The 71,751-nt window shown below is 47.1% G+C and overlaps 1 protein-coding gene across 2 annotated transcripts; it reads left to right on the forward strand.

Moving 5' to 3' along the window:
* Window positions 1-26,195: 26,195 nt before the first annotated feature.
* On the forward strand, window positions 26,196-40,458 carry TMEM114 (transmembrane protein 114). Of its 2 annotated transcripts, XM_036280831.1 has the most exons (4): window positions 26,196-26,415; window positions 26,703-26,783; window positions 38,885-39,022; window positions 40,226-40,458. In XM_036280831.1, the coding sequence occupies exons 1-4, from the start codon at window positions 26,196-26,198 to the stop codon at window positions 40,456-40,458; spliced, it is 672 nt and encodes a 223-aa protein (XP_036136724.1). The 2 variants fall into 2 exon arrangements, with proteins under 2 accessions (XP_036136724.1, XP_036136725.1); XM_036280832.1 differs by lacking the exon at window positions 38,885-39,022.
* Window positions 40,459-71,751: the final 31,293 nt, after the last annotated feature.

Raw genomic sequence — 71,751 nt, forward strand, 5'->3', positions numbered from 1 at the left:
ACTTCTTTGGTTAAGTTTATTCCTAGGTATATTAATTTTTTTGCTGCATTGGTAAATGGGACTGTTTTTTCAGTTTCTCTTTCTGTGAGTTCATCATTGGTGTATACAAATGCCGTCGATTTCTTGACATTAATTTTGTATCCTGCTACTTTGCCAAATTCATTTATTAAGTCTAGTAGATATTTGATGGAGTCTTTGGGGTTTTCTATGTATAGTAGCATGTCATCTGCAAATAATGACAGTTTCACTTCCTCCTTTCCAATTTGGATCCCTTTTATTTTTTCCTCATGTCTGATTGCTGTGACTAAGACTTCCAGTACTATGTTAAATAAGAGTGGCAAAAGTGGACATCCCTGTCTTGTTCCTGTTCTTAATGGAAATGTTTTTAGTTTCTGCCCATTGAGTATGATGTTGGCTGTAGGTCTTTCATATATGGCCTTTATTATGTCAAGATATGATCCCTCTATTCCCACATTGCTGAGCGTTCTTATCAGAAATGGATGCTGGATTTTGTCGAATGCTTTTCAGCGTCTATTAATATGATCATGTGGTTTTTATTCTTCATTTTGTTTATGTGGTGTATCACATTTATTGATTTGTGAATATTATACCAGCCTTGCATCTCTGGAATTAATCCCACTTGGTCATGGTGAATAATTTTTTTGATGTATTGCTGGATCTGACTTGCTAGTATTTTGTTCAGGATTTTGGCGACTATGTTCATCAGCGATATTGGCCTATAGTTTTCTTTCTTTGTAGTGTCTTTTTCTGGTTTTGGAATTAGAATTATGCTGGCCTCATAAAACAAGTTAGGAAGTCTTCCTTCTTCTTGAATTTTTTGAAATAGTTTGAGGAGAATGGGTGTTAGTTCTTTTTTGAATGTTTGGTAAAATTCCCCTGTGAAGGTATCTGGGTCTGGGCTTTTGTTTGCTGGGTGAGTCTTGATTACCTCTTCAATTTCCTTAGTTGTTATTGGTCTGTTCATGTTTTTTATTCTTCCTAGTCCAGTTTTGGGTGACTGTGTGTTTCTAGAAATTTGTCCATTTCACTTAGATTGTCGAATTTGTTGCCATATAGTTGTTCATAGTAGCTGTTAACGATCTTTTGTATTTCTGTGGTGTCAGTTGTTACTTCTCCTCTTTCATTTCTGATTTTGTGTATTTGGGTTCTCTTTGTTTCTTGGTGAGTCTAGCTAAGGGTCCATCGATCTTGTTTATCTTTTCGAAAAACCAGCTCTTTGTTTCATTGAATTGTTTTTTTGGTCTCTTTGTCGTTTTTTTGGTCTCTTTGTCGTTTATTTCTGCTCTGATCTTTACTATTTCCTTCCTTCTACTTGCTTTGGGGTTTTCTTTTTGTTTGCTTTTTAGTTCTTTAAGTTGTGAGGTTAGACAGTCAATTAGAAAATGTTTTTGTTTCTTGATGTAGGCCTGTAGTGCTATGAACATCCCTCTCAGAACTGCTTTTGCTGCATTCCATAGATTTTGTGTTGTTGTGTGTTCATTTTCATTGGTTTCCAGGAAGTTTTTAATTTCTTTCTTGATTTCCTCAGTAACCCATTCATTGTTTAATAACATGCTATTTAGCCTCTATGTGTTCAAATGTCTTTGCATGTCCTTGTTGCAATTGATTTCTAGTTTCATGCCATTGTGATCTGAGAAGATGCTTGATATTATTTCAATCTTCTTGAACTTGTAGAGATTTAATTTGTGCCCTAACATGTGGTCTATCTTTGAGAATGTCCCATGTGCACTTGAGAAGAATGTGAATTCTGTAGTTTTGGCGTGTAATTTTCTGTAGATATCTATTAAATCCATTTGGTCTAGTGCTTCATTTAGAGTCTCTGTTTCCTTGCTAATTTTTTGTCTAGGGGATCTATCCAGTGATGTCAACGGGATGTTGAAGTCTCCTGCTATGATTGTATTGCTATCGACTTCTCCTTTAAAGTCCTCCAGAAGATTTTTAATATATTTTGGTGCTCCTATATTGGGTGCATATATGTTTATCAAGGTTATATCTTTCTAATGAATAGATCCTTTGAATATTATGTGGTGGCCTTCTCTGTCTCTAGTTATGGCCTTCATTTTGAAATGTATTTTATCAGATATGGGTATTGCTACCCCAGCTTTTTTTTGCTTGGAAAATTTTTTTCCATCCCTTCACTTTCAACCTATGTGAGTCTTTTGTTGTGAGGTGGGTCTCTTGCAAACAACATATAGATGAGTCATACTTTCTTATCCAATCAGCTCCTCTGTGTCTTTTTTATGGGAGCATTCAGTCCATTTACATTTAAGGTGATTATTGGTATGTACTTGTTTATTGCCATTTTTGTTTAGTGTAGTTATATTTTTTTGTCCGATAGCCTGGGAACTGGTGCCAGGCAGACTGTTCAGCCATTACCTTGCTTACCCAACCTAGACTCCTACCCTGTTTCAGGAACTGTTTGCCCCGAACTCATAGATCAACTCCTGTCCCATTCTCCTGTCCTAGTCCAGGAACTGTTTGCTCCAGGACAATAGACTCACATTCCAGGGACCCCATGCGTAGCCCCTCAGGACCTAACCCTAATAACAAGTTCCCGCTGCCATAGGCGCAGATATAAAAATCACAAACCCCAGCATCGGGCGCGGCTTCTTGGACTCGACCCCCGGAGTCTGTGAACCCGCCCGGAGTGTACCCAATAAAGCCTGATTTCTGCTTATTCGGCTGTTTGGCTTTTCGATTTCTTCCCACCTCCCACCGGCGGCGCCTGGCTACCTTACAGTTTTCTTTGTATTTCTTCTACTAATTACAGCAGTCCTTTTAACATTTCTTGCAGTGCTGGTTTGGTGCTAATGTATTCCCTTAGCCTTTTTTTTTGTCTGGGAAGCTCTTTATTTGACCTTATATTTTGAATGATAACCTTGCTGGGTAGAGTGGTCTTGATTCAGATCCTTGTTTTTCATGACCTTGATTACTTCATGCCATTCCCTTCTGGCCTGTAGTGCTGAAACTTGTTTTTCTTGTCGAGCGAATGTTTGCAGTTTTGGGTGGGTTCGGGTGGTTCTATCATCCCCTTCCTTCTGACTGGAGTGATGGGTTTTGGTTTATTGGAATGAGAGGTTTAGGGCAAGGTTAAATGATAAGCTTGGAATGAGAGATTTAGGGCAGTAATATGGAAGTTAAGAGCTAACAGAAGTAATGCACAAAAATTAAACAGAGTAAATCACAATAATTATAACAGATAGATGTGCCAGGAACCTGCCTGGAGAGCAGAGTCCCTGAGTTAGAGTGGTGGAAATGAAGACAACAACACGGATATGGGATCAGGAGGACTGTCCTCAGCAGGATCAGCTTCAATATGCTTTATTACATACCTTTTATACCTTATAGCAAAAGTTTAGTGATATAAGAAAATAGGATCTTTTTGATAGCATGTCCAGGGCTACAACAATGCTGTAGAGAATTAGTTTGCCTTGGAACACCCAAGCCTACCCAGGAACACTCAGTCTGTTATCTCAGGTATTTCAAGGTACATTGGGTCACGCTTAGCCCAGAGCTGCACAAACACAATGCAAGCTTGATTCCTTGAGATTGTGGGGGAGGTCGAGTCTCTGACTCAAGACCTCCAGGCTCCATGGAGACTGTCAGATACATAGCCACCTCCCAACACAGATGGCTTGGGTACATTCATGGAAATCCCCCAAACCAAAATATTTGATCCAGGTCCAGATAGTTTCCAAAGTGAATTCTACCTCAACATTTAGAATTGTTCTCCATAGCATTTTCTTTAGTAACACATTGCAGTTCAATTCACCAAAGCTTCAGTGGTTGGTAACTCTATATTTAGTACTTTAATCAGTATGAAAGATACTCATTCATATAATACATTTTTATCAGTTGGCTACTACAGTCAAGGTCAGTGCTAAGGGTAGGAATAAGAACAATTTATGAATAAGTTGGACAAGTCTCCTGCCTCTCTGATGCCTATATTCTGTGTATGAAATGCTCCCCCTACAAAGCCCCACAAGTCAATACCAAATGAATATAATAAAGTATGGTTACACTTATGTAAAAATATGTACATTTGTTTATACATACACGATGTATTTGAAATTACAGAAAAAATAAAGAGTGGGACATATTATGTTTTGGCTCTTGGCATTCCATCAGAAGCAATCAACTTTCTTTTTAGGATATTTTTTCCACTGATTCCCAGATAGAGTGGGAGGAAGGGGGAGAGAGAGAGAGAGAGAGAGCGAGAGAGAGAGAGAGAGCGCACAATCAGCTTTCTTAATATTTCTGTTTTGTTTACTATTTTTGAAAAAAAAAAAATTAAAAGCTGTCTTGGCTTTCTTTTTTGGAATGAAAGGGATTGTTGTGGCGCAAGAGAACCGAGAGACCACCAGAGCTAAATTAAAGCCTAATAGAGAGCAAAGCTGGCTGGCGACTGATCCTGAGTTCTCAGAGACCAGCCCTGAGGCATTCAAATGCTGTGGTGTGACATAGTCAAAGGAAGACCATTGGAGAACTAAAGTCCAAATAAGAGCTGTTTATTAGCTGGCCGGCGTCTGATTCCTAACACCCCTGTGACAAAGTCTCGGAATCAGTCCTGGTATGCTTTATTACATGCCTTTTATACCTTACAGAAAAAGTTTAATGATATAAGAAAATAGGATTTTCTTGATATAATGCCCAGGGCTACAACAATGCTGTAGAGAATGAGTTTGCCTTGTGGATAACAGGAACACCCAGGCACACCCAGGAATACCCAGGTATTTCAAGGTACATTGGGTCACACTTAGCGCCGAGCTGCACAAACACAATGCAAGCCTGATTCCTTGACATTGTGGGGGAGGTCAAGTCTCTGACTCAAGACCTCCAGGCTCTGTGGACTCTGTCAGACATGTAGCCAGCTTCCAACAATTTTTTGGTTTAGGGGTCTTTACAAAACAGGTTCAGCTAGAGGGCACATAGTGACTTTCCCAATCATCAGTTATGGAGCTATAAACAAGTCAGCACAGTAAGTTACCAGTCATCAATTATGGGGTTATGAATATGTCAGCACAGGATGAGGTCACTTGCGACAGGCACATGTTTTATGAACACACAGTGTCCTGAATGGTGGGTGCTGATAACTGCTGCCATCAAAGGCAAGGTGTGGGAAAAGGATGGAGAGAAGTGGGGGCTATGTTGGTTTGGGTGGGCAGGAAAAGTCGTTTTAAATGGATGGTCTCTCTCCTTGAGGCCAGACAAAAATTTCTGTACTCAAAGAATAGGCACTGTGAGTGAGGGATGATAAAACTCCATCCAGAGCTGGTTATAGAATGGGAACATTCGGACACCTGGTCCTTGTTTCTCATGGAGTTCACACTCGAGGGGAGAGACAGATAGTAACAATAACGACACAGTAATAGCCAGTCTTTACTTAGCCCTTTCTGTAGGCTGGCATTGTTCTAATTGTTTTATGATGTGAACTTGTCTAATCCAGAGAGTCTAAGTGAGGCAAAGGAGAATTGTATGGTGCCCTGAGAACTCACAATGAACGTGGTCCCATGACTGAAATGTTTTTCATATGTCTTGCTTAGACTTGTCTTGAATATCAGAGGGATCGTAAGGCAGTACTGTCTAATATGGTAGTCACTGGTTCCGTGTGACTACTGAGCACTTAAAATGTGGCCAGTGCCACCAAAGAACTACATTTTCAATTCTTAAAATTTAATTAATTTAAATAAAATGGCCACACGTGACTAGAGGCTATGATTTTGGATGACCTAGCACTGATGCATATAATATATACAGTATGTTCTAAACCTACTATTTTATTCATGTTTCTTTTGCCAAAACCCAGCTATCCAGTTACTTAATTTTTTAAAAATTGACTTGCCTTGTTAAAAATAATCTTTAAAAGAACTCTGCATGCTTCTACTGGAATGGAAAATGTCCATTTCTTGCCATAAAGAGAGGTAGTTGTGAAAGTGAATGTCATGGAAATAAAGCAGGGATATTCAGGTCTGAGCCTGCAGTTAGTGCAGAATTGGGAGATGGCTCAATCAGCATCTTCATTACTTATAATGATGTATTAGGACTTAATATGCAGGGGCAGACAGGGAGATACCACCACACGTCCAACTAGGCAGGAGAGAACATCACTGGCAAAACCTATAAAAATATTCCTGGTCATGAAAGCAAGGCTTTCTGGGGGACATGGCTCTCCTTCTAATGAGCTCAGAGCATCTTGTTACTCCTTGCAGCAGGAATTGGAGAGATTAGGAACTTTGGCTCTGGGTAAGTTACTTCACTTGTCTGTGTGCCTCCGTTTTCCTATCTGTAAAATGGGACAATGCATATTCCTCATAGGATTCTTGTAAGGATTAAGTGAGTCGACGTGGGTAAAGCATTTATAACCGAGTACTCAATAGACATTGGCCATTTTAATCATTATTTTCCTTATTGGGTGGGGCCATGAGAAGCTGCCAGCCCCTCAGCCTTCTGGAGAGCCTCTCCTGGGCTTGTGTCATCAACAATGTTTGCAGCATTACAGCCCTTGTGCGAGGATCAGGGGGCACGTCAGCTCCGCTGGGCTCTGACCTTTGCATCCAGCTGGCTTTTGTTCACTGAGGCACTTTTATGAGTCACTTTTTGCTTTGTACTGTCGGGCAGAGGACCTGTTTTTCAAGCTTACGGACAGTAGCCTTCAGTTCTCATCTCCTGAGCTGCTGTGATGTGCGAAAAGGTTAGCGTGGGGAGGTGAAGGATGAGGCACATGTAACGGGAAAACGTGAGTTCCAGAGCTGAACCATGGTGGTCTAACTATAGTCTTCCCCTCTCAAAATCCATGCTGAAGTAGTAATTGCTACATGGGAGTGACTATGCAGTCCGTCTGCTGCACTCCTTCCTCTAGGAACCACTCTGCCTCACCCATGTGGTTCTGGGAGGGACTGTCAATCATGACACTCATCCCCCTGGAATAGGGTCATGTGACCCAAGATGGCCTATCATAGAGCCCTAACCTTCTGGTTATGTAATTCTAGAAAGGGGGATGTGACCCAAACAGAACCATTCAGATTCTTTTCTGAGATTAGCCTGCAGATCTGGAGAGAGGAATGCGCTTGTTCTCCCAGGCTTGCTTGGCCAGGAGGAAGTAAGCCAGTCATGTGGATAGAGCCTGGAAAACAGAAGCAAGCAAAGCTAATAGATGGGCAAAGACAGAGTCCTGATGATAGATGTACTTTCAGCTCTAGATGCAGCCAAGCCTGAAGCCAGAAACCCCTTTGACCTCTGCAATTCTGGGAGCTCTTTTTAGCTTAGGATATTTTGTGTTAGGTTTCTGTAACTTAAAATGAAATGAGTCCTAATACTGTAAGATTTATTGAGCACTTTCCTTGTGCCAGATACTGAGCTAAGAATTTAATATGCATTGACTGATTCATCTAGAGTGAGATACTTCATCTCTTGGAGACTCCATTTGCTGGTATGTTAAATGGGTATAATGTTATAAGAATAGGATTTTTGTGAGGTATAAGTGAAATAGAGCATGTACAATACTTTCCTTAGACTAGGGAACTCTGATAGACATATTTGTAGGTACTTTTTGGAGCAATTGTTTCACTACTTCCTAAAGGGGAGTTGCAGAATCAAAGGGTATACACCCATAGTAGCTAACTGCTCTCCAGAAACACGCCAGTTGTGTTAGTTATCTGTTGCTCTGTAAGAAGTCACCACAAAATTCGTGTCCTTAAAAGAACACACATCTATTATTTCACCATTTCTGTAGGCCAGGAAAATGGGCGTGGCTTGATGGATCCTCTGCTCACTGTCTTTCACAGGCTGCAATGAGTTGTCAGCTGAGGCTGGGGTCTCATTTGAAAGCTCGACTGGGGAAGGGTCTGATTCCAAGCTCACTCACATTGTTGGCAGAATTCCGTTTTTCCTGGGCTGTTTACTGAGGATCTCACTTCCTCACTGGTGTTGGCCAGAAGGCCACAAACAGTTTCTGACCATGTTGGGCTTTCCAGCATGAAGCATATAAGCCAAGAAGGCAAATAGAGAAAGTCTGCCAGCAAGATGGAAATCACAATCTCATGTAATGTAATTGCAGACATGACATTCCATCACCTTTGCTATGTTCTATTGGTTAGAAGCCAAGTCGTGGGTCCCGCCCATACTCGCAAAGGGGATTACACAAGGGTGTGATTACCAGGAGGTGTGATCATTGGGGACCGTCACTTAAAAAAAAAATTAATTGTGCTCTTGTGTCCTGCCTAAGAAATCCTGCCTAACCCAATGCCACAAGAATTTCCTCTTATATTCACCTCTAGTTTTATAGCTTCAATTTTTACATTAGGTCTGTATCTATTTAGAGGTAATTTTTATATGTGGTGCAAGGAGAACATAGAGGTTTATTTTTATTCTTGCATATGATGTTTAATTTTGTGATATAATTATAGTTGAAACTCTATATGCAATATCATTACAATTCTAATAATAATAACTTACATATTGTGAGTGCTTACTATGTGTAAATCTCTGCCTAAGTATTTTACCTGCATTATTTTATTTGCTTTTCATAAAGACTGGATGAAGGAGGGACTAGTTTAATTCTCTTCAGTGCTATGTATCTGATCAGTTAGAACTCACCCTTGACTGACATGAGATCTTTTGTTGAGTTAGCAAAGGAAGATGGAGAGTAGACTGCCATGTGTGTAAAAAGGAATGCATTTACACACACACACATACAAAGACATATCTTTTTAAACAAAATTTTTTTTTTAAATTTAATTTTTGTTACAGATGTTTCTCCTTTTTTACCCCATCTCCCCCACCCTGTCCCTGGCTATGTTGTCCATGTCCATTGGTTATGTGTAGAAGCATATAAGTTCTGTGGTTTTTCTCTTCCCTCCCCCCACTACCCCTTCTTCTGAGGGTTGTCAGTCTGTACCCTACTTCCATGTCTCTGGATCTACCCTATTCCTCAGACTGTTATGTTCATTATATTCCACAAATAAGTGAGATCATGTGGTATTTGTCTTTTTCTGCTTGACTTGTCTTGCTTAGGAAAATACTTTCCAGGTCCCTTTGTGTCGTATCAAAGGATAAGAGGTCTTTCTTTCTTACAGCTGCATAGTACTCCATTGTGTACATGTACCACTGCTTTTTTATCCATTCGTCTACTGATGGACATTTGGGCTGTTTCCAGATCTTAGCTATTGTAAATAGTGCTGCTATGAATATGGGGGTACATATATTCTTTCTGATTGGTGTTTCAGGTTTCTTAGGGTATATTCCTAGAAGTGGGATCACTGGGTCAAATGGAAATTCAGTTTTTAATTTTTGAGGTAACACCATATTGTTTTCCATAGTGGCTACACCAGTCTGCATTCCCACCAGCAGTGTACTAGAGTCCCCTTTTCTCCACATCCATGCCAACACTTGTTGTTTGATGATTTGTTGATGGCGGCCATTCTGACGAGTGTGAGGTGATACCTCATTGTTGTTTTAATTTGCATCTCTCTGATGATTGGTGATGTTGAGCATTTCTTCATATGTCTTTTGGCCATTTGTATGTCCTGTTTGGAGAGGTGTCTATTTAGTTGCTCTGCCCATTTTTAATTGGGTTCTTTGTTTTTGTTGAGTTGTATGAGCACTCTCTATATATTGAAAATTAACCCCTTATCTGATGTATCATTGGCAATGATGCACTCCCATACAATGGGTTGCCTTTCCATTTTGATGATTATATCTTTTGCTGTGCAGAAGCTTTTTAGTTTGATGTAGTCCCATGTGTTCATATTTTCTTTTGTTTCTGTTGCCTTAGGTGATGTATCAGTGAAAATTCTGATCTGTATGATGTCTGAAATTTTGTTGCCTACAGTTTTTTCTAGGATTTTTATGGATTCATGGGTCACATTTAAGACTTTTATCCATTTTGAGTTTATTTTTGTGTATGGTGTAAGTTGGTGGTCTAGTTTCATTTTTTTCATGTAGCTGTCCAATTTTCCCAACACCATTTATTAAAGAGGCTGTCTTTACTCCACTGTATGTTCTTGCCACCTTTCTCAAATATTATGTGAGCATATTGCCTTGGGTCCATTTATGGGTTCTCTGTTCTGTTCCACTGGTCTATATGCCTGTTTTTGTGCCAGTACCAGGCTGTTTTAATTATACAGTGGCTTTGTAGTATAATCTGAAATCTGGTAATGTGATCCCTCCTACTTTGTTCTTCTTTTTCAAGATTGCTGGGGCTATTTGAGGTCTTTTTCGGTTCCATATGAACTTTTGAAGTATTTGTTCTAGTTCTGTGAAATATGTCATTGGTATTTTGATGGTGATTGCATTGAATCTATAGATTGCTTTGGGTAGTATGGAAATTTTAATGATGTTAATTCTTCCAATCCATGAACAGGGTATGTCCTTCCACTTTTAATATCTCCCTCCATTTTTTTTTAATGTTCTGTAGTTTTCTGCAAATAGGTCCTTTACTTCTTTGGTTAAATATACTCCTAGATATCTTAATTTTTTTGCCGCGATGGTAAATGGGATTGTTTTTTCAGTTTCTCTTTCTGTGAGTTCATCATTGGTGTATATAAACACCTTCGATTTCTTGACATTAATTTTGTATCCTGCTCCTTTGCCAAATTCATTTATTATGTCTAGTAGATTTTTGATGGAGTCTTTAGGGTTTCCTATGTATAGTAGCATGTCATCTGCAAATAATGACAGTTTCACTGCCTCCTTTCCAATTTGGATCCCTTTTATTTTTTCTTCAGTCTGATTGCTGTGGCTAAGACTTCCAATACTATGTTAAATAAGAGTGGCAAAAGTGAGCATCCTTGTTTTGTTTCTGTTCTTAAGGGAAATGCTTTTAGTTTCTGCCCATTGAGTATAATGTTAGTTGTATGTCTTTCATATGTGGCCTTTATTATGTCAAGATATGATCCCTCTATTCCCACATTGCTGAGCGTTTTTATCAGAAATGGATGCTGGATTTTGTCAAAGGCTTTTTCAGCATCTATTGATATAATCATGTGGTTTGTATTCTTCATTTTGTTTATGTGGTGTATCACATTTATTGATTTGAGAATATTGTACCAGCCTTGCATCCCTGGGATGAATCCCACTTGGTCATGGTGAATAATTTTTTTGATGTATTGCTGGATTCGATTTGCTAGTATTTTGTTCAGGATTTTGGCATCTATTTTCATCAGGGATATTGGCCTGTAGTTTTTTTGGTATTGTCTTTTTCTGATTTTGGAATTAGAGTTATGCTGGCTTCATAAAACAAGTTTGGAAGTCTTCCTTCTTCTTGAATTTTTTGAAATAGTTTGAGGAGAATGGGTGTTAGTTCTTGTTTGAGTGTTCAGTAAAACTCCCCCGTGAAGCCATCTGGGCCTGGGCTTCTGTTTGCTGGGAGAGTCTTGATTACCTCTTCAATTTCCTTAGTTGTTATTGGTCTGTTCAAGTTTTCTATCTCTTCCCGGTCCAGTTTTGGGAGATGATATGTTTCTAGAAATTTGTCCATTTCGCTTAGATTGTCGAATTTGTTGCCATATGATTGTTCATAGTAGCTGTTAATGATCCTTTGTATTTCTGTGGTGTCAGTTGTTACTTCTCTTTCATTTCTGATTTTGTGTATTTGGGTTCTCTCTCCTTGTTTCTTGGTGAGTCTAGCTAAGGGTCCATCGATCTTGTTTATCTTTTCGAAAAACCAGCTCTTTGTTTCATTGATCCTTTGAATTGTTTTTTTTTTTTTTTGGTGTCTTTGTCATTTATTTCTGCTCTGATCTTTACTATTTCCTTCCTTCTACTTGCTCTGGGGTTTTCTTTTTGTTTGCATTCTAGTTCTTTAAGTTGTTAGGTTAAATAGTCTATTAGAAGTTTTTCTTGTTTCTTGAGGTAGGCCTGTAGTGCTATGAACTTCCCTCTCAGAACTGCTTTTGCTGCATTCCATGGATTTGTGCTGTTGTGTGTTCATTGTCATTGGTTTCCAGGAAGTTTTTAATTTCTTCCTTGATCTCCTCGGTAACCCATTCTTTGTTTAATACATGCTATTTAGCCTCCATGTGTTCAAATGTCTTTGCATGTGTTTGTTGTAATTGATTTTTAGTGTCATGCCATTGTGATCTGAGGAGATGCTTGATATGATTTCAATCTTCTTGAACTTGTAGAGACTTAGTTTGTGTCCTAACATATAGTCTATCTTTGAGAATATCCCATGTGCACATGAAAAGAATGTGAATTCTGTAGTTATGGGGTGTATTTCTCTGTAGATATCTATTAAATCCATTTGGTCTAGTACTTCATTTAGAGTCTCTATTTCCTTGCTAATTTTTTGTCTAGAGGATCTATCCAGTGATATCAGCAGGGTGTTGAAGTCCCCTGCTATGATTGTATTGCTATCGATTTCTCCTTTGAAGTCCTCCAGAAGATTTTTAATATATTTTGGTGCGCCTATATTGGGTGCATATATGTTTATCAAGGTTGTATCTTCCTGTTGAATAGATCCTTTCAATATTATGTAGTGGCCTTCTCTGTCTCTAGTTATATCGCCTTCATTTTGAAATGTATTTGATCAGATATGAGTATTGCTACCCCAGCTTTTTTTTCCTTTCCATGTGCTTGGAAGTTTTTTTTCCCATCCCTTCGCTTTCAACCTATGTGCGGGTTTTGTTGTGACGTAAGTCTCTTGTAAACAACATATATGTGAGTCATGCTTTCTTATCCAATCAGCTATTTTGTGTCTTTTTATGGGAGCATTCAGTCCATTTACATTTAAGGTGATCATTGATATGTACTTATTTATTGCCATTTTCATTTAGTTTGGTTATATTTTTCTTCTACTAATTACAGCAGTCCTTTTAACATATCTTGCAGTGCTTGTTTGGTGCTAATGTATTCCCTTAGCCTTTTTTTTTTTTTTTTTGTCTGGGAAGCTCTTTATTTGACCTTCTATTTTGAATGATAGCCTTGCTGGGTAGAGTAGTCTTGGATTCAGGTCCTTGGTTTTCATGACCCTGATTACTTCATGCCATTCCCTTCTGGCCTATAGTGTTTTTGTTGAGAAGTCAGCTGAGAGCCTTATGGGGGTTCCTTTGTAGGTAACCTGTTGCTTATGTCTTGCTGCTTTTAGGATTCTCTCTTTGTCTTTAATTTTTTGCATTTTAATTACTATGTGTCTTGGTGTGGGCCTTTTGGGTTCTTCTTATTTGGGGCTCTCTATGGTTCTTTATTTATTTATTTATTTTTTTATCCTCACCCGAGGACATTTTTCCATTTTTACTCAGATAGAGCGGGAAGGAGAGAGAGGAAGAGAGAGAAACATTGATGTGAAAGGGACACATCGAGTGGCCGCCACCCTCACGACCCAACCAGGGCCGGGGACAAACTGCAGCCAAGGTACATGCCCTTAGCGGGAACCGAACCCCGGTCTCTGTGGACCACAGGCTGACATTCTAACTGCTGAGCCAAACCGGCCAGGGCTCTCTGTGCTTCTTGAACTTTAATGCCTTCTTCCTTTAACAAATTAGGGAAGTTTTCTGTCACTCTTTCTTCAGATATATTCTCTAACCCTTGCTCATTTTCTTCTTCTTTGGGGACTCCTATGATGCGAATGTTATTACGTTTCCAGTAGTCCCACAGTTCTCTTAAGCTGTCTTCCTGTTTTTTAATTCTTTTTTCCTTTTGGTTTTCTGATTGGTTGATTTTTTCTACCCTATCTTCTAATTCACTGATCCGGTCCTCAGCTTTCTCTACTCTGCTATTTAGACTTTCCAATGTGTTCTTTATTTCTGATATGTCATTCTTAATTTCTTATTGGTGGTGTTTAGTTTCCAACTGGTTGATTTTCAACATTTCTATAGGTCTTTACTCATGGTGCTCATGTCCTTATGTATGCTGTTGAGCTTCCTCAAGATCATGGCTCTGAATTCTAGTTCTGTTAACTTGCTTTACTGCACCTCATTTATCTCATCGTCGGTAGAGGTCTGTTGTTCTTTCATTTGACTTTTGTTTCTGTGTATCACCATTTTGGCTATCTCAGTGGGCTTAGGAGCCTGCCAAATTTTCCCTGTGGGTGTTGGTGTTCTGCTGTCTGTGGCTCCCTCTCCTGCGTTTGGATGAGCTAGGGTTGACTCACGTTAAACACCACTGTCAAGTCTTACTTTCATGGTTAGATTTGCTAGCCCAGGGATGGTACAGTTATCCTCTAGCTTTTTGCCTGGAGGCTATCAGTAGCAGTTACCTGAGGAAACTTGGGTTCTCAGTTGAATGAAAAAGTCCCTCAGGTGCCCAGAGTAGGGGGATTTCCCGAGGGTGGGGCAGATGCTGGTTGTTAATCAGCCCCAATTTGCATTTAAATGGCCCACCTGGGGGGGGGGTTGACTCTCTGAGGGTGGGGCCACCGCCTCTCCCCAGAGCCCTGGGAAGGAGTAAGATGACCACCATCCTGCGTGGCTGCAACTCAGCAAAAGCTGTGAGCCCCCTCCAAATCCGAGTGTCCCCACACAGTTCCAGTCCAGTCTGCCCTCCCTCTGCTGGAGCCCAAGGTGAGTGGCTGTGGCTATTTTAGAGTCTATCCCGGCTCTGCGCTGTGGAGCCGCTTGGGCGTGTCACCCGAGGGCACTGCTGTCTGTGGGTTCCCAGCCCCCCTCTCGCACCTCTGCAGGCCTACCAGGATGGAGTCAGTGTTCCTGGTTATGTGGTCCTCCAAGCTGCTTTTCTGTTGCTTTTCCCCGACGATTTGTCTTTATTTTCGTTGTAATTCCAGTTTGGTCCTGGGAGACGGTCTGTGTAGCTCCCATTCACTCCAATGCCATTTTGGAATAAAAATCTTTGGCAAGACAAAGAAATTGCTAAGTGTGTTTGCCTCTGGGCAAGGGAAGCTGGTGACTGGAATCAGGAGAGGAAGGGAGACTGTTCACAGCATGGCGTTTTGTACCTTTCAGATTCTAAACCTTGTGTATTTCACAACTCGTGTCAATATTACCTACACAAGGGATACATAAAGTTAGGGGTAAAAAATGAAGGAAACCCTGACAATCTGCCCTCAGACCTGTCCTCTTCCCCACCATCCTGGTTCTACCCATTCTTTCCTAGCTTCCCTTTCCCTTGCCTCCCTCTTTCCACCTGTCCGCTGGGGGTGATAATAGCATCTGTCTCATAGAACTGCTGTGAGGACTGAGACAAAGCTTAACAAACACTACCATCATTCCTTTATTTGCAGAGAAAAAAAGTGATTAGAAAGAAATGCAGCATTATTATATTATATTCTTTATTATATTATACTTTATTATATTAACACATGTTAGTGGAACTTTCTCTGGCTGTGGGATAACAGGCCGCTTTTATTTTCCTCCTTGTCCTACTCAAGATGAACAAAAAAGGTTACGTACTATTTTTATCCTAAACATTTCAACTCCTTCCCAGCCCTGGTCATCCTGGGAGTTTCTGGGTTGCACATTCTCTGGGAGGTTCTATTCAGACTTTAGGTCATGGCTGAGGTTGGGTAAGGCCAGGCCTGTCTGGTCTGTCTAGACACCTTATTTCCCTTGGCTCTTATATAAATGAGGTACTTCTTAACACTGGAAAAATGTTTCTAAATTAAACCCAGGGCCAGGGAGAACAGAAGGAGGTAGGGAGGGTTAGTGCACTTACATGAATAGGCATCAATTATGCCCACTTTTCAGATGGGAGGCGGATGCTCACAGAGGTTTCAGACAGGCAAAGTAGTTGGAGTGTGGAGATAATTGGCTGAATTGTTGAAGTTTCCAGTTCAGCTACTAATTTTGTCTCGATGATCTGGAACTACAGGGGAAGCTGGCCTGGCCTGTTTTGGGGACATCGCTTACCCAGCTCTGTCCCCTACCTTGCAAGCACAGGTGTCGCTCTGGGAAGGGGTGGTGGAAAGGGCACCCGACTGTTCTTTAGTTTATGCCTCAATCACAAATGTAATTTGATTTGGGGTTCCCACTTTCGGGAAGCCTTCTCTTGCTGGACTGCTCTGGATTTCTTCCACTGCCTTTTGTAGCACAGTGGAGACCAGACCTTATCCCTAGGGGTCAGGTAAACCCAGGTTCAAATGCCTGCCCCTTTTGTGACATTAGATAGGTTACTTTACTTTTCTAAGCCTCAGTTTACTCATCTCTAACATGGGAGTGAAAGTGAGTTCCTCCTTTATTAGGACTTGTGATGGGCAGAATCATGACCTCCCAAAGATGTCCATGTCCTAATCCCCAAAACATGTGACTCTGACTTCTCATGGCAAAAGGGACTTTGCAGAAGTGATTAAAGATCTCAAGATGGGGAGCTTTTCCTGGGGGTGCTCAATGTGGTCACGGGGTCCTTCTAAGAGGGAGGCCAGAGGGTCAGAGAGAGAAGGTGTAAGGACAGAAGCAGCGGTCAGAGGGGAGAGAAGATGCCACACTGATGGTTGTGAAGGTGGGGAAGACGCCACGGCCGCCAGATGAATGCCGCCCCGCCCACGCCTTGCTTCCGCCCAGGGAGACTGACCTCAGACTTCTGACCTCCAGAACCAACAGAGAACATATGTGTGCTGTTTTAAGCCTTTCCATGTGTGACAGTTTGGCATAGCCGCCATGAGAAACTCATGCAGGGTTGCTGTGTAGATGACATCTACATGGCTAAGAGGGACAGGGATTGGGGTGGAGGCCAAAGATAGAGGCTATCTGAATACGCCAGTATGCGAAGGGCTTTTTTTTTTTTTTTTTTTTTATCCTCACCCGAGGATATTTTCCATTTTTTGTACAGATAGAGTGGGAGGGAGAGAGAGGAAGGAGAGAGAGAGAGAAACATCGACGTGAAGGGACACATTGAGTGGCTGCCACCCGCACGACCAACCAGGGCCGGGGACAAACTGCAACTGAAGTACGTGCCCTTAGCGGGAACTGAACCCGGGTCTCTCCGGACCGCAGGCCGACGCTCTAACCGCTGAGCCAAACTGGCCAGGGCGGGAAGGGCTTTTGAAGTCAGCAAATGGTAGTTTTCATTAAGTCCTGGGATTTCAACCTACTTCCATGACTGCATGGGCCACATTATCTTGTATGTGTTCCTTTTCTTTTACGTGTCCCCAGGACACTGTGAAGTCCTCAGAGGAGGAGGGGGACCTTGTCCGATTCCTATTGTATCCTTAGTGTCTGGTACACAGTAGCTGCTCAATAAATTAGAGCTTGTGAGGCTGAACAGAGAGATGCCACTCTTCTTGTCTTCAGTGAGGGCTAGGGTAATGGTCCTATTTCTTTTTTGGGCCTCACTTTCCTCCTTTGTAAGATGACAGGGCTGATGCTATGGTTTCTCTCTGCTCTGCGTGCCTCTGGCCCTCCCCTGCCCCCGCTGAGCCATGTAGGGAGAAGGACCACATCTGTCTCTCATGGTCTCTTGTGACAGGCCCTGGCTGGGGAAGAGGATGGCAATGTCCCCAGCACCAAGCAGTTTCATGGGAGCATGACCTCAGAGATCTAGCTGGCTCTGGGCCTACCCCTTGGGAAGGTCAGAATCTCAATCAGTGAATTTCCAGCATGGCCTTTGCCTGTTCCAACATCAGAGGTCTGTGGGGAGCTGGCTGGAGGCTGGAGCTGGGCACTGATGTGCCAATTCTGACATTAGCATCTGGAGAGACACTGTCTCCTTGGGAGCTGCAAACACTTTCATGGGGAGGACGGGGCAGCAGGCTGTTGTCTGCAGGAATGTCAGACCCAATTGTTCAGAGTCATAGCCGGGTAGTGGCAACAGCCCAGAGCTGGGAGCTGGGCCTGGAGTTGAATGCCAAACCTGTGTCTTATTAGCTGTGTGACCTCGCTGGGTCAAACTCTGGGCCACTCTGCCATGTTTTGTAAGACAGGGACCCATGCTAATAGCTAGAGCTAATGTTTACTGGCTGTTTCTATGGGCTACCAGGTCATGTTCTCACAATCCCAAGGTCAGGATCATGTATTTAAACATTGTTGTTGTTGTTAATCTTCACCCAAGGATATTTTTTCCATCACTGATTGTTAGAGAGAGTGAAAGGATGGGAGGGAGAGAGAGAGAGAGAGAGAGAGAGGCATCGATGTGAGAGAAACACATCGATTGGTTGCCTCCTGCATGTGTCCCAACCAGGGCTGTGGATCAAACCTGCAACCCGGGTACGTGCCCTTGACTGGGAATCGAACCTATGGGCCGAAGCTCCAAGCAATGAGAAACACCACCCAGGACATGTCAGGATCATCTTATGCCTCCTCTGCAGCTGGAGAAGCTGAGGCTCAGTGAGGCTTCGCCCTTTGCCGGAGGTCCCAGGCTGGGCATGGCTGCAGGTGATGTTTGAACCCGAGTAGCCTGCCTCCAGAGCTCGTGTGCTGATCACAGACCCCACAGCCTCTCCAAGGACAGCCACCTCCCAGGATTGCTGTGTTAACGAAGAGATGATACAAGCCTTGGGGCCTGGCCCAGAGCGGCCTCCACGTTCAGTAAGCCCAGCTGTGCTGACTGCTGTCAGCCCCGTCACCCCCTCATTCTGTCACCATCTCCTGATTCCTTCCCGAGTGCTTCCCTTCCTGTTTCCGAGATGGACTTTTTCAAATCTGCATATATAAATGTGCATATGTATCAATTCACTGTTTTTTTTAGTTTATCTACAGAGTTGTGCAACCATCATCACAATGTAATGTCAGAACATTGGTTTCACCCTGAGAGCAACCTCGTGTCTGTTTACAGGCATTCCTCACGCCCCCTGTGACTGTTCATGTTATGTGTCGACTTGGCTGGTTGGGGGCGGGTGCCCAGATTGAACGTTATTTCTGGGAATGTCTGTGAGGGTGTTCCCAGGTGGGACTAGCATTTGTTAAGAGGGTAGATCTCAGGTTGAGTGTTCTTTCCTGCTCCCCTCCTGCCAACAACAGAGGCACACAAGGAAACTTGTAAAGGTGATGAATATGTTTATTCCTGTGATTGTGTCGATGATAACACATATGTATACATGTGTCCAAACTCATTATATACATTACTTTTGTGCAGTTTTTTTCTTGGTCTAGCAACTGCACCAATTATAAGGCTTGAAAGAAAAAAATGTATATTTTTTCTAATCGAATTGATGTGAAGATTCTAAAAGGAAACACCTGAAGTGCCCACCACATTGTAAGGGCCAGAAGGTAAGCCTCCCCGGGCAGACCGAGGGGGAGGTGTCCTCGCTCCTTTTATGGACAGCAGTCAAGGCTCAGAACGTGGAAGCTGTCCGTCTGGGCCTTTCGGCAGCCTAGCGGTGCTGGGGCCCAGGTGTGCTGCCTCGTGGTCCCAGCTCTTCCCGTCCACATTGCCCCTGGAAGCAGCTTCTCCCTGGCCAGGGGTCTTTCCTTCCACTGTTGGAAGAAATTTTCTGAAATGGAGAGGGAGCAGCCCAGCCTTCATGTCTTGGCATCATGCCAGGCGTGTAATGGGAAAAGTAAGCCAGTGGGTTTCTGATCCTTTTCATTCCAAGATAATTCTGTCGTACAAGATATGGAGAGTAACAGTCAGCTCCTCTAGATGTCTCTAATGTATCGACGGAGGCTTTGAACTTAAATGGTTATGCGTAGGTCAAGTCTATAGAGCCGAATTGGCCTGCGGAACGTCACGACCTTGTGAGATTTAATAAACAGAGACCATTTCTCTCTAATGCAGCAATCTTAATAACTGTACAGATATCCTGGTTATATGTCTGAAGCCCAGAGTTGGTTCATTATGGGTTTGCTACACAAAATAAGCTCTGTGCTTGTAAAAAGAGGCTTTGGGGCAGGATTCATTTATTAAATCAACAAATCTTCATTGCACATCTACTGTGTATCAGGCACTAACGTAAAAGCCAACGATACATATTGGATGGGACCGACGTTATCCCTGTCTGAGTCAGTTCACAATGCATTCAGTTGCAACGCAGAGATGGTGACTTAGAAAGATAGGGGTTTATTTTTATCTTCTACTGAGAATCCTGGAGGTAGGCCATTCAAGGACGAGGCAGCCAACGATACTCTCAGACACTCAGACTCTGTGCTTTTCTGTTTTTGCCACTCACAAGGAGGTTTGTTCTCATGGTGGCAATATGGCTGCCGTACGTCCAGAGAGCACATCTATATTCCAAGTGGACTCAAAGCCTTCTTCTCCCAAGGCTTTGTCTTTTTTCTTGGAGAACCCTTCCCAACAGAATCTGCTTACTACCTCATTGGTCAGAATTATGTCATGTGGTCACCACTGGCTGGAAAGTGTCCAGAAATGTGAGTGGGGAGGTGACTCAGAATGGTGTTGAATGAGCCATCCTATAGTGTTTACCATACTTCCTGAATGTCCTTGGGGCAGACAGGTAGCAAATAACTTCATCATTAAATAATCATTAATAACTATTGAGAGTCTCAGGGCTAAGACAGCATATGTCTTAGGCTGGGTTTGTTGTGAAGTAGACCCTGAGGTAAGGATTTGAAGAAAAGCAGTTTTATTTGGGAATGAGCCTAGAATACACTGGTACAAGAGCGGGGACTTGCGATGGACTGGGCAGGAAGCCAATGTGACACGTGCCGTTGAGCACATCTCTGCCGTGGGCAGCTGGGCTCAGTCCCAGCCCCACTGAGGACCTCTGGGTGGTGCGAGAGAGTGGGAGACCACCAGAGCCACATTAAAGCCAAATAGAGAGCAAAGCCGGCTGGCGACTGATCCCGAGTTCTCGGAGACCAGCCCTGGGGCCTCCAAATGTTGTGGTGTGACAGAGTCAAAGAAAGACCACTGGAGAATTGAAGTTCACATAAGAGCCGTTATTAGCCGGCCGGCGTCTGATTCCGAACACTCCTGTGACAGTCTTCGGAATCAGCCCCGATAGGCTTTACTACATGCCTTTATGCCTTACAGCAAATAGGATCTTCTTGATATAATGCCCCAGGACCACAGCAATGCTGTATGGAATTAGTTTGCCTAGCAGATAACAGGAACACCCAGGTGCACCCAGGTATTTCAGGTATTTCTAGGTACATTGGGTCACACTTAGCCCTGAGCTGCACAAACACAACGCAAGCCTGATTCCTTGACATTGTGGGGGAGTCAAGTCTCTGACTCAAGACCTCCAGGCTCTGTAGACTCTGTCAGACATGTAGCTGGCTCCCAACAATTTCTTGGTTCATGGGGTGTTCCAATTTACTGAGGTTATTTTGACTACACAGGTTCAGCTAGAGGGCACACAGTGACTTTCCCAATCATCAATTATGGAGCAGCACAATAATTTACCAATCATCAATTATGGGGTTATAAATATGCCAGCACATGGGGACAGAGGAGAACACACCTCAGAGTGGTCCATTCCCCTAAGGGGTGAGTCAGCTATTTATCCTCCAACTCCATTCATCCTTGGCTGTTCCTGGCTACCTCCATTCTCCAATAACTCCAGCGTTCTCACTCTGGGAGCAAGTCTGTATGTGGAGAGTCCTGGGTTGTGTGGGAGGATGTGTAGGCACGAGTTGAAAAGCTGAGTGCCTGAGAGGTCATGTGGGGCTTTAACCACACCCGAATCAGCATATCGTAAGAGCATTTAACCTCAGTTGGGATGTTAGTTAGGCCCTTTCCAAAGACTTAATTTTAAAAGTTCAGACCAAAACAAAAGTGGGGATAAGAGTGTCCCAGTTAAAGGGAACAGCATGTGTGAAGATTCCAGAGGCAGGAAAGAACTTCACCATTCAAAACATGGGCATGTGAGGCTGGCGAGGCAGGCAGGGCCTTGGGGCCGCAGAATTGCATGAATCCAGATCTCACTGATTTAAAGGGTGTCGTCTTTTCCATGATACCATATGCTTCATATTGAAAGGTAACATTCCTTCCTGATATCTTTTTTTTTTTTTTTTTTTGCACAGATAGAGTGGGAGGGAGAGAGAGGAAGAGAGAGAGAGAGAGAGAGAGAGAGAGGGAAACATCAATGTGAAAGGGACACATCGAGTGGCTGCCACCCGCATGACCAACCAGGGCCGGGGACAAACTGCAACCGAGGTACATGCCCTTAGCGGGAACTGAACCCGGGTCTCTCCGGACCGCAGGCGGATGCTCTAACCGCTGAGCCAAACCGGCCAGGGCCCTTCCTGATATCTTGACATCTCCCCTCCCTTCTGCCCTCCTCTTTCTTTTAAAATATTTCCTCTTTACAGTCTTCAAATGCACCTCCCACCCTGCACTTCTGAAAGCCTTTCCGTTTCTTTTTACAACCAACTGATGCTGTCATTCATTAATAAATACACAAGTTAATTTATTTTAAAATATTGCTTATTGAATTTATTGGAGGTGACATCGGTTAATAAAATTATACAGGTTTCAGGTGTACAATTCTGCAATACATCATCTGCATATTGTATTGTGCGTTTGCCACACCAAGTCTCCTTCCATCGCCATTTAGCTCCATATTTTAATAATGACATTGGAAGGACTATGCATAGGTCAAAAAGTACTTTTATACCCATCATCTCATCCCATCCTCATACTGCTCTTCTGGGATTGTTTGGTATGAGCATCCCCGTTTTACAGCCGGGGAAACTGAGGCTCAGAGAAGGGAGGCAAGTTCTCTGTGCATACACAGCCTGTAAGATGCTGATTTCAGACTCAAAGGCAGCCTGTACAGTGTTGAATCCCTGCTAAGTGTTGTTCTCTGCAATGCCAGTACCCACCGGGATGCCTGGCGCGGCTTCCATCCTAAATGCTGTGGCTTATTTGCATTCTGCTTCTGGAGCCTTCAGGTTTTATCCTGCCTCTTCAGTTGACAGGCTGAGTAATGATATTATTTGGTGTTTGATATGCTCCACCCCATCCCCAGATTCATTACTGTAACTTACTTTAATTTAAAAAATACTACTTTCTGTTCTTTTTAGAGCGACCGAGCATGATTCAGGTAGATTTTATTAAAATCCCTAGGAAAATTGGAATGATGAAAACCTGCAAGGTTATCTATGTAAAGGGTGCCTGGAAGAAGATCTCCTTATGTAGATGAGGACAGTAGGACCCCGGGAAGGGACAGACACCTGCTGAGTGTAAGAGCGGCTGTTGTTTTTGTTTGCCATCATCCCTTTTCCTCATTCTGATCATGACTCCTTGATTTTCCTTTGAAGAGCCAGCCAAGTTTTCCAGACAAAATACAGGGCACTCAGTTAAATTTGAACTTCAGATTCAACAACAACAAAGCAAACACTTTTTAGTACATCCCAAATATCACACAGGATAGTCTTATGCTAAAAATTATTCATTGTTTATCTAAAATGCAAATGTAACTGGTTTTCTTGTATTTTGATTTGCTCCATCTGGCAGCCATAACACCTCTTAGCTTAAAGGGTTAAGGTGGCAGAGCTCCAGGAGTGGGCAGGTGACTCAATCTTTTTTTTTTTTTTAATCCTCATCCGAGGATATTTTTCCATTTTTTGTACAGACAGTGTGGGAGGGAGAGAGAGGAAGAGAGAGAGAGGGAAACATCGATGTGAAAGGGACACATTGAGTGGCTGCCACCCGCACAACCAACCAGGGTCGGGGACAAACCGCAACCGAGGTACATGCCCTTAGCGGGAACCGAACCCGGGTCTCTCCGGACCGCAGGCGGACGCTCTAACCGCTGAGCCAAACCGGCCAGGGCAGGTGACCCAATCTTGGCTCATCATTGCATTCTATCCCTCTGAGTCACAGAGATTTGTTCAGAGATAAGAATAGGACCAAAGACATGCAAATGAGCTTCAGTTCTGGAAATGTGTCTAACGCCATTGAAGAAGAGATTCCCTCCTTTTGTTGAAGTTGCTGAGCTGTGAAAGGAAGGTCCTGAAGTCCAACAAATTAGAGGCTGCTTGAAGAATGAAGCCAAGAGAAGGAAAAGCAATTGAGAGACAAAGCAAAAGAGGAGAGAGAGAAGAGATTAACCCTTAACGACATAACTGGGAGTCCTGGGACCAGCCACATTGACTTTTAACTTCATCTAGGCTCCCTGATGTTGATGGAAGAGTTGGGGACTGTTTTGATGATGGTGCAATGAAAGACGACAGCCATAGTGTGATGGAATTGAAAGCAAAGTCCTCAGTAGTGATGGTTATGGGAAGGATGCATTTTAGTCAGGTGGTGTGATGGAGTGGAATGTTGTACAGATTCAAGGGGAGGATGTGTTCTTGCTGGTGAGAGCTCTGTTCAGGGTGCTGCTGATGCTGCTGATAATGAAGGTGAGGATGTGATGATGAAGATTAAGATGGTTTGGGTAAGGGAGAATAAAGTGACTAGGAAAAGAATAATTCTCAGCCCCAGTCTAGCACCAAGTCCTATCAATTCTGCCACACCCTGCTCCCCCAATTAGAAAATTCACTTCTCTCCCTTTCCACTGCTGGTACCACCCTAGCCCAAGCCATCAGCATCTCGTGCTGCTTCTACTGCAATGTCCTCCTTGCTTCCCTTCCTTCTCCCTACAGACTATGCCAGTGTGGAGACAGATTTTGTTGTTGTTAGTTCCCACCTGAGGATATGTTTTCCATTGAATTTTAGAGAGAGTGGAAGGGAGAGCAGGGGACACACACACACACACACACACACACACACATCAATTGGTTGCCTCCTGCACGTGCCCGACCTGGGCTGGAGATCAGAACCTGCAACCCAGGTACGTGCCCTTGACTAGGAATAAAACCCGTGACCCTTCGATGTGAGGGCCGATGCTCTATCCACTGGACCACACCAGCCAGGCTAGAGGCTGAGATTGTTAAAAATGTAAATTAGAGCACTTTACTTCTCCACTCAAAACCATTCAAGTGACTTAGACTAGGATCCAAACTCTTGATTTTGACCTCAAGACCTGTTCGACCTGACCTCTTCCTGTACCCATCTCAATTTTCTTTACGTGCTCTTCTATCACTATATTCTAGTCTGATTACTCTTCTTCCAGTTATTCTAGAGTGTTCCAAACCCTTCACACAAGCCCTTTCCTAGGCACGAAATGCCTTTGCATCCTGCATGTCTCAGCATCAGGGTCCCTTTCTGGGTTCTGAATTGAAACGAGACCTCTCCTAGAGTGCTTTCCCTCATAGCTCTGTGTTCTGAGCATATTAGGAACATAATGATTATCTCTCCAATTAATCAATTTCTGGGTCTTGGCACAATGTTTTCTTAAGAATGTGTTGCAGGAGTGCCAAGATTTTGATTTCTTGATCATAAGGGCACCCTCCAGGGGCCTTTGGTAGCTGTAGCCTCTGAGGCTGGTCATCTCCAGCATCCAAAAGCCTCTTCCAGTTACCCCTGTGTGACATACAAATATGATTATTTTCTCCTACGCCATACACTTGTTAAGGCCTGGGGATGTGTTTGAGTTGTTTATGCCTATGTTTTTGCCACACTATAGTGTCTGGCACACAGTGGGCACTCAAGAAGTATTTCTTGAAAGAAAAAAAGTTTCATGGTGGTGAAGATGGTGGAATTGATAAGGGTGATGGTGGTGGTGATGATGGTGATGGTGATGATGGTGATGATGGTGATGACGATGATGGTAGTGGTGGTGATGGTGGTGGTGATAGTGGCAGTGACGGTGATGAAGAAAGACTTTGATGGTAGAAACAATAGACTAAGAGGACCTGGCCTAGACCATTGTTTTAAAGAACTTTTAGAAAAAATGGGTTTGCTTTTTTCCTTTGTAGCCAGCCTAGAAAAATCAACTTTAGGTAGATTCTGGAGGAAGGGTCATTGGAGCTGGACGGAGAAAGACTATTGAAGATTATCCACAAGCTTGGGGACTGTCAGGACCAAAGCACCCCTCCTTCTTACTACCCCAGTTTGTGGGAAGGCCGCCTTTCCTCCCACACACCACCCAGGCTCCATGGCCTGGGGGCTCAGCACGGAGGAGGAAGGGGCGCACCATGCAGCGGGAGCAGAAGCTGTGGAAGGGCTGGCGAGGGAGGACTCCTGGCGCAAGCGGCGGGAAGTGGGGAGTTGAGGAGGTGGTGTGGGGAGAGCAAGGAGGGCTGGGGTGGAAAGGGAGGGCAGCGCAGAGTGGGCAGCAGCTGGGATTCCTGGAGAGTGAGGCGGGGATTGGAGGGAGAGGGGTCTGGGGAAGAAGTGAGGAGTGAGATGCGAGGGTGCACTTGGGTTGGGAGTGTGGTCTGAGGGTGCAGGTGAGACTCAGAGAGGCGGAGCCAGGGACGGTGGGAGGGATCGGGGTTCGGGGCCTGGGTTCCAGATCCCAGCTGGGCTGCGCGGTCAGTGGAACTGGAAGCCGGGCCATGCGGGTGTCCCTGGCCGTGCTGGCGGGCGCGGCAGCGCTGGCCGGGGCGCTCAGCTTCGTGCTCCTGGCGGCCGCCATCGGCACCGACTTCTGGTACATCATCGACACTCAGCGGCTGGAACTCGGCGGCCCGGGGGCGCAGGACGGCGCGGGGGGCGCCAACCGCAGCCAGCTGGAGCCTTTGAGCTCGCACTCTGGTCTCTGGAGGACCTGCCGAGGTAAGGGGCCGGCGGAGACCCGGGTCGGGGCCGCCAGCGCCCCCTGCGCGGTGCCCTGCTTGCCGGGACCTGTTGCTCGGCTTGGCGCGAACCCCTCCTCGAAGCCTCCAAGCCTTCAGCGCGGTGTCTGGGGGCCGGGAGGGAGGCAGGCGGGAGCGGCGGCTGCCAGCATCCTTCTGAGAAGTACCCTCTGCACCGCTCCAGGTGGAGCACCTGGGGGGCGTGAGGGCATCTGCGGGCTGGGGTCCCACCTCTAGGGCCCCCACTGCTTACTCTGCCCCTTCCAGTCCAGAGCCCGTGCGCGCCGCTGATGAACCCCTTCTGGCAGGAGAACGTGACGGTCAGCGACTCCAGCAGACAACTTCTCGGTGAGTCCCGGGAGGGGGCCGTGGCCGGAGACCCCGGGGCTGGCCACCAGTTCCAGAGCTCTTCTCCCAACGGCGGGCGGGGGCAGGGCGGAGGGGACGAAGGGGGGGAGGTCTCTGACACCAGTGGGAGGAGGGAGGGGGGTTGGGAGCAGTGGGAGGGGCAGCTCTTGGTCCAGCTGTAACGTGATGCGGTTTTAGGATTCATTCCACAAACGTTGACTCCAGGTGGGGTGCTGATGATGAAGACCCAGGCCTTGCCTTCTGGGAGGTCACAGACCTGCTAGGGAGACAGATGTGGGAATTCGCAGTTATATTTCAGAGTGACAGCGGCATGAGGGAGAGTAGATGGTCCCAAGGAGACACCTAAACCAGCCTGGAGAGCTGCATGTTGAAAAGACAGGTCTTATAGTGTGGACCACAAGGCACCCCAAGTCAACCTATTTGTGTCCTCACTGTTGAAGATACAAAAGCTCTTGGCTGTAGCAGGGATGTAATGAACACTTGTTGAATGATTCAAGAAAGGCAACTCAGAGGCCGAGAACTGCCCCTCACCCCAGGGGCCTTTATGTCTGTCTTGGTCATGGCTGGTTTCCCTGAGCCTAGCACAGGGCCTGGAGCTCAGTGAAGGTGTAGGGACTGAATGCAAGAAAGCGAACAGAGGCCAAATGCACTCTGTGGAAGGAGGGAGATAAATGGAATAGTTCGATTCATTGAGGCTGTGGTGGGCCAGACATGGAGCTAAATGCTTTTCATTTATGTCTTTCTTCATTAAATTCCACAGCCTCCATTTCCATATTCATTTTTCCAGTGAGGAAGCTGAGGCCCAGAGAGGTACCACAGAAAAGATCTGATGAGGCAATGAAGACTGAATTTTACAGACCTTGAAAAATGTGGGCAGTTTTTGATAGACTTACTGAGGCTCATCTCTAACACAGGCCACTGGGACTGCCAGGGTCCCTCTCCAACTCCATGCTCCCCTTTGCTCTTTCCTCTCTAACTATGAACCATGCTGGCCTTCCTACCTGGAAAATGCCAAGTTTCCTCCTGCCACAGGGACTTTGCACATGCCATTCCCTCTACCTGGAGTCTGCCTGCTCCTACCTGCCAGCTTGATTTGGTCAAGCTCCTACTCCTAATAGGTTGTGTGACACTTTGGGGTTAAAATCTGATGCCCTTATTGGACCATGAACTCTACGAGGGCAGGGACTATGCCTGTCTTGCTACTGCTGAATTCCCAATGTTTAGCACAGAGGCTGGCAGAGAGTAGGCCATGAACCAAGGTTTGCTGAGAGTGAATGCAGACTGTGTTATGTTAGAGGTGGAGCTCAATACACATTTTCTGAATGAATGAATGAGTAAATTAATGAACCAGAACGGTTTCTCTGAAGTCCAGTGGTGTGCTGGGAAATATTTAACAACTGGCTCTCCAGGGGGAGAGAGGAGTCTTGATTTATAGCATTTGCTCATTTCCATGGTGTAAATATTCTTGCTGTGGTCAATTTCAAGCTATCCACATGATGTTAGCTGCCTCACAAAAGTCCTAAAAATGTAACAATTGGTCTTGTGAGCTGATATGATCCAAACCACTGCATAAAGTCCCACTGAAGGAGACGCCCTCCGGACACCTGGAATACGTGGGAGGTAATGGACTCTGCAGGGTGACCCTTCAGCCCCTAGCTGGACCAGGAGGAACTTTGGGTGTTCTTGGAGCACTGTTTCAAGAATGATCAAGAGTTCCTGCCCTTGCAGTGAGGGTGATGGGGGTCACATCCCAGCTCAGCCCCTTACCAGGACCCTCTGTGAATCTGGGATAGGTGTCAACCTCTCCGAGTCTCACTTTCCACGTCTTTCAAAATGAGGTGTCAAAACCATGTGGGAGTGTGGTCAGGATTCCATGAACTAGCTGGATGAAAAAATCAATCTTATCTTGGAGCTCACACAGTGCCTGGTTGTTGTGAAAGAATGAAAGACTTCTTTACGCTGCATGAAAGAATGACTTGATGTGCCCTGGCCAGTTTGGCTCAGCGGTTGAGCGTCAGCCTGCGGACCAGAGAGTCCTGGGTTCGGTTCCCGCCAGGGGCACATACCACAAAAAAAAAAAAAAAAAGATTACATCAAGCCCTGGCCAGTTTGGCTCAGCGGTTAGAGCGTCAGCCTGCGGTCTGGAGAGACCTGGGTTTGGTTCCCGCTAAGGGCACGTGCCTCGGTTGCAGTTTGTCCCTGGCCCTGGTTGGGTCGTGTGGGTGGCAACCACTCGATGTGTCCCTTTCACATCGATGTTTCTCTCTCTCTCTCTCCCCCTCCCACTCTATCTGAACAAAATATCAAAAAATGTCCTCGGGTGAGGATAAAAAAACAAAACAAAACAAAACAAAAAGGATGACTTGATGTAAAAATGCTAGACACATGGTAAGTGTGCAATAAACACAAGTCCTCTGGACCATTCCTTCCAGCCTCTTTTAGATGCATCCACCTCTATGGAGTGCTGATCCTTTGCTGGGCTGGGTGCTGGCGTTCAGCCTACTTATCACATCTATGGGTAAACTGGATGGCTAACCAAAGTTGGCACTGGCCAGTCTGACTTCTTTGTGGAACTTGATGCAACAACCTTGCATGCTCCAGGATCTTAGGAAACAGGAAAAACTCACATCTGGAGTCCGTTCACCTGTTCACTCTTTGACCCAGGTCTAACCCTCAGCTTCACTGCCAGCTAAGCTTGTGACCTGGGTAAGTTTCTGTACCTTTCATGGGCAAAAGGAGCGTACCTGTCATCTCTCTTCATAAGCATATTGCAAGGATGAAACGGGAGAGTGTTTTTAAAGAACCTTAGGCAGTTCTGGCCCCTGTAAGTGCCCCTTAAGTGGTAGCTGCTATTATTACCATTGTATCACCCATGGATGAGAGCAGGGTGACCCTTCAGACTGTGTGCTTGCTGCAAAACACCCCCAGAGAGAGCTTTTCCCAGAATCTTTTTATCCCCAGAATGAATTTTGAATTTTGTCCAAGCTCTTTTATTATGAGAAGACATTCTATTTCTTTAAGGACCTGCTGCAGAGGCCAGAAAAGAGAGGCCAGTTGTCGAAGCAGCATGTTTTCCAAGTCAGCTTTCTGGACAAATTCTAGTGGGGGTGTATGGGAGGAACCCTGGATTTGTCCTCCAAGAAAACCCAAGCAGCCGACCACTTCAGTGCCCAGTAAAAATCTACTTTGTCTCTTTCAGATTAGCTCTGGGGATATCACAGCTTTGGTTCCTTGGCTAGAGACTGGAATAATTTTTGCTGGAGAGGGATCATCCAATTTAGCACAGTGGAGATAAAAGAGCCACTGTCTAGTTGTATCAGCCAGGAATCTTTTGGTGGCAAGTGACAGAAACTCAAATCGTACTTGTTTAAAATTGTTTCCTAGTCCATGTAACTGGAAAGTCCAGCTTTCCGGTGTCCAGAGAACTAAACTCAGTTTCTTTCTTCTCTCTGGACTTCGCTTGTGTTTGGGTTCTGCTTTCAAATTCTCTCCAGTCTTAGCAACCCAAGCAGAAGGAGACTTTCTAGTTCCCAATAATTCTGCAAATCCTTCAGGTAGGCTTATCATTGGACCATCGATGAGATCACATGCCCAGGTTTGAGCCAGTCACTGTGGTGGAGGTGATGGGATGTGCTAATTGGCTGGGCTGAGTCATGTGCTACTTGTAACAAAGAGTGAGGTCAGCCCTACCACAGATAAAGGCCCACCTCTTATGAGCTGTGTGACTTCTGGCAAGTCATCTGCTTCCATAAACAGGCTGCTTTGAGATGAAACAAGGTCACGTAAGCAAAGCACCCAACACAGATGGCACTGCTCACAGTAGGAGCTCAGTTAATAGCTCCTCCTCCTATTCATATTGCTTGCCTTAGCCTCAGGCTTCTCATCTGTAGAATGGAGCTAACTTTCATGACAATTCCACGAGGCAGGCACTGTTGTTATCATCCTTACTTTCTACACGAGGAAACCGAGGCTCAGAGAGGTTAGGTAAGTTACCAAAGTTTGCACAGTAACTGATCAATCTGGTATTTGAACCCAGGCAGCTTCTACCCTTTTAGAATGAGTCTGCACCACGTATAATTTCAGTATCACATGAGTGTGCTGAACAGAGGCCATGCCAGTCCAGAGGAGGAGCTCCTAGCCTGTTTCTTGGGTCTGGAGTTCTGTTCTGCTACCCGGCCTCCTCCAGACAAACAATGAGAGACGAGGAAGAGGAGTCGGCGCGGGAGGCAGGGGGCAGGATGGAGTTTGGCGTGTTCCAGACCCAGCCGGAAGGCGGTGTTTCTGGAGGGTGGCACAGAGCACTTCTTAGATGCACCAGTGTCCTGCCTGTGCCCATAACACTGTCATCTCCGAAGAGCCCAGGAGGAAGGTCAGGCTAGGCGTCCTACACATAAACACCTCAGACCCAGAGAGATCAATCTTCCCAACACAGCACACCAGTGGCAGAAGCTGGACCAAGGGCTAGTGGCCTGACCTGGCCGTCCTCTGAGGAGGCAGGTTGGAAAATTACAAGATTGGTTTCCAGTGTGGCTGGGTGCTGGGCTGTTGCAGTGGTGTGGAAAATTAAAACCAGCCCTCCCACGATGCCTGGTAAAAGTCACAATAGAGGAGTGGCAGGGACAGACATGAAGAAGGGACTGGGGACGTGATGATGTTAAGAGGCTGCCTGGATCCAGGAGGGAACCGTTAGTGTGATGCCTGCAGAGCTGTGTTGTAGGTGGAGGCAGCAGGATCCCGGGGTCTCAGCTCCTCCAGGCAGAGAGCCCCAGGCTTCAGGGTGCCCCTCAAAAACCAAATACACATTCTAAGCAAACCAACAAAAAATCATAACCAAAGTCATTCCACTTCTTGGGATTTACCATGTGAGGCTTCTAAGAAGCGGTTTACCATATACCGTTTTTGTAACACTGAAATACAAGATTTAGACTCAGTGTCTGTGCTTGGAGTTACAGCTAAGCATTTACATATGGTATATCCATTCTAGGGAATATTACATGTCCTGTAAAAATAACATATGCACAGCCCAGCCAGTGTGGCTCAGTGGCTGAGCGTCAACCCATGCACCGAGAGGTCGCCGGTTGGATTCCTGGTCAGGACGCATGCCCAGGTTGTGGGCCCGATACCCAGTGAGGGGCCTGCAGGAGGTGGCCAATCGATGTTCTCTCTCATCAATGTTTCTATCACTCTCTCTCCCTCTTCCTCTCTCTCTAAAATCAATAAAGAAAAAAAAAAGAACACTAAAAAAAACTCAACCACCCCCCAAAACCATACGCACATGGAGAGAACACCAAGATGTACTACAGAATGAAATATCAGGCTCAGCGTGGTCTAGGCAGTATGATTCCATTTGTTATCCCTCCCCCAAGCCCCTATATTATACCTTTTCTATGGGTATACACAAAAACTGGAAGACACACCTGTATTTTATATGCCATGAAGAAAGAAAACAACCCCAGCAATTGTAAGTGTGAGATGCTGTGGGTGGTCAAACCCATCCCGTGGTCAGATAGGTTAGTGTGACCAAGCGTGCATCTTCTTGAAATAGGTAAATATATGGGAAGATGTGCAAATATATGGTAAAGAGACTGGAAGGTGGTGCCTCCAAGCATTCCTGGAGGTTCACTCTGGGAGGAGAGGGAGAAAGAGGAGTTGGGGATGGGGGTAACCAAACAGTCTTGTTTGAATTTTTTCTAAGAAGAATGTTATTTATTGCTATCAAACAAGCCCCAAGAGGATGCCCTAGAGGTCGGATTTCTACTTAGTGTGGTGTGGGTCACTCTTGGTGACCCCTGCCCCTCTCTCCAGCTGCAAGGGCAGAGATATGTGTGTTTTCTGGGTATCTTCTGCTTTGGGGTCTTGGCACAGTCTGCCTCTTCTTTCAGGAACACCACCCCTACTCTCTGTCCAGTTAACGCCGCCTCACTGTCCTCCAGGTCTTAGCTGAGATGTCACCCTACTCCCCAAACCCGTCCTTGCTCCCAGGCTGGGGGTAAGCACCCCTTGTCGGCAATCCCACCCCCCTTTGTCAGCCTCCTTTGTTCTTCCGTTCCAGCTCTGACAGTTCAGAGCTGTTCCATCTTGAACAACTGACATTGGCACTTTGAACCCCAGTTTACTCATCTATGAAATGGAAGTTAAACGTCCTACTGGCAGAACCTAAGTACTTGAGCACAGGAAAGCAAAAAGTACGCAAACATTCACAGTGTACAACAGCTCAGCAAAGTCAGAAGACAATCAATCCATGGTCCAATCGATAGGTGAGGAACCAGGCTCCTGAGAGGCGAAGTCATTTGCTGGGTAAGAGGTGGAGTCAGGATCTGAACCCAGGTCTTTGCTTGTAGAGTCCTGCTCCTCCCAGACCACCACAATGCATCTCGGAGACCACGAAGGTAACTGGGATACAGCCCCTGTCCTCAAGGGGGCTAAGTTCTGGTGACAACAGACTTAAGGACAAATATTTACAAAACTTTTAAAAAATACGCTTTCATACCAGGCATCGTAAGACTGAATGTCTTTGAGCCCGTCTTGGAGTCTCAAAGTCACATTGACAAGGTTTGAAAATGAAGACAGTGGCCTTTGCCTCCTTGGGAAATGGTCCTTGAGACTTTCTTCTTTTGCCAGAGCTTCTGATGTTTCCGGAGGAAAGGTATGTCCCTGCTGTCTTTGAGAAGAGAACTGTTGCCTGGTCCATGTGGCTCAGTGGACTGAGAGGTCCGGGTTCAATTCCTGGTCAGGACACATGCCTGGGTTTTGGGCTCAATCTCCACTAGGGGGCGTGCAGGAGGCAACCGATTGGTGTTTCTACTTCTCTCTTTCTCTTTCTGAAATCAATGAAAAGCACATTCTATATATAAAAAAAGAGTAGAACCGTTTCCTAGCTAACCACCGGGGAGCTCCCTGATCTTGTGAGCTTGGGGGAGCCTGGCTTTCGCAGCGGGCAGACCTTTGAATAGTCAACGGTGGAGCAGCCACAGGCAGTTTTCCTTGCGAGAACATCTTTGATTCTTTCTGGGTTTGCTTTCCTTTTACTTGTAATGGACTTTTGTTTTGTTTTGTTTATTTACGTATTTTATTATTATTTTTTTATTCCACATATAAATAAAATAATTTGTTAGCTGTCCTCTGCTGACTTATTTCACTTAACATAGTACCCTCTATGTCATTGGTTCTCAACCTGTGGGTCGTGACCCCTTTGGGGGTCGAACGACCCTTTCACAGGGGTTGCCTAAGACATAACAGTAGCAAAATCACAGTTATGAAGTAGCAACGAAAATAATTTTATGGTTGGGAGTCACCACAACATGAGGAACTGTATTAAAGGGTCACGGCATTAGGAAGGTTGAGAACCACTGATCTATGTCCATCCGTGTTGTTGCAAATGGCAAGATCTGATAATTTTTTTTGCTGAGTCTTATTCCATTGTATATGTGCACCACCTTTTCTTTATCTATTCGTCTATCAACGGACACCTAGGTTGCTTCCATTGGTTGGATGTTACTAGTAATGCTGCAATAAACATGGGAGTGCATATATCTTTTTTTTTTTTTTTTTGGTACATGCCCCTATGGGAACCAAACCCAGGTCGGCAGGCCGACACTCCAACCGCTGAGCCAAACCGGCCAGGGCTTGTACTAGTATTTATATTTTTTCAGATAAATACCTAGACGTGGAATTGCTGGGTCATATGGCAGTTCTATTTTTAATTTTTTGATGAACCTCTGTACTATTTTCCAAGTGGCCGAATCAGTCTGCATTCCCACCAACAGGACGCAAAGGTTCCCTTTTCTCCCCACCCTCACCAACGCATGTTGTTTGTTGAGGTGTTGGTGGTAGCCATTCTGACAGGCGTAAGGTGACATCTCATTGCGGTTTTAATTTGCATTTCTCTGAGGATTGGTGACGTTGAGCATCTTTTCATGTGTCTGTTAGCCATCTGTGTGTCCTCTTTGGAGAAGTGTCGATTCAGGTCTTCTGCTCATTTTCTTAAAAACTGGATTGTTTGTTTTGTTTGTTTGTTTGTTTTGTTTTCTTGGTGTTAAGTTGTGAGTTCTTTATGTATTTTGGATAGTAACCCTTTATCAGATGTATCATTTGCAGGTATCTTCTACCATTCAGTAGGTTGTCTTTTTGAGTCAAAAAGATCTCTTGCGCTTGGGTACACATTTGCCCTTGATGCAACCATGGCCTGCCAACATTATTACATTATTATTAATATTAACTTTACAGAGTGATTTTAGGTGTCATTTGTTGGGTTCCTACTGTAAACTGTAATGGATTGGAAAGTGTCATGCCCCCAAAATACAGGTCCACGCCCTAACCCCTGGTATCCGGGAATGAGACCTGATTTGGAAGAAGTGTCTTTGCAAATGCAATTACGTTAAGGCTCTGGAGATGAGACCATCCTGAATTAAATTGGTGGGCTCTAAATTCTGTAGCAAGTGTCCTTACGGGGAAAGGAGAATCTCAGCGGAGAGAAAAGAAGGGCCTGTGAAGATGGGGGTGGATACTGGCATGAGGCTGTGCAAACTGAGGCACATCAGAGGTTGTCAGCAACAACTAGAAGCTGGACAAGGCGACAAGAATTCTCCCCTAGAGCTTCTGGGGGGAACGTGGCCCTGCTGACACCTGATTCTGGACTCGAGGCCTCCAGGGCACGAGAAAAGAAACACCGGCGATGTTCAAGACACCGAGTGTGCAGGAATCTGTTATGGCAGCCCGAGGAAACAAATTCAGCCACTGTATCCAAAGAGGTGCCCCCCAGGCATGGCCCACCCTGTTTCTCCATGTCATCATGCTTATTTCCTCGGCGACAGGTCAAAGTCCGTAATTACCTCCCGTTTTCTCACTGGTCTCTGTCTGAACATGAGGACAGGGACTTTTTCTGCAGCGGGGTCTGCAGTAGAGCTTGGCCCTTAGGGGCCCACGGGCATCTGTTTCTGAATGAGATGTGATCAGAGAGGGGTACACATCCGAAGAGAACAGGACTCTTGTTCTAAGACTGCAGTTCTGAAAAATTAAATAACAAAGACTAAGGCACATGCAAAAAACCAAAAATAATAATGCTGAACCACGATTCAGCAGGGACTGTTCCAATTCTCCCACGGGGGAGCCTGTTCTTAACCCAGGCTTTTAATTGAATGCGTACATCAAGTCAGCCTGCTGCGCATCTGGGGATCCTGTGTGCGGGCCGCCAGGGCTGAACCAGCTCTGGGAAACCTCATTAATTTCTCAATGAGCAATGATTTCATTTCTCAGCCGTCATCCGGGGGCAGGGCCATGCGGGCTGCAGACCTCAGGACAGGTGTCCACACCCACTGTTCTGCGCCCTTGCCCAAGATTTTTCCTAAGGAAGGAAGGAGGACGGGAGGAAGGAAGAAAGATCACAGGTCTCGTCCCCCCCGGAATCACATTTCTCGGGCGACAGCCCTGGGAAGGAGCTTCATTGTCTCGACTCCCCAAGGTGGGTGGCATTTAGAAGGTTGAAGACAAAGTGAATAATTGTCAAGACTGAATTATTATCTTCATCATCTTTATCACTGGCAGGGTTATGATTTATTTAGTACTTACTCTACGGGGCATGAACGCCTTACATTGTCCTCACACATATTTATTGTCTTTATGATAATCCCTCGAGACACATATGACGACCTTCATTTCACATACCCAAGGCCCCCCGCCAGAGCCTGAATTCAGATGCGGATCATCGGGCTCTGAAGTCCATCTATTTAACCACCTGGAAGCCAACTCGTAAGTTTCCTTGGTCTCCTTTGTGTTTCTTAGAAACTGCCTCCCAACCACCGGCCTCCTAGGAACTCAGCCGGGAAGATGGGCAGACAGACGGCTCAGGGGCTTTATTTCACTTCGTCTTGTTAGGCATTTCCTCTCGCTCTATACTGGCCAGAAACACAGGACCTGCCTAATGTGAGGGTCAGAGTAGCGTAGTCTGCTTCATGCCCAGGAAGGAGAAAACAGATATCGGGGAGCATTAGTGATGTCTATGAAAACACGCAGTTTATCTCAGCATAGTAATGCCCCCCAGCACATAATGCGTGACCTGTGTAACTATTTTTTTTTATTTACTTCTTCTTGATAGAATTGAGTATAATTGGGGTGGAAAATAAAGAAGGCAAAGTTAAGCCCAGCCAGTGTAGCTCAGTGGTTGAGTGTCGACCCATGCACCAAGAGGTCGCCAGTTCAATTCCCGGTCAGGGCACATGCCCAGGTTGTGGGCCCAATCCCCAGTGGAGAGTATGCAGGAGGCGGCCAATCGATGTTCTCTCTCATTGATGTTTCTCTCTCTCTCTCTCTCTCTCTCTCCCCCCCCTTCCTCTTTAACATCAATAAACAAAAAATAAATAAATAAAAAAAGAAGGTAAAGTTAAGAACACCCCAAATATTTAAAGATATATTTTTCCATTTGAGTCCCTGTCACTCTCTCCTTCTATCTTTGTCTTTCTCACCCTCTCATGCACACACATGCACACCACACACCCACACACACACCACATGCGCCACACATACACACCACATACACGCACACCACACACACACATTCACACCACATGCGTGCACACACATGCACACCACACACATGCACATCACATACATGCACACATGCACACACCACACCACATGCATACACCACACAATGCACACACATCACGCACATGCACACCACATACATGCAGACACATGTATACCACACACACCCCACATACATGCAAACACACACACCACATACATGCACACATGCACATGTGCACATACACACACATACACACACCAGAGCTTCCTCAGGGAGCACGGTACATCCTAAGCATACTGGAAAAGGAAAAGAAACTGCCATATTTTTATTGTTGCAGAGCTTCATTGTCTAGCTCTTCATTAATTAGGTCAACAAGTAACTGTTGGATACTCACCGTATCTTAAGAGCTCTGCTAGAAACTCGGGGTACTGTTGTCCAAAGGGAGACAAGACGTGGCTCGTCAAGGAGCTCAGAGGCTCAGCAGGAGAGACAGAGCGACGCCGTCACACTGGGAGACAAGGCCAGAGCGGGCGACTCGGGGCCGTGGGGGCGCAGAGCAGGCCACCGAGGCAGACACAGCTGTAGGGAGACTTCCCGGAAGAAATGCTGCTTCACTGCCCTAAGGGATGAAGGGATTTGTTTTCATGCCTATCTTGTTGCCAAAAAGATTTAGAGAGGTTCGGTGCCTAGCTCGCGGTAAATGACCCAGAGTATTTGGTAAATGAATGAGTGCTGACCACGGATGTGACATTTGTTTCCCTGTCCGCCTTGGCTGCCAGGAAGCTCAGAGCCCAAGTGGTGGCAAAGGTTTAAACCTTGAGATCGAAACCCCAGACTCCCCCCCACCCCCCGGGTGGGTCTTCACCCGTGGAAGTCATTCCTTTCTAACTGCTGATGTCGTGATGCAAGTTCTGATCTGCCTGGCCATGAACACACCTCTCTTCCCACCACTCATACCATCCTCACGGCGTCCCCCAGGGGACTGCACCTCACTGGGCACACTCCCAGGGGGCCCGGGACCCTGCCCCCCTGCCCTTCCTTCTGCACGGCTGTCCCTCGCCTCTCTCAGCTCTCTGCCGGACTGTCATTCCTCGGGGTGACCGCAGCCCTAACCCCTCAGCCTTACTCCCGCCCCGTGCACTGTTACCCTCTCTCAACATTGTTGCTTTTTATTTGTTTACCACTGGGCTCCACTCACTCCCTATCAGCCCACAAGGGAGGAAGTCTTGGTGTGTTTTTACTGCATCGGCCGTGCCATGTGCCTGGCACAGAGGATGCCCTCAGTGTGAAGGATAATGACGCCTGCCTCACAGGGGTATGAGGCTTAAACGTGATGCTTATACCACACACCACCTTGCACAGAGGAGCCCCCATCACATCATCGCTATTGTTGTTATTTAGTGTTATTATTATAAGTAGCAGCAGGAGGGGCAGCGTTAATTCCCCTCCCCCCGAGCGTTTGGGTGCCGGCCCACAGGAGAGCCAGGAAACGTCTGTTGATTGACTGAGGATGTTCATAACCCTTGTCTGTCCCTGTCCTCCTTTCTCTCCTCAGCCATGCACGGGACCTTTGTGATTCTGCTTCCGCTCAGCCTGATCCTGATGGTATTTGGGGGGATGACAGGGTTTCTGAGCTTCCTCCTCCGAGCCTCCGTCCTCCTCCTGCTCACGGGGACCCTCTTCTTCTTTGGAGGTGGGTGCCCACCCTATGCGGGGCGCAGGCTCCAGGTAGGGCTGTGCATGAACCCTCCGCAGGGAGGGTCAGGGCTGTATCCCCATCTTCGATATCTCAGCCGGCAGGGACGAGCGTTTCCAGCCCAGGGCCCCTGGGTCAGTGTCCGAGAGAAGTGGAGGGTGGGAGCAGAGTCTGAGAATTGCTTCGGGGATCTCACCAAAGAAGCCACCCCGAGCAGCCTGCCGTGGGCCGTGGGCCGTGGGCTGTGGGCCGGGGGCCGTGGGCTGGCAGGAGCCCACCCCTGGCTTCCTCACTCTCACATGCACCTGCCGCTCGGACAGAATCACTTCGGCTGATGAGAGAAAGGGCAACACCGTTGTTTCCGCAGGCCAGAGGCTGGCAAAGACGGCTGCAGCCCGTCTGGTTGTGCTTAGGCCTCCCTACTTCCTGTGGCTTGAAATGGTCCCTCCTTAAAAAAAGAACCCAAACAGTGTTGACCTACACGCTTGGAATCCATGGAGGGAAGAAAGAAAAGGAACGGCGGAAGTGAAAATACTGCGAGACCTCCACCCACCCACTCTGATGATCAAGGCAGGCACTAATGGTCACCCTATGACCGAGTCTTGAACCAGCACTGCCCAGTTGAGCTCTCTGTGCTGGTGAGGTCCTCGAAGCGGCGCTGTGCGGCGGGGGCGCCACAAGCCAGGCTTCGGGGCATCTGACCCACGGCGGTGCCAGTCCAGGGCTGAGCTGTCCACTCCAGTAGCTTTGATAGGCACGCCTGGCCAGTGACTGGGGACTGGGCAGCACAGCTCTAACCACATATCTCTGAAGACCCTTCTTGTGCCCAGTGGTGCTCTGGGTGCTGCGGAATCCAGGGTGAGGTCCCTGAAACTCACAGCCCATTGGGGCAGACAGACACTCGTGAAATCATTTTACAAATCAATGCAAACTTGCACTTCTGACATGGGTTGTGACGGAGGGTTTTGTGGGGCTGTGAGGCCACAGAGCGATCTGACCAGAATGGACACTGAGGTGCAGTATGGGGATGGGTAGGAGCTAACTGATGGCGAGAGGAAGGGGAGGGAAGGGAGGGTGCACGGGGCAGTGGGACTGGCATGGGCAAAGGCCCTGGGGTGGGAAGGAGGTCAGATGCTGGGAGGGTGAGGAGGAGGATGGCAGTGATAGGGACCAGGTCTGCTCTTCTCTGTCTCCCTGCAGCCCTGGTCACCCTCGCGGGCATCAGCATCTACATTGCATATTCAGCCGCCGCCTTCCGGGAGGCGCTGTGTCTCCTGGAGGAGAAGGACCTCCTGGAGCAGGTGGACATCCGCTTCGGCTGGTCCCTGGCCCTGGGCTGGATCAGTTTCATCACCGAGCTGCTCACCGGGGTAGCCTTCCTGGCAGCGGCCCGTGTGCTCAGCCTGAGACGGAGGCAGGACCAGGCCATATGAGCGTGGATGCCTGGTCGTGGTGGGAGGGAGGCTGGCCCGGGGCTTCATGGACCCACCCGGGCAGGCTGTGGCCTCCTGTTCCACCAAGACCAGCACTGGAGGCAGGGGGCCATGCCGAGAGCCGCTGTGGACTGAGCTCCGGCCTGGCTGTCATCTCAGGACGTGTGCTGCCTGGTGTGCTGTGTGCCATGTCCATGCAGCTGTGCGTCGTGCGGGGTGGAGGAGGCCAAGGGAGCGCAGGACCCTGAAATAACAAAACAAACCCTTAATCATAAACAACGTTAGACTGTAACCTCCGTGTGCCTGCCCTGGCTTCATTTCATCCTCACTGCTGCCCTTTGGAGCAGTTCCTCTTCTTTGTTCAGGAAACCGAAGACCAGAGAGGTTAGGTAAGTTGCACAAAGGTGCACAGCGAGCTAGTGGCACGTTTCTCCTTCCAAAACAGTGCTCAACCCTTTATCACAGCCCTTCTGAGCAGGTTCAGGGCTGGATGTGGTTACTGAGTGTGACTCAGAAAGGTTCAGTTCACTGGCTAAGGGCACCAGAGAGAAAGGGGTACAACTGGGACCGGAGTTCACATTTGTCTGCTTCCAAGACGATTTTCTCTCCACTCCTGCCAATGCCTGCACCACTCGACTTTCTGTGTTTGGGTTAGGATGTGGCTGCTGCTTCCTTTCTCTGTAGTCTGGAAAAGCGTAAACAGAGCGGATTGCTCAGCCCCACGGGGTGAATGAGCACGGCCAGGAAACCAGTTACTAGGCTGGGGGAAAGAAATGAAAGAATTTTTTTCACCAAGTGTGATCAACGGTGCTTAGTGAAAAGGCGGTCTTTCCTGCCACCTGCTGGTCATATTCTGAAACTGCGTCAGAGGCAGGATTTCATGAACCAGTCAAAAACAAACATTTGTTTTCAGCCCTTTGGGTGCCCAGCAAAGAATGGGGTAAACACTGCAAGGCAGTGGTTCTCATCTAGGGCAATTCCCCACCCCTTTCCACCTGAGACATTTGGCAATGTCCACAGACTTTTTTTTTTGGCTGTTACAACTGGGGATGAATACTACTGGCCTCTAGTGGGTGGAGGCCAGGGATGCTGCTCAACATCCTACGTGCCCAGGACAGGCCACCCAGAGAATGATCCAGTCCCAGTGTCAGTCGGGCACATGCTGAGGAATCCTGCTAGGGGAATGAAGATGAATAACAACCAAAATAAAGCATGTGTGCACTCAAGGAACTGACAGATAGTGGGAAAGAATCTCACTCGTTCAATAAATATTTACCAAACACCTACTATGTGTCAAGAACTGTTCGAGGGTCTGGAGGCACATTGGTGTGGATGGATGACAAGCTCCCTGCCCCTACTAACTCACATAGAAACAAATGATCAACACATGAACCAACAATACCTCTGAGAAATTCAGGTAGTAATTAGTGTTATGAAGAACATAAAACAGGCTCATGAGATGGAGGGTGACTGGGAGCAAAACTACCATCAGACAGACAGTCAGGAAGGGCTTCTTGGAGGAGGTGGAATGGTGCTGAGATCTGATTGAGGAAGCTGCTATGTGGGGAAATAGCAGACCATGCAGGTGACAGTAAGTGCAAAGGCCCTGAGGTGGGAACAGGCTTATGTGTTTGAGGGAAAGGAAGAAGAGTTCAGGGAGGAGCATGGTGGGAGGTGAAGTGAGAGAGGTGAGGAGGAAGAGGAGGCCAGGGAGGTAGTGCCCGTGGTCCATGGTAAGGAGGTGCTAATGACGGAGCAAGATTTGGATCTGATCGGATCCTACCCCATCCTATCCTACCCTACCCTACCCTACCCTACCCTATGCTAACCTCCATTCCATTCCATCCCATTCCATCCCATTCCGATCCAGTCCAGTCCAGTCCAGTCCAGTTGTATTTTGAGAGCAATGGGAGCCTCTGATGGTTTTCAGCAGCTACAGGAGGTGCACAGGGGTTAACACAGTGGTTTTCAAGCAGGGTTCACATTAGCATCACCTGCTAAGCAAGACTTAAAAAAATTCTTACAGTTGAGCCTCAATGAGCCCAATAGAATCAAAACCTCAAAACTAGGCCCAGGCACTGGTATTGACCCAAGTTCCCAGGCGACTCTGTTGTCACTCCATTCACTCATTCCTATATTTGCACCTTCAGCAACTACTTGGCGTCTGACGTGCCAGGTGCCGTTCGGGGCACGGGGGTTTAGCAGTGAGTGAAAGGGACACAAGTGCCCTCCCACAGCTGTGCGTGTGTGTGGCAGAGAGACAGACAATAAACAGTGCGGGTAAACCGGGTACCTGACCTGAGAAGCAGCTCCGCAGAGGAGTGGAGAAGAGCACAGAAATGCGGGTGGGAGAGTGGACTGGGCAGTGACTGTGACGTCCCGTGGGGTCTGCTGAGCAGGATTTGAGAGACTGGCACCTCTTTGTCTCACTTTCACACAGATGAATCGTTTCAAAGAGGATTTTCCAGGCCCTGTTGTAGGATCAGGGAGGGGCGTGTCCCTGGAGGCTGGACAGCCGGGGCTCAGTGAGGACCTCAGTGAGGACCTCTGTCTCCCACGCTGACTTTGGTGCCTTTCCCTGGAGACGAAGCTCAGGGCTGAGACGGGATCCCAGGCCTCGGGGAGGAGCCCTGATGCTTGCGGAGCAGGATACCCCGACTTGCAGATGAGGAGCCGGCAGCCCTCAGAAGGAAGGGTCTTGCTCTGGGGGCCACTGCCGGTGAGAGAACCAGGGTGAGGTCCTCGCCCCAGCGCCATCCCCTGTCCCCTCCCTCTGACATTCCAGCTGCTTGCTCCTCCCCCAGAGTCAACACCTGGATTTAATTTATAGTGAACACAGGGAGCAATCGCGGTCTTTGCTTCTCCGTGAGGCTCACTTGTTGTTTCCCCAGCTCGTGACACCCGGCAGCGGGGGTCCTGGTGTTAGGCCTCCACAGACGTCGGGGAAAGACTGCGATCTCTGCTTGTTCCAACAGCAGCCTGCGCTTTTCAAATATTTACAGCTAGGTCTCCGCTGGAGTACATCTGGGCAGGGAGAGAGAGAGAGAGAGGAGAAAGCCGAGACGCAGAGAAACGAAGCTAATGTTAGAAGAGACCCTCAGAGTGGGAGGGTGGGACAGAATGGCATCCTGGGTGGACCTTTCTGGGGCTGCAGATGTGTCCCAGGGAACAGTTCTGGACACTGTTTAGGGTGTAGGGAGAGTGGTCCGGTAGGATGGGTCCCTGCAGAGATGGGGGACAGTCTGAGGACAACGCGACCCCGGTGGGTGAAGGCAGCCCTGAGACAGCAGCAGGTCCCGTTTCTGGGGGCAGACTGGCTGCGGACACTGTGGGCAAGTCTGGCCTCAGCTTCCGTATCTGTAACACCGTGAACCACGATGCATGTCTCGCATTCCTTATGCTTTATCTTCAGACAAGGATGCTCAGACCCCGAATGGCCCCACTCAGAGGAAAAGTCCAAACCTCAGCGTGACCTCTGGGGCCCTCCAGTGCTCTGATGTCCTGATTGTCTCCAGGAGGCACCTTCCATGTGCACAGCACAAATCATTGTCATTGGCTGTGGTCTTTTCTTCTTTTTTTTATTTTTCCATTTTTGTTCAGAGAGAGTAGGAGGAAGAGAGAGGGAGGGAGAGAGAAACATTGAGAGAGACACACTGGTTGCCTCCTGCATGACCCCGAACAGGGTCTGGGACAAACCGCAACCGAGGTACATGCTCTTGACTGGAATTGAACCCGTGACTCGTTGGTCCACGGCGGACCCTCTACCCTCTGTGCCAAACTGGCCAGGGCTGCTCTGGTCTTTTCTAAAGCCGGCTGGGAACGCGGATCAGGATGGGTCACCCAAGCCTTTCTTACCCAGCAGAGCACTTCAGAGTCCCCCAAACAGGCTCAGTGCTACCATCCTGCCGGGAGGGGCACCCACCCTGTTCCCGCAGACGGACAGCTGGCGGAAGCTTAGCGAGGCCAAGGACATGTCCAAGGGTCACTGACCAGAACAGAGACTCAAACCCCTCTTCTGGCTGCCAAGCCACGCCACGCGCTTCCGCCTCCCCATCCGCCATCCTTGGGGTCTGAAGACCCCTCCCGGCACCGATGGCGCACCTGGGCCGAGGCCCGCTGTGCGGGGGGCCGCTGTGCGGGGGGCCGCTGTGCGGGGGGCCGCTGTGCGGGGGGCCGCTGTGCGGGGGGCCGCTGTGCGGGGGGCCGCTGTGCGGGGGGCCGCTGTGCGGGGGGCCGCTGTGCGGGGCATTCCCGGGGGCACGCGCATGCGCCTTGTGATCAGCAACCACATGAAAGCCACGGTTTTGCACCCGCTGCGTGCCGGGACGCTCCCTGCAAGGATGACATGGGGATTCTGTCAGAACACAGGCATTTGTTCCATATTCATTTCTGTTTCCTCAATTAGGAATGCTTAATTTAACGGAATACTGGGAGTCTCGGAGGAGCAGCAAGCATGTGACCACTAGTAAAATATTTATGCCCTGGGAGAGTCCACTCCCATTCCCTCCACCTCTCCACCCCTCCAATCCCCTCTACCGTGTTCATTTGCAGGGCTTCTCCCTCCCACCCCCCGGTTGCTGGGTCCTTGCCTGGAAACAGCAGCCTCAGCGACCCCAGCAGCAGCGACAGCTCGCCTGTCCTCCCTGGAGCCTGCCACCGGTGCTTCCCGGATTTGTCCTGATTCCGCAGAGGAGCCAGCTAGTGTGACTAGCATCAGACCTGAATGGGGTCATATCCACATCCTTTTACCATCGAGGCCCCCGAAAGTGATGTATGTGCTCAGGGCACTGTAGTTGTCAACCTAAAAGGTGTGCACACCAAGAGATACCTTCAAGTCACAATTCCAGAACCTGTAGATGAGACCTTGTGTGGAAAAGGGATACTGGTTACATGACGATGTAATTGGTTACATGAGGATGAGGGCATCCTGGATTAGAGTGGACCCTAAATCCAGTGACTGGGAGGAGTACTAGTCCCCTTACAAGAGCAGGGGATTAGAGGTGGTGTTGGAAAGTCTCCAGAACATACTTTCTGCCACTCTCTCCAAGAGTAACCTGCTTCTCAATCCTCCACTTTTCCTCATTTTGTCAACCGACAGTCATCAGCGCCAAGTCAATGCCAACAGGAATCCCCAGTTTGGGGTGTGATGAAGAAGAAAACTTGATCCAGTACAAACAGTTCAAAGGTGTTACAGCAGGGCTGTGAAAATCGCACAGCTGAGAGGCAGCCGGGCCAGGCACCTCCGCAGCTAGGCAATTCAGCTCTGGCCTGGTCCAGTTGTTCCGTTCCTCTCTGTTCCTCTCTGCTCCAGCAAGGTAGTCTCTGTTTCAGCTCTAGCCAGGCAAAAGGCAATCTTCCATCCCAGGTGGAAAGGGAAAGTGTGCTCTCAGAATCACTGGGGAGCTGGCCTATGTGCACAAAAGTCCCCACCCTGGTCCCTGATTGGTTTTTTCTCATGCAAATTAGGACTCCAAATCCTCACAGTTTGATTGGTTCAAAAAGTGCTGTCCTGATTGGTAAGAATAGAGAAGGTCTGATTGGTTGGAGCTGTGCAGCTCTGATTGGATGGGGGAAGCCTCAGTCCCATTGGTTGAAATAGGATTCCAGGAGCTCTTTCCTAAGGGCAGCTCAGAGGGCGGGAACAGTGCCGGCAGGCAGTCAGTGCAGGCTTCTCTCTGAAGTGTGGTTTGTGTGAGTGGCCCCTCAGTAGAAAATGGCTGCTAGGTTTTACTTTGTTAATTAAAATGGTTTTGAGCCCAGTTTGCCAGCAGAAACCTTCCTTCGTAGGTGTCTCCTTTCTCAGGGTTCACAGTTTCCATCTGCAGGATCTCAGCCACCCCTGCTCCGTTCCCAGCAAAGTCCAAAGATTTATTTGCGTTCCTAACAAGAACGAAGGCTGGAGGGGCTAGAGGGGCTAGATCGGGAAGGCCACCAGGAGGAGCATGGAGGCCGTGGGAGGTTTTGTGTTTTTGTCTTTTCATTGTAATAAAATACAGATAGAATAAAATCCAGCATTTAACCAAAGTGTACAGCTCAATGGCATTTAGTACCCTCACGATATCATGCAGAACATTTTCATCATCCCAAAGGATTCCTTTCGGGAGTTTTATGGAAGAGGTGACATTTTTGTGCTCCAGAAGGATCTCTCTGCTTGTCCTGTGGGGGATGGGCTGGGGGGGTGGTGACAGCGCAGTTAGGACAGAGGCCAGCAGAGAGGCTGTTACCGTGTAGATGAGAGAACATGGTGGACTGCGATGGGGCAGAGGTGACTGGGAGGCAGGAAGGGTTCACACCTGGGCTTTAAGTGGTAGGACAGCTGGACTTGGCGAGAATGTGATGTGGGGAGTGACCCAGGTTCCCAGGTGGATTATTAGTGTGGGGGGCATTGTGATTTGCGGAGCTGGGACGCAAGCCTCCCGTGGTGTTGGGGGAGAGGAGTCAATAATGAGTTAATTCTGAAGAATATTGGGTTTGAGGCTCTGGGAGACATGCAAATGGACATGACCAGGAGGCAGCTGGAAATATTCTTTAGGACAGAGGGTGGGGTCAACCGGGACTTCTCTGCCTCAGCACTTGTGGCATTTAAGGCCAGATAGTTCTGTGTTTTGGGGGGCTGTCCTGTGCATCGTGGGATGTGAAGCAGCATCCCTGGACTCCCCAGTAGCTGCTAGTTGCACTCCTTTCCTAGTCATGAGGACCAAAGGTGACCCCAGACATTGCCGGATGTCCCCTGGTGGCACAGTTGCTCTGGTTGAGAACTATCTGGTCCTGTGCATTGGAGAATCATTGGTGTATAGGTGGTAGTATAAGCCTTTGGGAAGTGTGAGATGCTGAGTCGGCGTGGTGTGAGAAGAGAGGCTCCAAAAGTGTCCAGTGGGGCAAATCAGAGGGCACCACCAGGCTGACGAAGAAGAAGGGACCAGAGAGGAGCAAAGAGGCAAAAGCTCAGAAACGGGCAGGTCACAGTGCTGAATGCGACGTGCACCTTTCTGTACCCAACTACCCATGAGCACCCCATTTCTTTCTTTTTTTTTTTTATCCTCACCCGAGGACATTTTTTTTTTTTGTTCAGGTAGAGTGGGAGGGAGAGAGAGGAAGAGAGAGAGAGAGAAACATTGACGTGAAAGGGACACATCGAGTGGCTGCCACCCGCACGACCGACCAGGGCCGGGGACAAACTGCAACCGAGGTACGCACCCTTAGCGGGAACCGAACCCGGGTCTCTCGGGACCGCAGGCTGATGCTCTAACCACTGAGCCAAACCGGCCAGGGCTGAGCACCCCATTTCTACTTTTACTTTTGGGGGGCTGCAGAGCGCGACGGCTTGGAGCACGGGCTATGTGTTGCTGTGGGCACATTGCTTGAGCTCCTGGTGGCTCCACTTGTGCACCCACACGACAGGGCTAGGATCAGTGCCCACCTCCAGGCCGTGGTGATGACAAGAGTCATTGCAGGCGGAGCTCAGAACAGGGCTCCTCCTCTGTCTGCCCTGCATCAGTGTTGCTGCTCCTCTTGTTCTCCCTTCCAGGCCTCGGACCTTGCCCCACGTCATGGATGAAGCTGACTCCATCATGCCTACACTGAGCAAAAATGTGTGGAGACCACCTCTGCCCTACTCCTAAGGGGACACCAGGGAGCAGAATGGAAGCTGACTCCACCCCGCAGAAAGCATGGTGTCGGGGTGGGGTGGGGAACACAGATATGTCAAGAGTCACACACACAGTTACAAATGGGGACAGGCGCTGTGGCGGAGAAGGCATGGGGCCACGAGAGGCAAAGATGGGGACACTCTCTCTGCCCAGCTAGGGTGAGACTCCTTTACCTGTTTGTGGGACCCGATTCTCAACAAGGAGCAGTCCAAGGATGAAGTCCCCTCATTGTCCTGGAGAAAGGACTCCTGTGAAGCAGTCTTAGGACCTGTCATTTCTATGAAGGAGGTTCAATTCTCTCATTTTAGCTTTGGGTTGAAATACCAAGTACCCAGAATGTGATGGAGAAGCCAGAAACTTCGGGGCAGAATTAAAGAGGTAGCCTATACCTCTCAGTTTCCTGGAGAAAGCAACCTGCTTCTAGAGGCTGATATTAGTACTCATGGGGGAGGGGGGGATGGCAGGGGACACACACACAAACCTTCCTTTAGGCATCTTCCTGCCGGGCTGATGCTGCCCAGTGTGATGGAGAGAACTCCTTAAAGGCCCAGAGACTTGGGCTCTGATCCAGGCTCGACCTCTAGACCCACTGAATGACCTTGAGCTCTGGCCATTCTCCTTCTAGACACTTAAAGTTCAATCACTGCTGCACTGGAGTCCAGACCTCAGGGTTGAGGCCAGAGTGAGGAGAGTGAGGCAGCTTTGTGAGGTTCAGGGTCAGACTCACACCTTTATTTAAAAATGTTGATATTCGTCTGGCTGGTGTGGCTCAGTGGTTGAATATCAACCCATGCACCAAGAGGTCGCTGGTTCGATTCCTGGTCAGGACACATGCCCAGGTTGTGGGCCCGATCCTCAGTGGGGGCCATGCAGGAGGTGGCCAGTAGATGTTCTTTCTCATCAATGTTTCTTTCTCTCACTTCCTCTCTCTCTAAAATCAATAAAGAAAAAAAAATAAATAAAAAATGAAAATGTTGATAATTTGTTCATCATGGATACTTGGATCATTAATTTATCTGGATGACGAAGTCACTTGTTGCCCTTACATTTTGTACCCAGGACGAATGCCTCACCTGCCGCACCCCGGTTCTGATGCTGGGGGACCTCCTGCTGGACCCACCCTTTATCTTGGAGGTAGTTGGGTTAAAATGCCCTATGTATTTCCATAATATCTTAGCGCTTTCAAGACAAGTTCACTTCTGAGATCTGTTTTGAGCCTTTCGATGCCCAAGAAAACACCCAGGGCAGGGGGTGCCGGTCATCCATTCACAGATGGAGAGACTGAGGTACAGAGAAAGGGAAAAATTATTCCCTCAGGATCACAAATCAAGCTACCAAGTATTGGAACTAGGGGATTTTGTTTGCTTTATACCTGACAGCTCGAAAGGCTCAGGGAGACAAATTGATTCAGATGACTTTGATAGTATTATTATTTTTCACAACAATAACACATGTTCGTTGTAGAAAATTTGAAGAATACATATAAGCAAGAGAAAGAGAATAAAAATATCCTGTAGTTCCACTGCTCAGAGGTAACACCTGTTAAATACTATTTTGATGTATTTTTTTCTATTTTGTATATCCACTTAGTTATTCTTGAGAAAGACACACACACACACACACACACACACACACACACACACACACACACTTAACTGACTAGATGGTTTTCCTTTATTTTTCCAGCATCTCTGTGTTCCCCTTCCGTCTGTAGGCATGTCTTTAAGTTTCACTAAAGTCTCAGCTTATATGAACCAGGCCACCACCAGCCCATGTGGCACCTTTATGTAAATTAGCAAAAGATGGCCCCTCCAGGTAGGGGCACCTGGCTTAGCAGGTGCAACAGAAAATGTCCTTTTGCAAACCAGCCCTGCACCAGAGCACACAGTCTGGGGAGCAGGTGCAGTTTCGTTGTCTCTCCCACGTTGGCTCCTTGCTCCAGGGGTGCCCTGTGCAGTGCTCAACCTGCCCAAGCATATGTGGGGGCCCCGTGCACAAAAACATTCTGAACAACGTAGGCGTTTTTGAATCATTTTTTTTTTTTTGGAGAAATAGGTATTAATCAAAGATTCATGTAAAATTCATGCAAATTATAAAATTATAGTTGGGATAAGTAGGGCAATAAGCCCGAACACTTTGACTCCAGACTTATGCTTTAAATCTCTCTTCCAAACGAATTGCCCATTTCTGTCTCCCTGGTATCCAGCAAAGTACCTGGCACAGAAACAATGCTCTGTATTTGTAAAACTGGGCTGAAATGCATCATGTGGTGGTTTTCAAACATGTCTGCCCATACTCTGACACCCGCCCTGTGAAAAGGTGGAGTCCGCATCCTCTTCTCTTAAAAATGGGCTGGCTTTCGTATTTGTTCTAACCAACAGGTGCCAACAGGAGAATTGCTGCATGGCTTCTGAAGCTAGATCATCAGAGATGATCTAGCTTCTGTCTGGTTCCCCTCTGCCCTTCTCTCAACATGTGCCCTTGGTATTGAGCCACCATGTTGTGAGGAAGCCCAAGCAGCCACATGGAGGGACCCAGCCCCAGCCCCAGCGGAGGTCTCACCTCGGGACATGTGGGGGAGTGAGCTTTCAGATGACTCCAGACTCCAGCCTTCTAGCTGCACCAGCTGAGGCTGAATGGAACACTAGCTGTCAGCACAAAGCCCCGCCTACATGTGGATTTGTGAGCAAAATAAAGGTGGTCATTGTGTTAAATTACTTAGTTTTGGGTGGTTTGTTAGGTAGAACTAGATAACTGGAAAGGTTAGGCTGTGGAATGTTATGTTTACTGTAGATGTCAGGGTCTGCCCCTCTGTTCTCGGCCCCCGATGTGCCGATGGCTTTCTACTACAAGCATCCATGACCCTCTCTCTGCCCGGGGACATTCTTTGGCTTCAGGAGTCTGCCTGGCTAATAACTGGGGCAGGCTGGAAGTGCTGGGGAGCTAGGACCCCTGGGAACAGCTCTTAACCCATGATGGATGAAGTTTGTAGGTACTCTGGCTCCCTGCCTGCAGGTGGGACAGCCTTAGGTGTGCCTCATGACCGGTTCCGCTGGTGGGATGGTGAATGAGGGAATCCAAAGCGTTCTCAGAAGAGGAAGAAAATAAAACTGGGGTAGTGACATTTTAATTTTATTTGCAAAGTACTGTCTTATTTGTAAACCACTTTCCCGCCGTGATCTCATCGGGTGCTTGGAGCACATCTGTAGATAAAGAACAGTTATTTCTCCCGGAGAGGAAAAGAGACTTGTTGGTGATGGTGATGCCAATACTGGAACCTCTACCTCCCGATTCTTTAAATTCTGTGGCCTTTTTTATTCTCCTGAAGGAGTTCTCTGGCCACAGGTACCCACAGAAGGGACCACCCACTGTCAGGTTTTTGTCAGAACTCCAATTTCAAAGTATTACGAAGTGATGCCAATTAAATCACAGACCTTGGTTTGGAAAGTGGGCTGGCTGGGCTGAGGCCCCAGGATCAGCTCAGTGTTTCAGAGACCAGAGAGTGGAACGGAGGTGGTCAGCACCCCAGAGCTCCCACCCTGGCCTCTCCGCTCAGCAGAGGGTGGGCAACAAAGGAAATGGTGAGAGGCCGGAAGAAAACCTAGCAGGAAGCAGGAACCTCGGCTGGATTAGCAAGTGACCAGAAGGAAGTCATCAAAGGACCTGGATGAAAGAATGGAGATCACTCAGGAAGAGTTTAAACACAGACAGCTTAAGTGGTAAGAGACCACCTAAAGTGAGGGATCAAAGGCAACTTCAGAATCGCAGCTCAGCGGCCCTGGGAGCGGCTTGAGCTGCTGAATCAAAGGCTGCGGGAAGGGGGTGCGGAGTTGCTGACACAGCATGGCTTCACCTTCAAGCCAGGAGACACAGGCCAACGAGGTGGAGAGCTCGTCCAGGCAGGACCACAGAAAACAGCCATTGTCTTTTTTCCTTTAACTTCGTGTTTTGAAATAATTACAGACTCACACAGAAAAGTGCAAAAATATTGCACAGAGTCCTGTGAGCCCTCCTTCCAGCCTCCTGCAGCTCCCCCTAAGGGTGACATCCTATAACTACACTACAATATCAACGTCAGGAAATCAACCCGAGTGCAATTCGGTTAACTAGACTACAGATCTTATTTGTGTGTGCGTGTGTGCGTGTGTAGTTATGTGCAATTTCTTATACACATAGATTCGTGTAACAACCACCATAATCAGGCTAGAGAACTTCCTGTCACCACAATGGGCATCTCTCGTGCCATCTGCTTATTGTTGAACAAACACTGCCCTCCTGTGCCTGGTCCCTGGCGACCACTAATGTGTTTTTCATCTTCAGAATTTTGTTATTGCACAGTTACCTGGATGAAATCATAGTGTGTAACCTCTAAGATGGGCTTCCTTCACTGAGCGTCATGCCTACGAGACCCATCCAGGTTGCGGCATGCATCAGTTGCTCATTCCTTTTCATTCCCTCGTTGTATTCCTTGGCGTGGGTGTGGAACAGTTTGCTTGTCCATTCTCCCACTGAAGGACATTTGAATGGCTTCTAGTTGTTGGCAGTTATGGCCACTGTTTTCACTGAATGGTACAGGACTTGAATGGGGAGGCCCCTTAAAAAGATTTCTAAGGGCCCAGCCGGTGTGGCTTAATGGACTGAGCATCATCCCATGGACTGTGAGGTCCTGGTTCGATTCCTGGTCAGGGCACATGCTCAGATGTGGGCTCAATCCCTGGTTGGGGGGTGGGCAGGAGGCAGCTGATCAGTGTTTCTCTCTCACATTGATGTTTCCATCTCTCTCTCCCTAAAAAAATGAATAAAAACATATTAAACACACACACACACATCCCTAAGGAATCCACTGCTGCATTTGATTTGAGGGTGTTGATTTAGATGCCCTCATCTTGTCACCTGTGCTGTCTTTGTAGAGTCTGCAAGCAGAATTTCTGTCATGCCTCAGGGACAGAGAGCGAGGCTTCTCTTCAACCTATAGTAGGCTTTTACCCAAGGAGACTGGGAATCTCGTCATGCATAAAGTTTCCCTCTGCTTTGGGAATCAGGAAGTTGGGTTTGGGGCCGAGAAGTGTGAGGGAGCATGAGGGCCGGGGAGAGCAGACACTTTTGCTGGATCCGGACACCTTGCGTGTCAGAACTAGGAGCTGTCTGTCCTTGTACCTCCGCATGCCAAGCACAAGGCAAGGTGCAGAAGAGCGGTGCCCGATTATGTTGAGTCCACCCTTCTTCCGCCGCTGTTTCCTCCCAGGTGACGGTGGATGCTCTCTGCAGTGGGTCCAGCTGAGACTACAGGGTGGCAGAGAGGCCATGAGCATGTGTGTCTGAGAGTAGGAGGGAGCTGGACCTTTGGAGCCCTGAGCGGTAGAGCGATCAGGAACCCAGATTTCAGATTTCATAGAAGAGGGGAAAAAATCTGGGGACCCAACCTCACATGCAAAAAGACAGTCTCTACCATTTCTTATCGTGACCATGTTGCGTGTGCACACGAGTGTGCATGTATATACACACACATACACTGAAAGGGAAATATTTTGGAATCTGAGGTTGAACTTTAAATATGTTTTTATTGATCTATTTTTTTTTTTTTTAGGAAAGGTGAAGGGAGAGAGATCCATCTATTGGCCGCCTCCTGCACGCGCCCCCCCCCCCCCCCCCGGGGGGATCAAGCCTGCAACCAGGGCATGTGCCCTGACTGGGAATCAAACCGGGACTTCTCAGTCCATGGGACAATGCTCACTCCACTGAGCCACACCACCAGCTGAGCTCAGAGGTTGAACTTCATATCGAATATATGTGGGCTTGCTTATTTTCCTCAGTTTATTCAATTTGAGATCACGCATTCTTAACATAAATAAAGCCTTATTTTTTGTAACACCAGTTCCTCCCCTATGTAAAATGTAAATATTTCAGATGATCATACGCATTGATTAAAGTGAAACTAACCATCGTGCATGCATGCGTAAATGTTTTATGCACATATACACAACAGTGAATCTCAGCTCACGTCCCTCTGGGTGGAGAAAAGAATAAAAGATGCATACAAGAGTTCATCTCTGCTCGGAAAATTGGCTTATGCGGGGTAAAAAACTTGGATATTACTGTGGTTTTTTGCTCTCCAAAGGACCATACTACATGAACAGATATGCAGTACAACTGTGCTATTAAAATTTCATGGGTGGGGGTGGCAATTAAGAAAAAAAGTCTAAAAGACTTTATGGCGGTGATAATGAATAAAGGTGGTGAGGCATCGCTGAGATCTGCATGGGCTTGAGGTTGGCATCTGGGACTTGCTAATCTTGATTGCAGAACACAATAGCAGTGCCCCCAGAGCCCGAGACGCGTGTGTCATAATCGTGGAAGTTTGCTATGTGTCAGGCATGCTGCCAAGCCCTTCAAATGCATCATTTTACCCTGAGAATCAGACACTCGCGTTGCACCTTTTTTACAAACAGGGGATTTGAGGGACGGAGACCGTAGCTTGTGCAGTCAGGGTCCCGCCGTTGCTAAGCGCTGGGCCTCGGATCAGACTCAGGCCATCTGACTGACTTATTTGAAGATCAGGTGTTTTTCTGGAGGTCTTGCCCGCAGCAGCTCCGGGAGGGTTGCATGCCCCCTTCCTCATGAAATTTTAAAAGTCTGTCAAATGTTCTGGCCAGAGGCTCATTCCTGGGATTCCTATCACCCAGGCCAGGGATTGTCTCCATGGCTCCAGCAAGTCCAGATGTTAAAGATCAAAAGAGTGAGCACAGGCCCAGCACGATGAGCCTCCCACACCCAGCCGTCCGTCCACTGTGAACGTGCCCCTTGGTTTCCTGACGAAAGCCTGTCATGCTGGTGAAGTGACATGACTGTGGCCTGCTGCTACCCACGGGGGCAGTGCAAGGACCCGCCCAGGAAGAAAACGACGCTGCCCTCTGTGACCAGGAGGGAAAGCCTGGCTCTCCAGCGGCAATAGGAGAGCATTTCAGGACGGGGATGTCCCACCATGGAGACAGGGTCTGGTCTAGAGTTCTCATTCAGTCCCCTGAAAGAAACCCTGGTGGACGCGTCCCACCCTTCCTTGCTCCCCATCCACACAGCTGTCCAGATACTGTTTCCAATGCACAAATCACAACGCATCTCAGATAGAAAATTCCTAGAGGGCCCCCCTTGCCCACAGCACTGGTCGCCATCACTGAGGCCACATGGGTCTTCAGCATAATTACGGCAAGGCGCTCGAGAACACACATGTGCAGCAGCCATGGTACACAGGCCGGATACATATCCTAATGGGGCTTGTACATGGAACTCGTCTTACAAAATGCTTGGGGACATCTCCCCCCTGTTCAACGAGCTGTGGCTTTCCTCTGGTTCCTCCAGCTCACCGTGGAAATAAACAAAGGCCAACCAAGTGAGAACAAGCCAAGGCTATGATTGAAAGCTTGCCAAGAAGCAGTGATGGTGGCCGACTCCCTGTGTTTTGGCAGAGGCTCAAAGGTGGGCAGAGGAGAGGCTAACTCCGTAGGAGAAAAATGGCAGGCTTCAGCTGTGCCCTGATTGGAGGCTGTTGGCCTGGCGAAGCTGGACCCGGACTAACCAGAAGTAGGGCATCCTGTGACTGGTTCAGGTGTATACTGGGCTTTTGTTGGCTGGTCTCAAGTTTGCACAAGGGACAAAACTTAGGGAGGCTGTCAGTTGTTAAGCAAGTGCAATTTGGGGCTAGTTGTTACAAAGGCTTGTCTTCCTGGGCTGGTTCCTAGACAGAGTGGTCTCACTTCCTACAGTCTGACTTACAGATAGCAGGCTGGCTCCCTGGGTTGGTTAGTGAAGACAATGGGTTGGATTTCTGGGCCGATTCCTACAAGTTGCAGGTCAAAATTTGATTGTTATACATGGTCTGGCCATGGTCTGTATATTCATAATGAATACATAACTATAGGGTGATCACATGAAAGTCGTGGCTCTCAAGTTGTTAGTGTTCTCGACTGACAGGTGACAGCTAGAGGTAATACAAGTTAAATGCCTTTATTTACTTAACAGTTTAAAATGAGTTAGGAATTCCCATGATGTGTGTACTATCCATCTTAAACATCACACAGGCGTAAAGGGGTTTATGGGGGTTGTACGCATTGCTGGAAATTTATTTTTGAATCGTTATTTTATATATTTTGCGTATTTCTTTCTGAAATCAAGGAACTTTGAGAACTTTAAAAGGTGATGTAAATCAGTGGTTCCCAAACTGTGGCCCCCGGACCAGCAGTATCAGAAACACCTGGACAATTGTTGGAAGTACAAATTCTCAGGCCCCACCCCCGACGTCCCGGATTAGAATCTCTGGGAGGGGTCCCCCGCAATCTGTTTTAACAAGCCCTCTGGGTGATGCTGATGAGCATGAAAACTTGATGAACACATCAGAATATAACTTACTACAACAATAGAGATTGATAAAAAACATTGGAGACAGAGAAAAACAACTAGAGAGGAAAAGGGCAGATGGGCCTAATTACGTAAAAGAGAGAAGCATCTGATAGAAGTAGCCATGCGCTGGTACCCCAGAGGAAGGGGCTGACCATCACCGTGTGAGACGCTGGGGTCAAGAGGAGCCACGTGGAATAGACACAGCCGTATTTTGTTTATAGCGACGAGGAGGACAGTGTGTATTTTGCTGGGAGCAGCTATTTTTCAAATGTCTAGATTTGATTGGGCCGAACGAAGTACAACTTCATTTAAGTGCATCACTGAACTTACCGTGACGTTTGCTGTGCTCTGTTGTCTCAGACGATTTGCACCGCAACGGTTGCCGTAACCTTTCTTAACGTTGGGACGGGGCCCTCACGTGCAAAATGGCCTGCAGGATAAAATCCGAACTTGTCAGCAGGGTCTGCCCCTGTGTGTTTCACGAGCTAGCTCCCTTCACAGATTGGCTGTCCAGCTGGGCCGGTTGCTAGACATAGTAGTCTAACTTCCACACTCCACATTTTTGAAGTTCAGCACGTTTCTTCCATTGGCAAACTCCTATGTATCTGTTAAAACCCTGCTCAAACTTTATGTCTCCTAGGAAACCTCTCTCCACGTCCCCAGGAAGACTCATGGCTTGCTTTTCCTACTCCCTCGGCACCCAGGGCACACCCCTGTCATGGCAGGTACCTCTACTGGGCTGTGCTACATCTGCTTTGAGTCAGTGAACTCCTTGAGTGAGGGAACCGGATTTCTCTCTTTTCTGAACGCACAGGACCAGGCTCCGTGGTTACGCTCAACAAATACATGCGGAGTTGCTGTTTACCGCTTTGACAAATTGTGCTTGTTTTTCCATTCAAAAGGTGTGCTTAACTGTTAAGTCAGACGTGAAGCAAGCATTTGGGGGTATATCCTCTACTTATCCTCCTCAGCCCACCTACGTGAAGTCATTTGCAACACCAGTCATAAATACATCGAGAAAGTAGGCCTGTAAATTGCAAATAGAAAACAACAACAACAATAAAAATCACAGAGAGGAAAAGAGAAAATTAATCAGCAAAATCTTAGACTAATGCCATTGTGATGGCTGAGCTTTCTGGCGGTCTAAGCAAAAGGAGAAATAATGGGTTATACAAGTTGGTTTAACCAGTGAATAAAAGTAGTTCATCAAGAGAGACGAGTGGTTTCATTCCAGGAATTTACTGTATAGGTTCCTATACAATGGGCATCAACAAAGTGTTAGATTACTCTAGTAGTTACAAAGAACATTTATTTTTTATTCTCCTAATATTCTCTGAGATACATTCTCTCCTAGACACTGAATGCTGGACCAGGGGGATGAATAAGATATGTTCACATTCTAGTGGAGGAGAGAGAAACTGACTCATACAGTACATAGCGTGATAAATTCTGTGTTAGAGGGGAGGTCATCAGGAGGCTTTGGGAACTCAATGCAGAAACTTGGGCTGCACGGGAGGAGGGAGGGCTTCCAGGAGGCGGTGACATCTGAACTGAGTTTTGAAGGATGAGCTGGGTTGGCTGGATAAAGAAGTGGATAGGGGAGGGGTAGAGAGAGGTGTCCTGGCAGTTTGAGCATCAAGTGCAAGGGTTTGGAGAAATGAAGGTGCAATGGACTGAATGTTTGTGTCCCACTCAAATTTATCCATTGAAATCTTAACCCCAAAGTGATGGTATTAGGAGGCGGACCTTCAGGAAGTGATGAAGTCATGTGGTGGAGCCCTCATAAATAGGGTTAGTGCTCTTATGAAAGAGACCCTGGCCTGGCTGGTGTGGCTCAGCAGACTGAGCGTCCTCCCATGGACTGAGAGGTCCCAGTTTGATTCCTGGTCAGGGCACGTGTCCAGGCGGTGGGCTTGATCCCCGGTGGGGGACATGCAGGTGGCAGCCAATCCATGTTTCTCTCTCACATCAATGTTTCCATCTCTCCCTTCCTCTCTCTCTAAAAAATCAATAAAAACATATTAAAAAATAATAAAGAGACCCCAGAGAGTGCTCTTGCCCTCTCTCCACCATTTGAGGACACAACAAGACAGAAATCTACAGCCTCGAAGCGACTCTCACCAGCACCTGACCAGGCCAGCACCCTGACCTCTGACTTCTAGCCTCCAGAATCATGAGAATAAATTCCAGTTGTTTATCAGTCACCCAGTCGAAGGTGCCCTGTTACAGAAGCCCAAATGGTCGAGGACTGGCGCACTGGAGAAACTGCAGACAGGGTGGTTAGGACTGGGGCACGCGGGGGAGGGGGCAAGAGGTGAAATGGACATGTGTCCCGCCATGAAGGACCCTGAAGGACACCAGAGGACCTTGGTGTTTGGGTTCTGCAGGGCAGGAAATGGGGGGCTCTGGAAGAATGTTAAGGGGGGGAAGTGACGCAGTGTAAGTTATATGGTTAGAAGCTGCAGCATGCTCCTGATATCTCCCTTCCTTGGTCCCCTTCCTTGGTCCCCCGCCAGGGCCCAGCTTTGCTCTGTCGTCGGCCAGCAGTGGCCCTAAATTTCTTTGCTACAAGGCCAAGCACTTTGAAAACACTGAAGCCTGAACTGACATCAATTATGCTGAAAGGGGGAAAAATTAATTAAAAGTTGTTGAAGGGCTCTATTCTGTATTCCTCTCTATTTTCGTGTTATCAGCAGCGCTGCCTTTTCTTCCGGCTCGGAGTTATTACAGTATAACATTTTCATGTTGCTTGTAGGGTAATTATGTCAAATATATGGGAGATGATAAGCGGCAGTTTGTATTATTCTGTGATTAATCTCCATACATTCTGGCATTTCAATCTGGCCTCAGAAGACGAGCTTTGCTAACCCCTGGTGCAGAGGGAAGATGTGGGGAAGAACCAGGAGGGCTGGGGAGTTGGCACGGAGGTGGTTCTGGTTGGAAGCATCCCCGTTCCCCCAAAGAACCACCCACCACAGCTCCAATCCTCGTGTTCTTGCCAAGGCTCATTCAGCAGAGTGCTTCTGAAAGTCTGGTCCTTAAACTACTGGTGTTAGACTCACCTGGGATGCTTGTGTACAAGGTGCCCTTCTCTCTCTCTCTCTTTTTTTTTTTTATCCTCACCCGTGGACATTTTTGCATTCATCTTCAGATAGAGCAGGAGGGAGGAAGGGAGGAAGAGAGAAAAACATCGATGTGAGAGAGACACATCGACTGGCTGCCACCCACACAACCCCAACTGGGGCCAGGGACAAACTGCAACCGAGGTACGTGCCCTTAGCAGGAACCGAACCCGGGACTCTCTGGTCTGCAGGCTGGTGCTCTAACTGCTGAGCCAAACTGGACAGGGCCGAGGTGCCCTTCTGTCCCCTCTCCCCCAACCCACAAATTGACAATTACAAGACCTCAGCCCAGGGATCTGCATTTTCAACCATCCGCTCCCCCCGAGTCATCCTTATGTCCTTAAAGTTTTTGAACAGCAGATCCAGACCAAAAGCATCGACTCGGTCTGTGTGAACCACAGACTGAACATGCAAACGGTGTTGAAGGGACGAGCAGGCTTTGGGATGAGATACGAGCACCGAGGAGATCATAGCAAGTCCTTGCCTGGGTTTCTTTAAAAATATAAACTAGATGCGATTGGTTTACTGCTACCCGGGGATAAGATAAGGTATCTTGTAACACTTCAAGAAAGAAAACAACATTTCAATAGAGATTCTGGACCAAAAGTGTGGGAATGGGCCCTACAGTTGGAACAGTGTGTGCACCAGGTGGAACCGTCATGAAGGAGGGAAGAGGGGACCAGCTTCACGTCATCCTTAGACAAGGGACCCCTGACTCGGACAGTGTCTTTTCTGGTGTCTGCCCCAGGAAGGGTGAGCGTGGAGGACTCTGCTGGGCCCTGCCACCATCCTGATGTATTTCAATAGAATACTAGGGTTTTTTTTTCCGACCACCATGGTGCCCTGGTGGAAGCTGCCCAGTGTCCACGTCTGACCACTGGGCCACTCTCTCCAACCATCTCCTCTGGGGCCAGCTCCCGTCCCCCAAAAATCAGGCCTCCAGGGTCCTGCAGTATTCCAGAACCTTCCCGGTTCCTAAGTGGAACCCTTCTGCCCAGTTAACTTTGGCCGACTCCAGTCACCCCTACACTGACAGGCAGGAAGTATCGTGGCCTGTGTTGGCTTCTCTTCGGTCTATGATTTATTGATGGAGAAGGTGAAATTTTCGTTAAGACAGACTGCGGTGTCTCGCTCGTTGGTCACATTTTTAATTTATATTTTAACACATTAATAAAACTGACAATTAATTATTTTTTGAAGTGTCAGCTATATTTAAGATGCGGGACCGGTACGAGGACTAGGTAGAGTGGCTGATCTCACCAACGCGAAGCCCTTCGGATTCTCCATTAAGGGAGAGAGGGCTGTTCTTGGGGTCCCGCTGCTGATCACATATGGTCTCTTCCAGCGGAAAGCACCCTCACGGAGAGTCACTGACATGCTCCAGGACCAGCATGCTCCAGCAGAGGGACCAGAGGGTAGGGATCTCCCTCATCTATCTGCCCTTACAGAAAAAAGAAAAAAAAAAAGAAAAAAAAAGAAAAAAAAAGAAAGAAAGAATTGGGACCGGTAGAGGGGGGCTTCCTGCTGTAGCAGAGGCAGGAAGTAGCTCAGGAAAGCGACTTTCTGTTGACACAGACGTCTTCTCCCCGTGAACCCCAGGGTCAGCTTAGTTGTCTCCGGTCTCTTAGATACCATTGTTTAGAAAGAACTTCCATTTCCTTTCTCCTGAGATACTATCTGGCACTGTCTGGGATGGTCCTGGCTTGTGTACGTCTGCGGTCCTGGCATTATTAGTAATGTCTGCTTTGTACTCTTCCTGTTTGCATGGACAATTGGATGGTGTTCTGAGTTCAAGACTGCAAGGGTTTACGAGCCAGACATGACTGGGTCAAGTTCTTCGTAACCCCATCACCTTCGCTCAGCCTGTGTCCTCTTTGCCAAGTGGGGATAATAATAGCACCAACTGCATGATATTTTTTTTTAGTTTAGATGAGGTAATGTAACGTGCCCAGCACAGTGTCTGGCCTACAGCAAGTGATTAATATGTGGTGGCTGCCAGCATGTTTGTGGTTATTGTTATCATTAGACCCACCTCCCCCCACACCTGCCTTTGTAGTCTCTCCAGCATCGTTGGTTCTTTCAGTTCCCTTTGCAGGGAAGCTGCCTCTGGCCACAGGACCTTCCCTGTGCCACCTCCTGTCCCACCTGGAGAATCCTCAGGCACCCTGCTGGGCTCGGACGGCACTCCCAAGGAAGCCCTGGCTCCTTCCATGAGATCAAACCCCCCGCTATCAGCTCTTGAAGCATCGCACACCTCTCTCGAAGCCCATGTCCCAGCAGCAGTCTCAGGTTTATTTGTGGGATCCTTTGGGTCACGCCCGTTTCCTTCACCAGACTGGATGCTCCAGGGGGGCAGGAACTGTGTGCACCCTTGCTTGGCCCTGGTTCCCGGGACCTCGCTCTGTGCTGACTCACAGTGAGTAGCCGGGAGGACCGGGTGAATGAGCGAATTGAATCTCACTGCTTCTCGACTCTTCAGTTCTGCTACCTCCGTCCCTGCCAACTCCCAAGTCTCCTGGTCTTTTCGGACTCTTTCATTAACTCCTCAACCTTGGATAAAATGAATGCAACCATAACAGGAATAATAGCTGAGTTTTTTTGGGGGGCACCAACTATATGCCAGGCATTTTACTTGTGGTGTCTCCTTCAAGACTTAAAGCAGTCCTAAGGAGTTCAATGCACTCCTGATCGCCCCATTTTACAGATGGGGGAACAGAGGCTAAGGTGGCAACAACCAGTGGGTGAGTGATGGAACTGGGATTCCCCCGAGGTGAGTGGACCCACCGCTCCTGTTCCCTACTGAGTAAGTTCTACTCCCAGAGAGGTGGAGATTCAGGAAGCAGACAGCCAACGAGAGACCCGTTACCCAGAGCCCCTGCCCATGGCCCCGTGAAGGCTTCGTCTGAGACTTCCCTCTCAATCCCCGCCTCCGGCAAGAAGGCTGCAGGCACCGGGCAAAGCTTCCTCCACCGGCATCACCCATCCTCCCATCTACCCACTGCCCTATTCCCTTCTCCCCTGGCGATACCCAGATTGTGATAAAACCCCCAAATGGAAAAAGAATGGAAGTAACTATGAAAAAACTCACAACCCACATATACTCTATTTTAATCATCAGTATATTTATTTATTTGATAAATTCTGAGCTCTTCCTTATAGTTCTCTATTCTAGGTACTTGGCTAGGGACTTGGGGATACAGTGATAAACTGTTTTTCCAAAGACACAAATACATACATTGTAAATTACATAATTTAAATATAACACCAATGAGCTATTGTATTAAAATTATAGCCATACACAGAATGACGTATAAAGAACATAAAACAGAACACACCCATATTTTGTCTAGGTCTTTATAATCACGTGTGGTCCCAAATTGCATAGATACAGTAGACTGTGCCAGGAAATGTTCCTCTCCTGCCTCAGGTCCCAGCTCCTGGGTCTTTTCTCAGAAACAACCAGGGCACCTGTTCTTTGGCTTCTCCTCCAGAGCAAAACCTCCATATATACTTTCCCTTCCACTTTCCCCCCTGTTTTCTTTATTTTTGTTTAAAACAAACTGGAGCAAAGCTAACCTTGCTTTTTACTCTTAACAACCTACCTTGGAGATTGTTCCACATCAGTACACAAAAAGAGTTCTAGTTCTTTCTACAGCTGCTTTTGATAGTGGTATTGAATGTCAACGGTGAATTATTAATGGTAAAGCAATACAATGGAAAACTTCTGGAGGGCTTTGTTGGAATGGAAGTTCTTGGCATAGAATAAAATCGGGAATAAAACTATCATAATCTTGCACATATATTATCATGTTTATATAAAGTTCAATCTGCATGTATAAAGGGATATCTATATGACTGGAGAAGAATGTTCATTAAAAAATTAGCAGTCAGCCCTGGTCGGGTGGCTCAGTTGGTTGGAACATTGTCCCGTACACCAAAAAGTTGCAGGGTCAATTCCCAGTCTGGGCACAGGCCTTGGTTGTGGGTTCCATCCCCAGTTGGGGCACATATGGGAGGCAATCGATTGATGTTTCTCTCTCACATATATGTTTCTCTCTGTCTCCCTTCTCTTTCTTCCTCCCTTCCTGTCTCTCTAAAAATCAATAAAAACACATCCTCAAGTGAGGATTAAAAATAAAACAAATTTAAAAAATCATGTTAACACCCATCAGGGTGTTAGCCCATTTGGGCTGCTATAACAAAAATTCTGAAGAATGAGTGGCTTATGAGTAACAGAAATGAGTCCTCACAGTTCTGGGGCTTGAAGCCCAAGATTGGAGCACCTGCCGATTCACAGAAGAGCTGCTTCCTTGTTCAGAGACAGCTGTCTTCCTGCGGTGTCCGCACTTGGCGGAAGGGGTGAGAGATCTCTCTGGAGTCTCTTTTATAAGGCTGCTAATCCTATTCGCGAGGGCTCCACCCTCATGACCTGATCACCTCCAGAGGCCTGACCTCCACAGACCATCCTATTGGGGGTTAGGATTTCAGCACATAAATTTTGGGGGGACATAAACATAGGATTCTGTCCCTGGCTTCCTCAAATTCATGTCCTTTTTCACATGAAAATACATTCAGCATATCCCAACAGCCCGAAGTCTTAACTCAATAGCATCTAAATCAGAAATGGGTGAGACTTGAGGTGAGATTCATCCGGAGGCAAATTGTCCTCCAGTGGTGAATCTGTGACACCAGACCAAAAGACAATAGTGGGATGGGCACCGACGGACGTGTTCATTCTAAAGGGAGGCACAGGAAAGAAGGAAGGGTAACAGGTGCCAGTGTGTCCAAACTACAAGGCAAACTCCATGAGATCGGAAGTTTGGAGAAGAACCCTCTTTGGCTCAATACTTTGCCCTCCAGACCCACCTGGGGGGTAGTCCCACCTTCTTTTGCTACAGGCTGCAGATGGATGACATAGACCCCGAATGGTGGCGATGCCCAGAACCTCAGCTACGAGTTCACCTCTTTCCTGCTGCTCATTTCCTTAGCTCGGTGCCCAGCACGTCGTGAAGGCCTTAGACGTGGCAGCATGTTAAAGGAAACGTGTCTGTACATAAAGGAGCAGGGATGGCTTTGTCAGATGGATCTTCGAATCCCTCTAATTTGTTTTAGAAACCCATTTGCAGACTTCATTACTTTAGCTGATTTCAGGAATAAATGAGGTGTGACTCTCCCCATTGCTAGCCGTGGTTCACCAATGTTGAGATGCCAGAGCGGGGAGCCTCTGCCCAATCAGCCTTCTCGCTTTAGAGATGGTGATGGCTGGTCCCCACACTTCCTGGGGAAGAGTCCAAGGCACGGTGAATTCAGTTCTATTCAACTTATTATCTGAAGCACTTTCCAAATACGCCATCCCTGGGGGACAGAAAACAGCGAAGTGCGTTCTTAGAGATGAAAGAAAGGGAATTCAGGATCTCTTCCAACCCCTTCATCCTGTTTTCATGTTTTGCCTTTCATTTTACAGTGAGGACCAGGAGGACTAGAGAGAAGAAGGTACTTGCCCAAGGTCAAACCCAAGAGCAAAGACTAAAACCTAGGTATTATTATTGCTAGCTCTGGGACTCTCTTCAGCACACAGAAGAAGCTGGCTTCTTTCTATGCCTTTACCTGCGTCTGGCTGGATGAGAACTCTGCAGGACCCAGACTTCACAGGTGACGTCCCCACAATGAAGGATTTGGTGTAATGCCACATTCATTACAGAACTCATAAGAGCAGTGCCTACAGTTTGGAAATCCTTTTTCCCTGACAAATGATATATTTCATTTATTTCCCATGATCTTCTCACATTATTTCAATATTATTAATACTCGGCAAATATATTAAAAAAGTAATAAACTGGCAATTATGATTGTGCTATGGACCCCAAACTGCAATTATTCATTATGTTTCAATTATTAATTTCACTTCAAATGTCTTTCAGCAAAGACTGCAAAAAAGAAAAAAAAAATCCCATTGAAGCTCTGTGCTTCGGTGCTTGGAAACCCATGTTTCACTCTGACTTGACATTTCTCTGATTTATCTGCTATCTCAGGGCTGGAGGAATCAAAATAATAACAGAAAAGCTTCCTCTCTACTTAATAAACAATCACCATCAACACCTTATATTTACAGAGGGCTTTTTAACTCTTCTCAGCACCTCAGTATCTATGAATGCATTTTATTTAGAAACAATGGTCATGGAGAGGGAGGATCCAATATGATCCTGATTTACTGATGGGCAAGAAGCTTGGAAATTAGGCAGAGCAGACACCTCAATGGCCAGACTTCCTGCTGCCTAGTCTTCCTCCACAACACCCCCTCTGGCAACACCGTTTGGCACCAACCCCAGCTGTAAGACAAATCCTGACCTGAGGATGTAGTCCGTCATGGAAGATGATGAAGAGGGGATGATGATGGGAACAGCTGTACGCTGGACTTGCACATTCCTAAGGGCTGGGCATCTGTTACCTTGTCGAATCTTCCCACAAACCCCATGGGGAAGAGACAATCATAACTCCATTTTATGGAAGGTTAGGAGATTCGCTCAAAACCCCACGCCCAGTGTCTTGTAGTACGGCCATAATAGTGGTTGCAGTAACATCAATGGCAATGACAACGGCTTTATGAATACGGTGTTGACCACGTGCCAAGCACAGTGCTCTGTACATTGCACACACCATCTGTTCAGTCCTCACCACAACCCCATAACATAGATTTTCCTCTCACCCCAGTTTTTAAAACAAGGATCCTGAGACTTCGAGAAGACGAAAGGGCTTGCTCAAGGTCGGGGACAACTACCAACTTGCCACCTCGCCCACCTCGCCCACCAGCGCCTCTATCTCCAGCAACCCCACCAAATACTTAAGCAAAATATCCCATCCCCCACAAAGGAAAAACAGAGATGGGAGCAAGACAGAGGACCTCCTATGGTGCAGATGCTTTAGAGATACCCTTTCTTGGGAATATGGCTCAAGATACACCCTCAAAGCAGTCCTATGCCCTCCACCCTCACCATCGCGCACATCTTCCCTGTAGGATAAGTGATAGCTATAAAGGAAATGAGGAATTCCATTAAAAAAATAAGCAAATTGTATTAAATTTTAATGGTAGTCATTATGGGCTGGTTTGTCTCTGGCGCTTAAGTGAGTCCTTCAGTCCCCTTTGAAGAGTTCCATTTGCACAGATTAATTGTCTGCCGTCTTGTCCGGCACGTCCCCATCCCAGTTATCGAACTGCAAAGCCTTGTCCCCATCTGGGCAGAGTTCGATGATGTAGCACTTTGGCCTTTAAAATATGCACAATAAATATTTTAGATTTGCTGACGAATGACTTGCTCTCACTACAAGGCTGCCGAGTTTGCAGAGATGGGAGGAGGAGGAAGTTGAGCAAATCTCAAAATGAGAGAGGCTTCGGGCTTCACAAAGGGGTCTGGGTGCCACGCGGCTAGAGTGGCGTTCCCAGTCATATGCCACTGTGACAGGGGTCACACTGGCTTTTGGAAATGCCTGACTTCATTCTTCTTCTGAATGGGTGTCACCCTCCCAGGCTGACTATCTTCCAAGGTACACAGAGTAGGTACTTTGTACTCCATTTATTCAACAATTCAGTTTTTCATGAAGCATCTAGTGGGATCTTTAGTGCAATGGACCAGATCATAGCACTCACCTGCTTAACACATTCTAGAGTTTCTTATTACAGTCACAGTAGAATCCTAGCTCCTGACTAGAAGCCTATAAGGCCCCATGTGGTCTACTCCCATGACTTCTCAGACCATCTCACCTACCCATCTTTTTTTGCATCATGGGCCTTTGCTCATCTTCTATGAATACACAAAACATATTTTTTGCCACAGGACCTTTGCACTTGCTGCTCCCTCTTCCCAGAATGCTCTGCCTCCACATTTTCTTATAGCTGATTTCTTTTGCTTGTCTAGATCTCAACTCAAATGTTCCTTCAAATGTCAGCTCGGATATGCTTGAGCTCCTAATCTAAAGCAGCCCTTCATTCCAGCCACTCCTCACCCTATTATCATATTTTCTCAGGTCTAATCACTATTTGAACTTGTTTTGTTGATCTGTGTGTGCTTTACTTGTTTGTCATCGGTTTCTAACTCTAATGTAATTCTCAGAACAGTGGGGACTTTGTGATGTCTGTCACTGCATTCTTACTTCCTAGAATGTAGCTCATCACATTGTCAGTGCTCAGAACCCAACTGTTGGATGAATCAGTGATTATTTCTCGAGCACTGATATGTGCAGGCTGTGTGCTGAGTATATCGCACTTCTAATAAGGTCTTTGGTCTTTGACCTTCTAGGGACTCAAATAACCAGCTCCAAGGCCAACACACCCAGACAAGAATGACCAGGGTTCAGTTGTGATCATGATATTAGGGTCAGATTCTGAAGTCCTAGAGGTTTCAGTGCTGGAAGAGCTTTTAGGGGTCATGACATCCAAACCTCCCTATTTACAAGTTCCAGAGAGTGGGCATGAGTCGATCAATTCAAACAACAGATAGGAGGCAGAATGAGAATGAAAATATAGGTCTTCTGACTCTAGGAACTGTGTTGGTTTAATTTCATTGTCTTGACACCTAGGTCTGGGTTCTGAAAGGTTCTGCTTTGACCCAGTAGCCTACATATTGTTTCAGAAGAAAAAAAAAATTTACACTAGCACTTTCTGATCAAGCCTATGAAACCAAGATAGGTGTGTTGAAACTGAACCCTAGGTAGAATCTTAAAATACCTATTCTTAAGGGGCACCTGAACCAGGTAAGCGTTCTCCTGACACTTCTACAAACAATCTTCCTTCCTTTTCCCTTCCCTCCCTCCCTCCTTCCTTCTATAATTTTCACTGCCTACCTTGTAGTAGAAAACACAAATGGCTGGGCATGCTATGCATAGGAAATGTATCCATTTCCAGTTTGCAGAATATTCTATAGCCTTTTCCATTAAATACTCGAGTGGCAATATTTCTGAGTGCCCCACTATGCAAATGAACATTATATTGACCATTGCACCGAGTTTCCCACTATTTCCCTGGGGACGCGCTGGAGAGGCCCTTCTACTCTGTCATCTCACTGAGGCGGAGCTTCGGCGCTGGCCCCGGAAGGAAAGCAGCATGGCTTCCCCGGGTGCCCACTCCCGGAGCAGTTCTGGACTTGGCCATAAAAAGCAGGACTTGATTTCCTGGCTGCAACACTTCTTTCCCCGTGTCCTAAGGAGGGAGCTGGAATGGGATAAGTTATGTGTTGTGGTTTTAGGCATTAATGAATATGAGAAACTAAATTATTGAATTTTGCAATGCAAATTATATTTTGAACACAAATTCTTCATTTCTGAATACTAAGGACTCATAAAGAATGTCAATGGTTTATGAATTAGGCCATTAGCATGCAATTTGTGATTCAAACAGCACACCAGCACCGTGTAATAAGTAACTATATAAAGAGTAGTGTTGTCTAAATTTTCAAAATATTTTGCTTTATGCGTTAGAAAGTTCTCAAAAGGTTCCATGACCCACTCTTCCTTCCCCCTTCCCTCCCTCCCTTCCTCCCTCTCTCCCTCCTTTCCCTCCTCTTCACCTCCCATCCTCCCTCTATTGTTTGACTACATTCTCCTTTCCTCCCTCCCTCCCTTCCTCCCTTGCTCCTTCCCCTGCTCCCTCCCCCTCCCTTCCTCTGTTCCCCTCTCCTTCCTTCTCTACCCCTCTCACTCTCTATCCACTGCTGACTACAACAGCCATTCTTTCTACCCTTTCCAATCCTTTCCTAGATTAGATTGTGGAATCCGAGAGTCCAAAGAAGTAATTTAGACTAGAACTAATCTAGGCTGCACCTTAGAATCATCTCAGAAACTTTTACAGCTCTTCATGCCCCAGCTGTGCTGCCCATGGAGTAAGTTAGGATTGCTTGGGGTGGATCCTGGGGCATCAGCATGTTCGAAAGCTCCCTCTTACAAATTCAGATAGGGTTCAGGACTTCTAAAATAGCCCCAAAGTTCTAAAACTTCAGTGTGCATGAGAAACACCACTTAAGTTCATTATTAAGGTAGATTCCTGGGCTCCTCTTCCCAGATGTCCTGATTCAGTTCATCTGGAGGGGAAACCTGACCACCTCTCAGGTGATATTTCTCCCTCTTCAACAAATACCCCTCTGATGTCCAGCTGCCACTTGGCTTCTCCCAGTGACAGGGAGGAGCTGGCTCCAATGATGGATGAACTTCCGTGAGCTAGACCCACAGTCCCAGATGGCCTTGAGGAGTCCTGATCAGAATCCATTTGGGCGGCAGTACGTCACATTTAGCTCCAGGAATATGTACATGATCCTAGCCTTGAACAGGAAGTCAGGGCCATGGAGAAAAAGCAACCTCCTTCCGAGTGTAGCATTCCTTCTCTTCCCAGACTGATGGGGACTTTGGCTGTCCTTGCTCTCACCCTGGCCAGCTGCAATCTCTTCCAGGTGGCAGAGATGCTGGGGATGCTGCTTTTGCCCCATGTTCTTAAAGGTGCTAATCTGAGAGTCCCCCTACCTCACACACACAGGTTCTCCTCCCTTCCTGAAACCCTGGCTGAGGAGACCCTCAATGTCAATGGTGTCTTAGTTCTAATGAATGAAGAGTATCTAGTGTCTGCCAGGGATACTTGCAGTTTCCCAGAAGATGGTGAACAAAAGCGCTATTCAAATGACCAGAGGCAAAATAAGCCACGAAGCCCCCCACCCCCACCCCACACGGCCCTGGTAACAGAGGGTCTTCAGAAGCTGCTCCAGTTCCCTGAGTGATGGCCACAGGCAAACAGCTCACCTTGGGCAATAAAATATTTAGAAGTTAACTTAGCACCCCCATGTTTTATAAAGAAGAAGGTTCATGCATTTTTAAGTTATTTTGTAAATCACATTGAAGGCTGACAATGCAGATTTACCACTTTGGCTGCAGTTTAAATACCAGGTTATCCCCTCATTATGTTAACAGAGGGGAGAGTGGCAGAGTCGGTCCCTGGGAGCTGCCAAAAGCCTGCGGGTGCTCCCCTTGAAGGAGCACCGCCCCCCTGCTCCTACTTCCGAGGGGTGCGCTCCCCCACAGTGTGAGAGGCTGAGAGAGCCGATTGGATGCTTTGAGAGAACTGGCTGTGTTTTGAGGAGCAGGTCAGGAGGGGCAGCAGGGTGTTGATGCTTATTAACTAGAACAGCATGGGGGTGTCTGCGGGAGGGGGGACAGCCGGTTGAGGCGAGATGTATCTTCCTTTTTTTATCAGAATTTATGGATTCTTTCAAAAGAGAAAGTGTGTGTGTGTGTGTGTGTGTGTGTGTGTGTGCATGCACATGCATTCTGGGTAAACAAATTCCTATCAGAAACTGTCAGGAAAAAGACTTGGCTTGGTGGATAGCATGGAGGTAATAAGGAGGGGAAATAATGATTTGTTAAAATTAGCTCACCCCCCACCCCACACCGGCTACCACTCCCTTACTGGGAAGAGACAGGGTAATGTGGTGGATTTGGAGTCAGATCCTGTTTATTAGCTGATTACAGCTGTGACTTTAGGTTAGTTACTTAACCTCTCTGGGCATAGGGCAAAAAAAACTGGCACCTTCCTTAATGGTCTCAAGTGAGGATCAAGAGACACCGCACAAGAGAGGGGCTGAGTTAAAAAGCTCAATGTTGGTTGGCTAAAAACACAAAATTCCATGAATAAAAAAAAAAAAATCTTACCACAGACCAGGCGTCTTTATCTTGTTTTGTGCTCACAACAATCCCAGGCGCAAGTGTCCATTTCATGCCTGTTTCACAGACAAGGGATAAATACTGTGCCCTAAATTACACAGGCGCTTACAAGCAGGCTTGGGATTTGAACTTGCATCTTCCTGACACCAAAGCTGGGGCGTTTCCATGTCACCACACTTAGCATGCACAGAATAAACACAGTTTCCTCATGGACTCATTTGGCAAATGGTCTTGACTCCATGCCTGGCTCTGGGGATACAGACTAAGAGGAGATGTTTGCTGCCCTGGAGGACTTCCTGAGTTTGTAGGGTTGGAAGCTGTGAGGGCCTATCAGATGAACAGTGAGTAATGAATATTTATTAAGCACCATTTGTGTACCTGTACGAGTTCAATACAGTCCTGGCTGTAACGGTAGGTCATTCTCATTCTTT

The sequence above is a fragment of the Molossus molossus genome, unplaced genomic scaffold (genome assembly GCF_014108415.1).
Source record: "Molossus molossus isolate mMolMol1 unplaced genomic scaffold, mMolMol1.p scaffold_m16_p_3, whole genome shotgun sequence".
Lineage (NCBI taxonomy): Eukaryota > Metazoa > Chordata > Mammalia > Chiroptera > Molossidae > Molossus > Molossus molossus.

Bases quoted from the DNA above. Each gene is read 5' to 3' on its own strand.
- TMEM114 (XM_036280831.1), top strand. From the start codon at position 26,196: ATGCGGGTGTCCCTGGCCGTGCTGGCGGGCGCGGCAGCGCTGGCCGGG. The intron at 26,416-26,702 runs GTAAGGGGCCGG...TGCCCCTTCCAG, and splicing joins TCTCTGGAGGACCTGCCGAG to TCCAGAGCCCGTGCGCGCCG. The intron at 26,784-38,884 runs GTGAGTCCCGGG...TTCTCTCCTCAG, and splicing joins CTCCAGCAGACAACTTCTCG to CCATGCACGGGACCTTTGTG.